This window comes from Lepisosteus platostomus, chromosome 20 (genome assembly GCF_059453375.1).
Source record: "Lepisosteus platostomus isolate fLepPlt1 chromosome 20, fLepPlt1.hap1, whole genome shotgun sequence".
Taxonomy (NCBI): domain Eukaryota; kingdom Metazoa; phylum Chordata; class Actinopteri; order Semionotiformes; family Lepisosteidae; genus Lepisosteus; species Lepisosteus platostomus.
In genome coordinates this window covers 15,345,926-15,417,494 of record NC_142630.1, presented here as the reverse complement: position 1 = coordinate 15,417,494, position 71,569 = coordinate 15,345,926, and the positions used below count along the sequence as shown (strand labels likewise).

The following is a 71,569-nucleotide window of genomic DNA, read 5'->3' as shown; positions in this document are numbered from 1 at the left end:
CAACTACATCTGTGCTTGACTTATTAGTAAAGGGACCCAAATTTAGAATCTGCCTAAATTGGATTCTTTCCAGTTTGGTATAAACTGCTTCAGTGGTGGTAGATGTACTGGTTGTCTGCATTATAGATTTGTGTGTATGTTGATGTCAAGGGTTATTTCAAAGGGACACATTCAAGACACAAAGAGGTACACGGAGATATTGCAAGGCCACTGAGATTATTTTATCCAGGATATTGGTATGCCCTATCACAGGGTCATGTTCTCTGATTTTTGACAAGGTTATTGAAGCTGATATAGGACACATAAGTGGCTATGCTAAAGGCCCAACACTTATATCAGTACAAATCACATATCGCTCAGAAATACACCCATTGTCCCTGGGCTTATCTGTATTGCCAATGGCTTCATGTGTGGTGGAGGAAATTCTAAGGTTTTTGCAATCCAAACCCCATGTTTATTTCCCTTCTGTTGACTTGTCTCCTGTATAACTCACATCGGTAAATTGCATCCTTTTATTGCCTCTATTGAAAGAAGTCTCGAAGAACAAGAATTCCATAACCAGAAAATGTAACTCTCCTACCTTTACTGCTCTGTATGAATTTCTCTTGGGCTTTTTTGACAGCAGCATTGCAACATTCCCCTATCTGCAAGTTCATTATCAGCAATAAGCCAACTCTATTCTATCTTTCATCTACACATCATCCAGCCCAAACACACTACCTTTTTGCAATGTAAACCAATTTTGTTTTTCTATTGCAGATAGTATTAAACAATGCCCTAAGAGTACAGGGCTGTCTGAAACAGAATGATTTATTACAAAGGGAGAAGTCTTTGCGTCAGTATCTGGAGCTCTGCAGTGTAAAATAAACTCATTGATATTCCATATTGCCAGGCTCCCATACTTAATATTCCTGTCAGCATTCTGTCCATGCATTCTGTTGAATTCAGCAGCAATAAGGGGACTGCCTTTGAGAAATGTACAATCAATATTAAACACATTTAATCTGATTATTGAAATGCAAAAACATTATTTAAGATACAAAAAGGAAGTGCAGGTCTTCTCCAGATTTGTGCAAAATTTTAACAATTTGAATATTGTTTTGGTCATTAATCTTTTGCATTTCTGATTGTAGCATATGGGAAGCACAAGAAATAGACAGAAGCTGACAAATCTCTGTTTCATTTTGAGTGTTTAATAAGTCATGGAAATGTACCTTCTGACCACTGGGGTAGTCTTTCAGAAATAAAACATATATTTTTGGAATGAAATAAAGCTGCAAAATGCATAATAAAATCCATATAGGGATTATTGATAAACAGGGAGTAAAAACTGACCTTTGTAATGACACCGAAGAAGGTATAACCAGTAAATAAACAACTGGACTTTGCTTACAATTCCTGCACTGTAATTGTCTTATTCACATTTATTTATTCGCAAGACCAAACCAAAGTGTAATGCAATTTGGAGATCTTGCCAACAGGAGACACTACTTATTTGTTTTCTCTGAAATCCTCCAGAGTTGTCACATGAGTCTGTTTGTTTTTAGGGACATCTGGAACCTCTGGGATGCATTTGGATGTATTCTGTTTGGATGTCCACACTTTTGTGTATTAAAGTGTGAATTATTCAAAATCACATATCATGAACTTCCTACAAAAATCAGAGACTTTTCCAAATACTGAAGATAGCGAAATAAATAGTGCTGAGCTATACCTTTTTGTTTTTATGCATAACTTGTTTACTTATTTTTAGTAACAAGTATCACAATTTGGCAATCATAAGCAATATGATCTGTGAAGTTTACTCTGTGTAATTCAATATTTGTGCAGCACTGTCACCACTGGAAACTAAAGCAGTATCACATTGTATTATTGCCAGTAATGAATGAATTATGAAGTAAATTTGGTTTACTTCACCTTAACTCCCTATCCCACTTGTTCAAACTATTAGCATTTGCAAATGGATAGTTTTGGTTTTAAAGTTCTGGAGCGCTGTTACTGTTACTGTACACAGAAAAAATATTTGATCATCGTTTCAGTACCTATTAATCTGTTGAACTAAAATTGAACTGCAGTGTTTTTCTACAATCTTCAATAAATGAATTGAAAGGAACGTCTCTTTTTACAACCTGATGGATATCCCTCTGTGCGGTAAGGGCCTTACCAGAGTAATCTGCATGAACTGGCTTGCTTCATCATAGAACAACACAATTCCACCTGTGAGTTTAAACCCTGACCACCCCTTCACACTGCTGCTGAACTCTTGCCTGATCTTGAGTACTTAATAAACGATAATCTAATGATATGAGTTATTCAAACAGAACACAGGCAAGGGACAGTGGTGATATGTATGCAGTGCAAATGATAACAATCTAGAGGTCAAACTTTTTAACACCAATCCTAAACTTTATTATAATCTTATGTTTTGTTGTCATCAATCTTCTCCTTAATTAGCCAAGTCAGATAGGGCTAATTACTCTTTATGAACTACAAGGTTGTCATTGAAATCCCTCTCAATATGATCTCTGAGTCCTGTATAAATGAGTAATTAAGGCTCCAGTTGAGTAACTTGAGGATTGGCTTATTAAAGAACAGAAAGCGAGAAGCAGTTCGGTAAGTAATTAGGAAGTTTCCAAGTTTTCCTAGAGCAGCAGTGGCGAAAAAAGAAAATTCTAGTAAACAAAACGCAGAGGCTTCCATTACAAGAACACAGTGACACATCAACATCTAGTGTACGAATTGTACATTTAAATATGAACATGTTTGATTGCATTGAAAGATATATTAAAATCTAATGTATGTGATATCTAATATGGCAAATGGTTGCATTTACACAAAGCGCAAAATCTCCCTATAATCTATAATTATAATCTATAATCCTATAATCTTCTGCGTAGCTGTGAAAATACCTGCCCGGATGTTTTATTCATTGGTGCAGATTATCCCAGTCTCACTAAACTGGCAGACAGGTGCAGAGGTTGAAGGCCAGGCACTTCAACATCGTTCCTGGCTGCTCCCTCCTCCTGCCCCTTCAGAGAGTGCTAATTCAACTCCTGTCAGGGTTTCTGGATCCAAAATTATTGAGAGCCAACTTAATTGCAGGGAAGCAGCGAGTTTAATTATTTTCCTGAGTCGCTCCTTTTTTTTCCAGCTTTGCAAACTTCGAGTTGCTCTGCAGCTCTTCAGTATGCTAATTTCGGCTCTCTTGTGCATCAACCCCAAAACGTCGCTCTTTGTTTTCGCCGTTCCCGCGTTAAAACAAGTCCATGGGCATTCTTGTGCATTAAGCAAAGTTTTCATCACAAAACAAAGCTCCAGTACGCACACCCCCCACCATCCAGCTTCGTGCCTGGCATCACAATTGAGCTATTTAATGGACGCAAATGACAAAATAAAAAATACCTAGGGTAGGTTGTGCTTGGCTTAACATAATAGAGATCTTGTGTTGACTCAAGCATTTATGAATACGTGGACAAATGAGTGGGTCCCCTAATTGGTGTTTGTTGTCTCCTGATCAATTTACTATTCCTTAATGAATAGAGCACCATCCCATTAGCACTCTCTGACAGTAACACACCACATTTTAATAGTGACCCGCACCATTAGTGAACGGGAATCTGAGTCTTATCTCCCTTTAAACGAACCCCCTTCCTTTTTTTTTTGCCCGCTAATTGATTTTACACCATTAAATCTCACAGGTTTTGTTTTGTGAGATTAAATGTGAAGGCCTGCATGTGGGAACAAAGGAGCACCTGTGGAAAATGAATCGCAGCACAGCCCAGCTCAAGGGAAGTGGCATTGCTTTGTTCGAGCGCTGCAGTACGTAACTGCCTTTAAGGCTCAGAAAAATGATATAACAACAGTGACGGGCAATTGTAAGCAGCTGTAAGTGATATTACATAATCAGAACTATTCATATCATAAGAGCATATAAGATGTTATACACAACATAATTTGTTTTGGCAACATAGAACATAGTCCAAATTAGAAAGAAGAAACATAGACTGGATATCTCTATTCTGGGCCAAAACATCTTGCTGTAATGTCTAGTATGTCTGCAATTAAATGCTTTGAGTTTAGCACAAGTCTGGTTCTAAACCTAAAACTATTCTACATTAATTATATTTGCAATCCTATAGAATGGGTGAAGTATCAGGCATCTAGGTTTTGTGTTTTGGTCTGCGCTACACAGTGCTGAATAACAACAACAGAGTAGAGCACTCAGCCCTGTATTCACAGCAGCTGCTCTCTCTGGGGCTAAATGAAGCTCACATGTTTTTGAACCTATCTTGCATATGAGAGTCACTAGTAAACAATGACGAACGGGTAGATGCAACTGATATCAGCTCTTCCTTTGATTTCTTAATTAAGCTTGTTCATGACCAATTAAATAATTAAGACCTTTGAGAAACGCAGTGACAAAAGCAGTATCCAAGACAGTGATGAAGAATACAGGGAAATAGAAAAACCTGTCCGTGTTGCCTGATGTCTAGTCAGGCCCGTCGTTCTGTACAGTTGATTTTGTTTCTGCAGAAACATCCAAGATTGAGTCACAGAATCTGTGTTATCTCAAACGCTAGTTGACCACACTTTTGCCCAAAAAGGTGTCCGCGCATCAAAACAGACATCAAAGAAAAAGAGATTTAGTGGCCAAAGGGGGCCGATCCCCTTGCTTGTCTGCAGACACAGCTGGAGGAGATCCTCTGGTCACTTAACTGCTAGCCACAGACCAGGCCAGCTGGGCCAAATTTATAACCTTTCTGATGTTCTTATGCTCACAGCTCCACCAGTGATGAGAGAGAGCTGAGAGAGACGGAGCACCTGTGCACTAGGGGGAGTTTTTAATCGAAGACTATCACAGGAGCTGATCGATACTCCCTCTGATCCTCTCTTTGATTAGCCAGCCATCCTTCCTTCAAAGGTTGGGGGATTTGGCCGGGGCTTGTGAAGGAGAGTGTATTGACCAGTCCTCTGGCTCCCGTCTCTGAAGTACAATGCTCACACTGTACTACCTAATTTTGTGTGTAAATCCTTTTAAAGAACCATGTTAGGTTAATAAAAAGCCAACACAAGAGGGAAAAGAGCTTTTCTGTGAGAAAATGCTCTTCTTCCTTCTTAGGCAGGAGGGATTCCAATTTTCCCATTCCACTGTCTGCACTGAGGGTGGAGGACGGGATTGTTGTTTTGTGCGCTTGGATTAGCTCTATTTAAATATACAGTGTGTGCACGTTTCTTCATGAGAATAGATACAGGATTTTCATTCAGGCTTTTACCTTATGCAGGAGTAGACGTATATGTAAGAATATGTGACTCGCCAGTAATTCATATTGCAAATATGTTTTCGTTTTAGTGAAACTACAGTGCTGTTGTCTTTATTTGCCTTTGACAAACCTCATTCATGGGTCTCTGGCATTACTGCTCCTCTGTTCAGTGGGGCTCGAATGAGGTCTTTTCATTCAGACCTTGCTAAGATCAATAGGGCAGATATTCTGGGCTGTAGAGTGAGTGGTCCCAGTGGGACGGAACTTCTATTTTAAACATCATTGTGCATTATGAACATGGACCATACTTTTTTTTTTAAATATTGCTTTCTGTTACACAGTCAGTATATACCGTGTTATGTTTAAATATTGTGATTTACTCTCGATATGAATTGCAGGATTTATACAAGAACAATGCAGGGAACTAAGGAAAAAAGATATTAAACAGTTTGACATATCGATGGTGCAAATAAGTGTTTTCTCTGTTGTCTTTTCTCCCCATCCTATTACAATGTAGCACAGATCTGATCTTCACTCGGTGTATTATCAGAGATCCTGGGGGTACACGCTGGTTTGAAAAGAGCAGAAGAATAATGGTCTTTGATGTTGGGGGAAAAAAAACGAGCTGTGGTTTCTCATCTTTGATGGGTGAATGTCAGGAAGCAGAAAACTAATTGGTGACATGAACTCTGCAGAAAGTCAGCGCTGCTCCAGCACAGAAACTGTCTGCTAACCCACACACTGGGCCGTAAACCTAGTATTATTTGTCACACAGGTAACAGAGCACTGCAGCATCAAGGGTTAAAGAGTATGAACAGGACACTCATTTCACTGATTTCCTGTGTGATTGTGCTAGTATGGATCTTTGTAAGGTTCTAAAACAAATTGTTTTAGAAATGTTTGCTTACTCGGTATGAAACGTAGTCCGGTACTGGATCTTCCAGTCTGGGCACAATAAGATTTGGTACCACCAACTTATTAATTATCCATTATTATTAACCTTTATTGAATAATGGCTGATAATTAATTTAACTATGCAGTGGGGCAGATAGTCTACTGGACATGGACAAGAGTATCAGAATTTCTCTAGGTCTGTAATTTGTACAAGAAGAGGAAACTGGAACATTTTCACTGCCATAAAAGGATATTCTTAATCAATTCATAAAGATAAGATCACTTTATTGGCCATATACAATTTCTTGTATTAGGGATTTGTCTTTTCACATACCCCAGCTTGCTCTCCATGAGACACACAGACAGGGAGAGAAGCTTGGGGTCAGAGTGCAGGGTAAGCCATTTACTGTATATGCACACCCCTGGAGCAGTTGGGGTTAAGGGCCTTGCTCAGGGGCCCATCGGAGTAGGATTCCTCTGCAAGCCACAATATATGAATCTTCTAGTCACAGGCTCGGATCCTTAGACACAGAGCCACCACACCACACTACCCTTCCCTGAAATAAAGTTCTGTCTGCATTATATGATCAACAATATTTGATAGCTACAAAGTGCACATGGATGATGTCATGATATGGTTTTAGCCAACATTCACTGTTGTTTACAAGTAATAGAGCATTAAAGTTATTCAAATTTCGAAATTTCCATCCACTCAGTATAAAACATTATGGCACAAGAGCAGAGTTATTTCTTTTGTTTGCTGTATTTCTGGAGATGGAAACAATGCAAATCTGTTAATACAACACAATATTATACAAGGCAAAACATTTTTATGTGGTTAGGTTGATAATAATGCGTGGTTGAGAGATGGTGAAATGTATGAAGATTTCAGGACTGATGCACATTTCCATGAATGAAATTATATAAATTATGCAAAGTCGGATCACGGAGGCATTTGAAAATGTAAAATTTCTGGTAGCAGTAACATCAGTAATAACAGCTGCAGGAGTCCCAGCAGAACTGCATATAATTCATTAGCACATCACATCTAGACATGTCCAGCACTGTGAACACTGCTCTGAGCTCAGACTTCATGTATTAAAGAGAGATGGACACCCTTTGAATGAAGAAACTGGCCATCGGAGACAGACAATTCACTTGCCAAATGTGATATGTTAAAAATCCTTTCCAATTGCATACTTCTTTCAAATTGGGTGTAAGAAAGCATTTGTACATACTAGTAGGATTACACAAAAAGCAGAAAAAGGTCACTTCTGATCGTTATTGTATAATGCATGTGGATCTATAAACTCTTTGAATTGAGTTGGAGGAACTTCATATCAGTCAGATGCAATTACCTTCTCAGGTCATTAGACACAGTTTATGCAGGATGTGTTTATACATTTAACATTCCATTGAAAATTTATTATTTATTAGTAATAGCATTGAGACTGTCACATCTGTCCAGGTCTCAGGTTTATTAACTGTTTAAAAATGTTTTTTATTTTTTATTTTCATGAATAATACATGGCTAAATAACATGATGAAATGAGTAAAGCTTTGAGTGATGTGAAGTGAGCTTGTGTTATTAGCATTGAAAGAAAGCATTAGTGAGTCTTCCTAACCTACTTTAATGAGGTCTGGAAAATCACTGCAATAGAACTGCAACAGGCTCTGGAACTAAATTCTAATTTATACCACATGGAAGTATGCTATATGCACCCTAGTTTCCATGCTTTGAAGCTGCAGTCTTTACAAGAACATATTCTCTTTCTGTCCATTAGGGTTTATCTCCAGGATGAAAAGACTGATGTCCCCAAAACTTTTAAATCCACGTACTTACAGAAGCGAATAGCTACCATGTGTTACATTGCACTGTAACTATGCTGTGCTTCCTAAAGACTCTTGATATAAAAAAGTCAGCCTGGTGTTTCTCAACACCGGTGGTGTAAAGTTAGAGGACTTCAAGAGCTTCAGAACATTTTCTTACCTGTTTTGCTAAAGCAAGTTAAAAAAAGCATGTTGCAGGCAATACTTACTTTCGCTTCTTATTCTGGCTTTTGCCTGTACTTGTGTTTATCCTAAAATGCTACAACGGAATACATTCAAATTTTAATTTAAAAAAGGAGCACTTCTTGTCACATACTGGAAATACACCCAGGCTTCCCAATTGGATCGAGCTACCTGGTGAAGGTGAGTCTGGACACAGTTTTTCCACAGCAGTCGTGGGATAGAGCCGGATTACTGAACACTGCTAAGCAAGTGCGCTTCTCAAGAGTGTCTATTACATTCTAGCTGGAAAATCAATACTAAATGACAGCTGTTCAGTCCATTCTTGAAGAATGTGCTGCTGACCTGTACGCACTGAGGCTACACGGGTGCTGGTGACCGTTCACTTAAAGGAACAGTAGCTTAGCCTTGCAGTGCTAATAAGTACTCAGCAGGTTGCAAGGTGAGACTTGGCTACCTGGATCATCCACTGACCTCCTAATCTCCAATCCTGCAAGTAATCTAAGAATTTCTTACATGAACACAGGTCATAACTAAGAGATTATGTGATCACTTACATACACCTGTCAATACAGTATATTAAACATCATCATTCCAGCGCTTCTTTCAAGACTCCAGTCTCTGGCATGTTGTGTTGCATCACCTTCATGCATATTGATTTAGGAAGTGGGCGACAGACTCTCCAGCATGAGCCTTTCTGAGGGCTTCTTCTAGGTGCTGTGCATGCCGGCTGTGATGGGCGTTTTTTCAGCGTTCCCATGACACCTGCAGTTGCAGTTATTTGTAAGTGTCTGTAGATGATGTAGTTCAACATTGCAAAAAGGCGACACACTGACAATTCTGCAGCTAACTAATAACCCAGGGTCTATATACATTCTGCTCATTAATTTCTTCTCTCTCCATGGCTGTGCATGCAACATAGACAGTAGTGTTAAATTTTAATTGCATGCTTCGTATTGAAAAGGTTGGATTTCTGATAGCTTTGATGTCGAACCAGGAGCAGAACACTGTAAATTTGTTAGTCAGTGTTTCTAGCTAACAGCTTAATTACTATTTATATAGTGAAACTGAATTATGGTAAACATTCTCTGTTCTAGCCAAAATGAGCATCTTGTGTCAGTCATATAACGTGTTACTGCCACCTTCTGGCAGCTCAGCTCATGCGGTTTTTAGTTTAAAGCCATGTGCCAAAAAGTTGGCTGTGCATGATAGATATCTGGGATTTTCATCACAGACATTCTCCAGCTCTGAACAGGTCAGATCTCTGTAGCCCCTGCCTTTATTTTTTGCTTCTTATACTGAACAGGAAGTCCTCTTCTCCACAATTGTCATTAACAGGCCACTGTTACTGTTTTAACAGTAAGCAAAATGTTTGTGTATGTCTATGATGATACTGGATTGAAGAGCCCTTTCAAATTTAGGTGAAAAATGGAAATAATAACATGCATTAAAAAAGTTTGTGCTGATTAATAGTCGTGATCATTATAAAAACTGTAACTGATGGTCAACGCATACACTCTTTGCATTAAATAAAGTTGTGTATGAACCTCTGCTTCGGCTTAATATTTATTATTGACTTGTCTGTCCACACCTGCTAAGAATGTGTGGCTTTATCAGAAGTCTGGGCTCCTATTTCAGCTTCAGTGATCTCTGACACTCCTTTTTCAAGCGCACTAAATATCGACAACAACTGTTCTCCTTGTACAAGGCAGTTCACACACACACAGCTGCACTTGATCATTTGATCGAATTTATTTCCACCACTCAGAGTGAATGAAAGACCCTTAATCTGGGAGTTGGTGTTTAGGCTGTGCAGCTCTGTAGTTCTTGTTTACAATGCCGTTATTGGATTTGATCAAAAAATATTTTGTTAAAAACTAATTTGGTAGCTGTGTGAGCGGTATCATTTCATTCCTTCAACTGTGATCGTTTTCGGTGTCAGTTTTCATCCTTTTAAATGGCACTGGGTCAGTAGTGTTCTGTTACGTACAGTACAAGGCTTTTTCTGAATTAATTGGGAGACATACAGTAGCTGTGGTTTATTCTACACTTCAGTGCACAACTGGAAGCTTCTTGGGGAAACATTGCAAACTGATTGTAATGACTTTGCTGTTCTGTAATGTCTTACATGAAGTAGGTATGTATAAAATGTACTGAATTGTATTACATTGAATGTAAAGTGAATAGGTACCCATTCTAAGGCAACCCTTCTAAGGTACAACCGTGCTTCACTCTGTCATGCACAGCAGCTTCACTGTAATGAAATCACTGCGCCCCCACTCTGTTGTTCAATATTGAGATAGTAACACTTATCAGCTCGAGACAGGAGGGTGTCCCACTGCTTGGGCATCTTGCACGCAGAGAACAGAGGATACAACAGGACTAGCACAATTCCATGGCCTTTTATCTGAAATTGTAGGAGGCTTTTCATGAAGCAAAGCAGGCTTCTCTATCTGAAGGAAAAGAAAATTTCACCACCCCTACCTCTTTTCTCTCTCTCTCTTTGAACACATTCTTCATTCTTCAGTCTCGGCAAAACTCGTGATTTCTATGTCTTAGCCCTGTCTCCCCCGGAGAGTTCCTTAAAAACAGAAAATCATCCTAATTCTGACAAACGTTTGTTCTTCAGGTTGAAAATTCTCAGACTGTGGGCAGATCTTCCTCAGTGTTGTTTTATTTTGATAAACTCATTGCTCAACAAGGGAAATGTGTACAGTGTGCGGAGTGTCAGCCTGCTGTCAGAAATCCCAGTTTTAATGTCTGTTTTAACTTAAATGTTTTCCTAAGTGAAAACCTATTAGACAAATATAGTGCAGAGACTGAAAATCCTGTGGGGGATTTAAAACCATTTCCTCAGATAACATTATACATAAACATGGATTCCTACAGTCCCATAGGATCCTGAAACTTAATACAGGAATGTGTTAGCCTTTTTGATGAGGGGGTAGACAGTAATCTGTAATGAGATGACAGAGGCCCCTTGAATTTCTCACCTTCTCTGACACAGTATTTTGGTGAGATGTTTTTCCATGCCTCTCTGCTCTATCTGTATGTTTTAAAGTGTTATTTGTAATAAGGTTAAATACATCGGTAAGAATTCCCCTCTTCTCCCCAAAGTTTCACACTCTGACGTGAAAGGTTGTGATGTTTATAAGAAAAGTGCTCCAGACATCCTATCTGAAAATTAACAAGGCCCTTTCAGAATATCTGCAGGTCGTGTACTCAAGTTGGTTTGGGGTTGAAGTTCTAGATAGTGGAAGAGTTAGAGGGGGCTAGCACTGGGGTTGGGGCAGCATGTAGAGATACACAGTATGAGCATTCCAGAAACCCCAGAAACCTCAGGACCTCTCACTTGAGACAGTTGATTGGAAATTATGCCTACACTTCCAGCTTCCTGCTTCTCTGTAACAATGGAAAAGCAAAAACCCCTGACTGGGGCAAATTCTGGAACCCTGCACGGCACGTAACCTCAGCGTTTCAAGATACATCAGCAGAAACCTGACTGCTGTCCACCGGAGAAGAGAATTTGCATCCGATCTGATCAATGAGTGTTCCCGGGATGGAAATGTCAAGTTTAAAAACCTTCCTTCGAGCATCGAAGATCATGGCCCAGTTTCAAAGAAAAAACTTTGTGATTTTCATATCAGATTTGATTAACACTGAGCTGGCCTCTTACAGACGGAAACAGCAGTTACAGTACCTACACATCTGCTCTCTTATTGCAAATTAGACCTTATACTTGTGATTTGTTTTTCTTGTGTCAGCTCACCATTAAAGCAACAGGAGTCAGTAGAGGTCATTAGTTATTCAGTGATTCTTCATTCTATTTTGATTTCTTTATTTCCCTATTCTGCAATCTTTTATTGCTGACTGACTATCTCTGCATACTTTCTCTAAATGTTTGCCTATGCTCTTAGATCACTCTTAGATTCTCCAGATATAATTCAGGTAATTTTTTTAACATAAAGCATATTTGACACTTTAATGGAAAGCTCTGAGTTGTGTTAGTTGTTGTATTAAGACATTAATTGATCTGATAAATAATAATATATTCCAATTAATATTTTTTTTTATGAAAGGGTGTCGAGAGCATTATTTTCAAAAGTAGCCATTAAGAACAAAATATTTCTAGTGGTATCTCAAAATAAAAACCGAATGTGGGCTTGCAGTAATGTTAATTAGCATTCTATGAGAAGTCCATCATTTTTAGTGCTCTAAACACCTCCTATTTGAAAAACACTAGGGAATGTTCTCTCTTGTTCTAGGAGAAGTATCAAAGAGCCCTGCAGAGGGAACTTTCTGTCTGATACATTATTGAAGTGTTTTTTTTTGTTGTTGTTGTGTTTTTGCACCAAAAAATATTTATGTAGACATGAATGGTGATGCCCTTGAGTTCCACATTGAAGTCATCCCATGAAGTATTGGTGACTTTAAGCCCTTTCTGAATTCACCTTGCTTGCAGCTCTTTGTCCAGCTAATTTCCAGAAGTAAGAAAGGCCAGGCTCACTAAGTTGAAGGACATCCCTGCCTGAATATAAGAGCTGGAAATTTGCTAAAAGGGGGTGAGTGTTTCATCAGATGGTCACCCCAGTCCTCAGGACTGGTACATTGCAGTAACATATGCATAGCTCTCACCCTCAAAAGCTTGAGGAATCATTGAGAGGTCGGACACATAGAAGTGACATCTGCAGATGAGACTTCCCATTTCTCAAACTGGGAATCAACTTTACCACAGCAAGCGTGTGTGGTGGATGAGCATGAAGAGGAGACTTAAAGAGGTTTCACTGTGGCTGGACTCAGGATGAGAGGAGCACAGCAGAACCATGAACTGCTGCCATTGCTCAGTGGAGCAACTTGTTTGTTGTAAGCATACTGCTCTGTTAATTGCAGACTTGTTAAGTGTTAACTAATGACATTTTGCACTAACTGATTATGCTAGTATTTAAAATTTCAGGACAAAATGGAAGTTATGGAAGTTATGTCTTTCTTCCACAAAGAACACATGAATGTAACAAGCTGGAGGTTTCTATTTTAAGCTGATTTGTACATTTTGACATCTACAGGAGAAAAGAAGCAAAGCAGAAGGTCTATGTGTAAGAGCCAGGCATGTACTTGGTGTTGGCTTAGCTGATGTACTGCTGTGTTAGAGACCGCCAAATTATGTCAGCCTGTTTATCAAAATAATTTCATGCCTTGAGTGATTTACGCTATTAATATTGTTTTCTTGTTTTAAGGATTGAATGGAGCTGCATTAAGACACTCTTCCCTACAAGGCTGAGGACTGCCTGAACGATGCTGACACTAAACCTGACAGATTTCTGAGATTGGGTATCAGATAATTCTGCTGGAACCTGCTACCTCAAGACATCTCATTAAAGGTTGTGATTTGAACGTCGAGCATCAGTATTTAAAACAAAATAATCCCCTTTTAAGATAGTAATTTGCAAAACTACACCAGAACAAAGTTTTCAGATGAGAGGACGGGCACAGATCAGTTCATCTCTCATGTTAGGCTGCCAGCATTTCATGAATTCCAGAATCGCAGTTCCTCTCTTGAAACATGCCAGGGATTCAGCTTTGTTCTAGAGTGTTCATATTAGTGTGATGGTCTGGAAGTCCTGTGCTTAAATGCATCCATCCATTTTCAAACTGTTTTTTTTTTCCAATTCAGTGTTACAGGGGAGCTGTAGCCTATCTCTCCAGCAGCCATATCACTCTGCTACTCACAACTGGCAGCCCAGCAGGTGTGAGCCTGGTCAGTTTCTGGGTGGGAGACCTCCTGGAAAAACTAAGGCTGCTGCTGGAAGAGGTGTGAGTGGGGCCAGCAGGGGGCGCTCACCCCCAGTATAGTGATGGGGACACTGTACTGTAAACCGGCGCCGTCCTTCGGATGTGGTCATTAAAAATCCCAGGGTGTTTTTCGAAGAGAGTAGGGGTGTAACCCCGGCGTCCTGGCCAAATTTCCCATTGGCCCTTACCAATCATGGCCTCCTAATAATCCCCATCAATGAATTGGCTTCATTACTCTGCTCTCCTCCTCACTGAGAGCTGATGTGTGGTGAGAGTTCTGGTGCATTCTGGCTGCCCTTGCATCATCCAGGTGGGGCTGCACAGTGGTGGTGGTGGAGGGGAGTCCCCATTACCTGTAAAGCGCTTTGAGTGGAGTGTCCAGAAAAGTGCTGTATAAGTGTAAGCAATTATTATTATCTTGGCAAGGGCACACACGGACACACTCGCACACGCACATTCACACGCCTAGGGCCAATTTTTCCGGAAACCAATTAACCTACCAGTATGTTTCTGGGCTGTGAGAGGAAACTGAAGCCTCTTGAGGAAACTCATGTGAACATGGGAAGAACAAACAGACTCCACACAGATAGCACCCCAAGTCTGGAATTGAACGGGTGGGCCCCTATACTGTGAGGCACCATTGCACCACCATGCTAAACACTGCTGCCTGTGTTTAAATGCACTGGAATCTAAATCACAGTTTCTTTGCTTAGTAGTCACTAGTCACTTTATTGATGCCATCACTTTGTTTCATCCCAAACACATACTATGAAATGACACTCCTCTTCAATAACAAACAGCTTTAAAAGTATCTGTAAAAAATACCTGTGCTGATTACTGGTGTTAAACACGGTTGTGTTCTCATTACAATAACAGCAGCACAGACAATGCTATGCGCCAGTGTCATTTCACGCTTGGTTAAGTGTGAATTAATTTTATTCCAGTGAGTAATTATTTAAGATTACAGTTTTTAATCACAATACTTGAATTAAATAATTCTGTTCTGCTCACCACAACTGGATTCCTGAATCCATTAAAAACAAATTCTTTATCTGGTGCGCAAATGTGCGCACATACAATTTCAGTTCATAAATTCAATTGCTGTAATTCCTGATATAATGTATTTAGTAATGTAATGATTCAGTATATCCAGGGTTATTTATTTTTTAATTTTGGTCTGTATTTTCAAACGATATAGGAATACATTTGAAAACAAGTTAATTCAATACACTAGAAAAAAAACACTTTCAGAATCTGTTATGAATTTTTAGAATAAACCCTCCTTTTAGAAGAATCTGGTACGGGGGTGACTGCATGACTTGAACTGGGGGTACATATCTCTCAGTCCAGACTTGAACTGGGGATATACATGTCACTTGGTACAAGACTCACAGTCCAGGCTTGAACTGGGGGTGTACAAGACTCACTCTCTAGATTTGAACTGGGGGGTAATGTAAGAGATAAGATCAGATCACTTTATTGGCCATATACAATTTCTTGCATTAGGAATTCATCTTTTCACATACCCCAGCTTGCTCTTCATGAGGCACACAGACAGGGAGAGAAGCTTGGGTTCAGAGCACAGAGTCAGCCATTGTACAGCACCCCTGGAGCAGTTGGGGTGAAGGGCCTTGCTCAGGGGCCTAACAGAGTAGGATTCCTCTGCCAGCCACAGGATTTGAACCAACAACCTTCCAGCCACAGGCACAGATCCTTAGCCACAGTGCCACCGCTCCGCCCAAATATGGAACACTTCACCAATTTGCATGTAATTCTTGTGCAGGGGGCCATACTAATCTTCTCTGTATCGTTCCAATTTTAGTATATGTGCTGCCGAAGCAAGCATGTCTCCCAGTACAAGACTCACGGTCCAGGCTTGAAGTAGTTTTACAGGAGACAGCTTATCGGTGGACTATTTTCAACTCAAAGTCAAAGAAGAGAAAACTGTCCTGTGACCGAGAGAATCATTCATCATTTAGAAGCAGTCTCCGGACTTGAGCTGTATCTCTTTAAGATCCATACAGAATGAAATTACTGTTTAAAGACATCAAAAGACTCACGTTATTGCCACTCACTTTCCCCATAACCTGATCGCAGCAGGGCAGATGAATAATAACCTCACTGCCCATTTTTTTTTCCTGGAAAAAGCTTTCGGGGTTATTAATAACAAGTCTTTCTATCAGCTCTTCCTTGAAGCGCCCTTTGCAGAACAGGGTCAATTCTTCAATCTTTGGGATCTTATGCTTTATTCCACAACCTGGGCCAACAAAAAAATCTGCACCGTAGCTAAACACCTTCCCTTTTCAGGGAAAGTGCCAGGCAGTGGGAGAAAATCAGTATGCTACGTCCATGTTATCCTCTCAGTTTAACTCCGGGGAGAATGCAATAAGAGATGTTTTTTTTTTTCTTCTTCGGAACTGATTTTCAGCACAAGGCAAGCAGTCATACTTGTTGTACATTGTGTTACTCCAGCAATATTTCTATTCATCCTGTCAGACAGCTATACAAATAGATGAGGTACAACAACATGGCATTTTCCTTACTTCAATTACTTTGCAGAGCTGGGCCACGTGGGTTAAAAGCCAACAAACCATAACTTTCCTTGACATTTCCTTCCCCCAGTGACCATTGATGGATTCTCCCTGACAAAGCATTCATTATCGCAAAGAACAGAGTGTACACTAAAATCTTTTTTCTTTTCTTTTTTTGGGGTGGGTGGGGGGGGGCTGTACTTCAATTGAAATGAACTCTCATGTAGAATGTAATAGATTCATAACAGCAACAAAATGTTAGCAATTGCTGGAAGCCATTGGACATACTCCAACAACCACAGGTTCATTTCATTTTTATTTTATATTACCATTGTTATTATGAGTCTGAAATGCATATCAGAAGCAAACAAATGCTGTCTGCTGATAAAATGTTATCCCTATTATAATAGGCGAGTGTGATATGAAAATAAAGGATGATCCTGCGGTGTCTTTTCAAATTTGGCAGGAATGGATTAAAATGTGCCAAAAGTGTCTGTCCAGGGCATCTAAAATCAGTTCTCTTTTATTTTTTTCTTTCATTCCAAATCCTCTTCACCCTCAGAGCTCAATTTTATCCATCCTAAATTGCATCAGCTCTAACAGACAAGACTGGACATGTGAGTCTGTTCTGGAGGAGGTGATATTCATTCACAGATAAAGATTGAAAAGCTAAAGAAAATACACACATCTCTAAAATTTAAAATGTCTTATCTTGAAAAAAATCAATGGATTCTGTAACCATTGGGTAGATGAAAACAGACATTTGAAACCAGAGGTTATTGACTGGAAATAGTTGATTTGATTCAAAGCATTTGACTTCCATTAATAAATTACAAATCATCTCCGAAACACAGAGATATTCTGTCTGGTGCTTTTGTGTTTTTGGAATTTGGCTTTGTTTCTGGGGTCTCATTACAAACCTAAAGGTTTCAAAACTGACCAGTTTTTCAAACAAAAGTTGGCAACATATCCAATACTTCTGCACTCTGTGGGTTTTGAATCAAAACAGTTTTCTTTGTGCCTGTGTTTGACATTGGCTGGGAAGGGCAGTAAGTAACTCTGTCACTAGTTTGAGCCACTGCCTGCCTGGGGCAGTAGGCTCCTGTCTCTTCCGTTTTTCCTAGATCCAACAGAGCCTGCAGAACCAAAACTGCACCAGTGTGAGATCCACAGTCTGTCAGCAGTTTGTTTTAAGAATGAATTATAGATTTGTAATGACAGGCTATACAGCTGTCTGGTGCAAGAGTTCCCAATTCACCAGACTGACCAGAATCACTTCAGACATCAGATTTCCTATAAAACAAGAATGTGTCAAACATACAGTATCCACTCTATGCGTCTTGTTTTTTTTTTTTTGGTGGTGTTTTAAGGTCACTGAACACACAATTAAGAGAGGCTAAACAGCTGTTCTATAGAAATTCAGACCATATACTGTATGGAACAGGAGCAAACTAGTCATCTGACAGTGGGAATGTCCTCTTTCACGTCACAAACAAATGCCTTGCCCATTGAGACCTGTTGTACTGTATCTGACACTGCCCTGTTACAGAGCACATGCTAACGAAAAGCCCCACCTTCCACTGCCTCTAATTGAAAAGCAACCATTAGAAGGAAGGACTAAGTCAGGAGTAATAAAGTGTATAACCAAGCATTTCCCATATTTGACAACCTGCATCCATTAACGTTCTTATTGTTTGATATATGACAGAATGAGGTTGTCCACATTTCAGCCACACTTTAAATACACCAAATTAAAAGCAAGTAGTCCAAGCAGATCTTTACCTGGCTGCTTTTAAAAAAAAAAATTTGTATTCTGTTCAGCTCCTTTGCAGTCCACAAAATAATCACGCTGTTTCTGAAAGCTCATTTCTGAATAGAGAACCTTTCATTTCAGGTTCAGCCTGTATCGTGCGCACAGCAGAAGAGAACCCTTTGGCAATAACAAGCTCATAAAACATTTTTACATTGTTTCGCAAAAACAAGCGGGGAAATAAGCTGTCTGTTAAAAAAGTGATGCTCATTGCATGCTGGCACCCCTTTCCTCAAGAATGAGATGAGATATTTAAGCACCTGGTCATGGTGCACTTAATCCATTATGCAGCTGGTTTCTGTCCCACAGAAAAGTTGGCCAGGGTCAAGTGAACAGATACACAGGTGGGTGAGGGGGAGTTTAGCACTGAACTACTGGAGCAAAGGAGTTTGGATGACTCAATCTGAAGTTTCCACCTACACACAGACATGCATACAATTATGTCCTGTAACACTGTAGGGAAGTGAACTCTACAGCACTTGTACTGAATCTTCAAGACATGACGTTTCACACTTCTTCTTACATAAATGTCTAAGCCATGATCCATGAAACAGAAAGCCGTGAAATCCCATGAATGCTTCATTCAGTCAACTAAACTCTCATTTCTGGGATGAAGGTAAGCATACTGTAATGCAGAAGGTCAGGAGTCAGTTGTTATGAATGGAAACCAGCCTGCCTCCATTTTGAACATTCTACATACAATTACAAGGCCGTCTGACCATCTTCCCCCTCCTTCAATGCCTGAAACCAAATTTTATTATTTTATTATTCTGCTAAGGATTGCCCTAAGCAACTTGAAAGACAGTGCCCTGCTGCACTATGCCATTACTACGAAGGGTTTTGCTAGAAGGAAATTAGCTTTAATTTAAGCCATAAAACAGGCTTTTACTGTATACACTGCCAGAGATATTACAAAACGTTTGAGGGGACATCATTCCAGGCATAAATTGACTATTTGGCTGAGGTCCTATTGGGTTAATTAAATACTGTCTATGTGATAATTAGAACTTCCCCTTAGTTAAAGCATTTACTCAGAACTACAAACTTTTACCTTTTTCAAAATAGCAAGCTAATGATAAAAAGATTGTGAATATTACAGTCAAATCCAAAGCCAGGATATTTTTACAGACTTTGCAAATCTAGGGGGAGCAGTCACAAATATTTGAGAGGTGGCAGTGGCCAGTCTGGAGATTCATGCAGTCACAGCTCCTCTCAGTTCAGTTTTCAATTTTTTACCTCCAGTATCAGAGGGAACATATGCTCGGCTCAGATCTGACTCCTTCCTCTTACCCTATTAATGCAGCTGAATGCAAACACATGGCGCAGATCTGATCTGATCTAGAAGGACAATCTGGGTTTTCATCACTTGTCCCTCTTTCTCCCCTTCGACAGGCTCGCAGCCCTGCTCAGATGGAATTACACTCAGAGCCTGAAGAGCTCCTCGCTGGGCAATGCTGCTGGGAGGGAGGGGCAGAGTGATCGAAGGAGAGCATACAGCACCACCACGGACATGCTAAACAAAGAGAAACTCTGTCTCGCAGTCAGTCTAACGCGGTTCAAATCGGTAGAATATGGAGCCTCGTGTGGATGAAGAGTGCTGGTGACAGAATCACCCTCCCACACACAAACACACCCAGCAGGCATATATCCCTACCAGACAAGAACAAAGACCATCAACCCCAACATGTTTAAACCAATTAAATCTTTGGCTCTGGCGGGTAAAATTGACCAACAGACAAATTCATATTAACAGGCAAGATTGCAGGGGTGGGGGAACAGTGGGGTTGGTGGACAAGTAGAGTATTTAAGATGGAGTGGTGGCTCTGTGGCTAAGGATCTGCACCTGTGGCTGGAAGGTTGTTGGTTCAAATCCTGCAGCTGGAAGAGGAATCCTACTCTCTTGGGCCCCTGAGCAAGGCCCTTAACCCCAACTTCTCCAGGGGTGCTGTATAAATGGCTGACCCTGCACTCTGACCCCAAGCTTCTCTCCCTGTCTGTGTGTCTCATGGAGAGCAAGTTGGGTTATGCAAAAAGACAAATTCCTAATGCAAGAAATTGTATGTGGCTAATAAAGTGATCTTAAATTATCTGTATACATATCAGGTTCTCATCATGAGAACCACAAATATCTCAGACTTAAGATGTACAGTAGATGCTCAGTTGTAGGTCAACATTTCCACCATTTGAACCCTTGTACTTTAGAAAATAATGTTTTTTTTTTCTGATTGCCCTGAAAAAGAATATGACTTTCTTGTACTGATTAATTGTAAAGATTAAACTTTACAAAGAAACCTGTGATGTGGTAGCAATTTAATCATTCAATGTTGTTCTTACATTTTTACAATTGTCTTTAAAGAGAAATGGGCTTCAGAACAGTATATTGGACCTCATTTCATTTGGAGCTTACCAGGGAAAAATTGATGCAAGACAGTTTCATGTAATGCCATGGTCTGTTTTGTCAGTACTTTATGAAGCACAAGCAATGGCCAGCATAGTTAACACATGTGAAATGATGTAATTATGGAAGTATTAATACTCCTGTCAAAGCGTAAATGAAACCAGGCATCTATTTATTTTTAATTTCCTTTCAGAATTTGTGGTATGATAGATCTGGCATTTGGTGAAGAATTTTTTAGGTCTGCAATAAAAAATAATAGATTAATATTGAATCTGGTTTTAATTACAAGTTGGCTACTGTCTGTGCCAAAACGGAGGCCCAGTCTGTATAGCAGTTCTTTTCTACAGAGTTCCACATTTCCAGAACGACAGCCACAAGCAGATTTTCAGCTCAAAGCAGAAAGTGATGATGAGCTCACAGACAAACTGCCTCACTTTGTCCTTTTTATATTAAATACATTTCGGAATTCGTCTTGGAGAAATCCAATCCACTTTTTTTTTCTGACCACAAAAGCTTTTTTTTTTCTCTGATTTTCTCACATTTGCAGTCTATTCAACACAGTGATACCCGTTCAAACACCAGGGTCACAGGTCCATGTTTATACTTTATACTTTTTATACTCCTCTACGCAAATGACCCCACAGATACATCAGTCCAAAAAAAACATAAAAACAGACTCTGAAACTGGGATTTCTCTTCGGGAATTTAAGTAATTCAGAGGAACTTGTTGTTTTACTCCAATACTCAAACAGGCGTGCCCAGTTCTGAATGAGCTGAAAACAGTTATCAACGCTGTTTTCAATCTGGTTTATCCAATGGTATGTGAAGAGAGGACATTACGTTGAGAGGACAAATCTCCACTCTTACACCACCTAAAGCTATACACAGAGTCTGGGAGCCCTACAGCAGGTGTGGTGTGGTGTTAGAGCTTGGAAAAAGTCCGTACTTCTACAATAAAATGTTAAAGATTCTTAGAAGCACTTTTCTACATCATCACTGGTCATGTCAGCTGGAATGTACTGTACTGTGTACCATGTTCCAAGATGACAGCTGAAGGCAGTTTATTTCATTTGAATAATTCTTAACTTAGAGACTGTGAATCAAAACTAAGCAAAATATTTTAGGCAAGTATATTTAGAAGCTTGCTTAAAACAATTCTGGTGTTCACCTGTTGCAAACAGAAAAAAGGGATCCCTTGTTGAAGTATCTCTCTGAGTGGCAGAAGATTCCAGTGGGAAATCCAGTGGGAAATCAGAGAAAACTGCAGACTGTAAAATTAAGCTATTGACACTTCACCAATCTTGAAAGGAAATGGGCACATATGCACAATCTGTGGTGAATTCATCATTTAAATCTTAAAGCTCCCATCTGCACAATGTTCATTAACACAGGAGACAACAGCATTAGGTTTTATTATAGCAACATTGGCTTTTACTGCCTTATCATATAGGGCACACTTTGGATTAAAAATCCATTAAGTAGCATCTGGAGAAATGCTGTTGAAAATGTCAGTGGTTATTAACCAAAGATAACCATTATAATACTGCAGACTGTCTTGAATTTTCTTCCGTGTGCTATGAAGTAATACAATTGCAAATGTCTACATTTGAAAAAAAGCTTATTCTGACATGTTACAGCTGGAAAAATTACACTTAGATGACCGAGGTAAACTTTAGGAATTGTGAATGAGACATAATAAATGCATACTAAAGGAGCTATTAATAATTAATTTTTACAATTAATTTTACAAGCATCTGCATGTGGGAACAAGCTGCCTTTTCATATTAACATACAATTACCTTCTTGGCAATTTGCCCTTTGCAGAGGTCAGTTTCAACAGTCTTAATGGAACTGTATTACAGTAATATATTCTAGCTTATAAAGAATTTATAAAGGTAATTCATAACCCCTAATGTATAACACTACCTTTTAGCCTCGCAGTTACATATACCCTGTATAAATGGTTAATGTGGTGTGATTCTTTTCACAATAGAATATTAATACCACATTGAAACTGGCTATTGGTCATACTTGGTTACACATAATTAGGTATTAAATAGACATGCTCTGGATATTCGCGAAATGTCAAGTGTAACCCTCAATACAAGCAGGAACTGACACGTTCTCTCTCTTCAATTTGTTTATTCAAAGGCCGTAGCTGTGAATGGAACTGCACCTCTGTAATACGCTGTATCCCAGTAAGAAGCCCCAGATGTAGTGTCTGGGAAAGCTTTCAGTCTCAAGGCTGTTGTTGAATGTGGTATTTGACAACAAACGAACTGAACCAAAAAATAAAGACATTCGCTGTTTTTATCCTATTTATTCTAATATGCATCTGTATTAATTGCTCTTTTAATTACAACTGTTGATACCTCCAGCTCTCAAATTAGCAAATGACTATTAGTTTAATTAATAAAATGTACTTAATTAAATTGCAAATGGTTGCAAATGGTTATTAAACTGCAAATGGTTATTAATCTCTTTAAGCTCCCAAAGCCAAGATCTGGAGAAACCTACAATGACACTTCTGCACAGACTGTGAGGCATAAGACAAAATAAACCCTCTTAAAATCTGAAAACCACTGAAATCATGAAATCTGAAATACATTACAGACTGCAGAAACATTGACACACCTGCAACTTATGAGACTATTTGCTTAGGTCTAATTTTTCCATTTTGATGTATTTTAATGAAGTCCTCTGTTTATTGTTTTATCTAATCTTTCGCAAGAGGTCATTTCTTGCCAAAGAAAAAAAAATCTATTTTTCTGTCAACAGTGGGTTGTCTCAGGCATTAAAAATGAAAAATATGAATTTTGTTAGGTGATGAATGCCTCTTGATCGATTTCTGGTTCCAGCAAGGCATTGGTGGCAATTGATCCAGACTGGTCCAAGAAGCAAGAATTACTCTGCTCAGTCCTGCACCAGATGCCTTATAGGCTCATAGACACAGGCTAGGACTCAGTGCATGGATATCCATTGCTAGATATACCAGTGTAGAATATTAAATTAGAGGTGCTTTTTTGTCAAATAGGTGTTCTCAGTTCTGAATTAACTTCCATTCAGTATGCACAAAGCTTATTACCACAAATGCAGTGTTGAATTATTTGCTGTGATCCAGTGGGAGTTTTATGGTCACAGGTTGCATTATGCCTGTATGAGATACCAAGAGAAATAACAGACATCAAATAGTTTTGTACAGCCATGTACTGTATTTCATTGGTATTGCTTATTGCTTTAAGATGGTACTCAATTTTGAGTAACCAAAATTGTCTTTATTTTAAAGTGGCTGCATTTATGAATCTTTGATTATTCTGAACAGAAAACACACCATCCCAAATCCTCTAAATTACTGTATGCAGATTTTGATTGACATGAATTAGGTGAATGTTGAGTTTAACCTTTTTTCTCAGTGATCTACTGTATGTCTGTTTATTCTGTTACAGATAAGATCAAAGCCACCCTCTAGTGTTTTAAAAAATGTAACGTTCAAAATTATATTTAATCTCTTTTGAAGATAATGCTCATGTTTATTCAGCTGAAATGTACCCATATGTGCAGTGAATTAGACCATCTCACAATGGTATTATTTATTTATCAGCACTGAACACTATATTATCATGTAGGAAGTTTTAATTTGTCACTATCCATTAGGTTTTATAAAAGGCATTGCATTGCCTATTTTTCTGCTTATAAATCAGCACTGAAGCTCCCAGAAACCTTTTAGGGCTCTGGTGATTATACAATTTACATTCACTACTCCTTCGATCAAAAGTGATTAAAAGTTAAGGCTAAAGATATTTTGTCTAAAGGCTTTCCACCTAATTAAAACCCTGAAGTAGCTTTTAAAAGCCCATTAGAAATCATTCTGCAATGTATTCGTGTGAAAAATTCTCTTTCCAGAAATATTTAAGCAAAGATAAAAAGCTTCATGCAAAATGCATAACGTTATTTTAATATTACATTCATGTACAAGAGAGCTAATTATTTTTTTGAAATATTAACAATAATATATAATACAATTAGATGTGTTCTTTAAAAAAAATAAAATGGATTTTATTTTGTGATTAATGCACAGCCTTTTCATTTGGGTACAATTTGTTTTAAAACACCAGTCCCGTTAAGGCTGGGGAATGCAAATTGAAATGACTCAATCCGCAGAGCTTGCTTCTCCGTAAATTGAAGCTTCACGTTTATGAGAAGACCTCTGTGTTTTAAGCTAACGTCCCATTGATAATTTCTCCTGAAGCTAATTTTTCAATTTTGAATTAAACTAATGACATATCATAGCTATTTCAATTTTGCATATTGCGGTTTAAATGTTTTCACAGAGAACCGCAGCTTAATTACTTTCCTTGTGCTAAGGTCACGTAATTTAACTGTCTGCCTCCTTCTCTGGCTTAGTAAACAGTAATGGCTATTTTAGCCTCAGATACTCCCACAGACACACACATGCAAATAATGAGGACTGCAGAGGCCATGAAACCACCCCAATTATAGACCCTGTTTAATGTTTAGCATGGGCCATGAACTACTTTAAAGAGTCAGTTAGCTATCATTAAAGATGTAAATTTCATGGTCAACAGGAATTTAATACAATTAATAGCATTTTGTCCCATCAGTTCTTTTAATGAATGACATGGTAAACTCATTTATTAATCTTAGTTTATCAGATTATTACAGTCTGGTTTAACCACTGATGGATTAGGTTGTTTGATCCTCACTGCTTGCTGATTTGGTTGCAATATGTTTTGAATATATTTCAAAAGTTGAGGTGCATGATGTTCCTCAATTTACAATACAGTTCCCATTCTACAACTCCTACTAATGTGCTTAGAGTACTACAGAATTAGGAGCAATTAGGTTGTGAAAAGCACACAGGTGCTGTTTTTGGTAACCAAACATTGAAGTCAAAGTGGAATAGATTGATTGGATGTTCACAGCTCTTTTGCAAGTTTAATTACCCAACAACAAACATCCAACCAACAAGAGACACCTGTTAGCCAATTGTCCATTTGCTCCTTTGAAATAAATTGAATTAGAGTTTCAGGGTTTGAATCTCTTTATTTGACCCAGGAAGTCTATTTGACCTTAATTAAACTTAAAATGAAATAATTAAAAGAAAAATATATCAGTTAAGTTTTTTCATGAGAAATGATTATTACTAAAGTTCATTGTGAAATTTCCCAGTTAAGACTTCACTGTCCCGATACTTATGTAGAGCACTGTAAATAAGACTAATAGAATCAGATTGCATTTCAGTTTTCTTTTAATTATTTTCCAGCAGTTAGAGATTTGCTGTCTTTTTCGTGGCTCACAATCGATTAATAAAGATGTGTTCAGCAGCTAAGGTGGTGCACTGCCTTTAAATATAGTCCCGCTTAATATCTGGTTAGAATCTTTTGGGGGCGTCTGCTTTTAACTGTGACAGCAGCAAAACAGCAGCAACAGCTAGAACAGGACACAGCTACTGTGCACTGGACAGAACAGGAAGGGACAGCTTCTCTGGACTACACAGGACAGCTACTGTACCCTGGACAGTTCAGGATAGGACAGCTACTGTGCACTGAACAGATCAGGACAGAACAACTTCTCTGGACTGGACAGGACAGCTACTGTACACTGGACAGTTTGGGATAGGACAGCTACTGTACACTTAACAGATCAGGACAGAACAGTTTCTCTGGACTTGATTGAACAGGACAGGACTGCTACTGTGCACTGGACAGCACAGGAGATATCTACAGTGCACTGGACAATTCAGGACAGACAAAGCCATCCTGTAACTGGTAAATGTTTTTACAGCTGTTCATTTCAGTCAGCACTTATTGGAAAAAAAGGACTTTTGTGAACTCAGTCTTCTTATTTAGAATACTTGTATTATTATCTTGCACCTTAAGCACCTGGAAGTCCTGACCTGCTCTATTTCTAGTATGTGGTTAATGGAAGGAGGAGAAATGTTTCCCCTGGTAGAGTACCAAGGAGGCAGGGTACAGGAGTCTGTGCAGAGAGGCTGATAAACTCTTCAGTCTTTTCAGCACAGGCAGCAGATTGATACAAATTGAAGAAGCCAATTCAAACAGTCCTTCACAGACTGGCTCTGCTGTTTACAGAAACACAACACTGAAATTCTGTTCAGCCCAAAGTGATAATGCTTTAATATATATTCCCTTTCATATCAAATATTTGGTATTTTACAGAATCCACTTTGTTATATTTACAATAGAAAAGATGACATTTTAAGGTCACCTTGCCTCTGTCAGCGAAAGAGTGACATTTAAAACACATTTCCCCTTCTTTCCAGTTGCTTTGAAGAGCTCTCGGCTTGGCGCAGGCAAAACAAATTCAGGAGAGTATTGAGTACAACACCTGACACAATGGCTTATTTATTTTACTGTGATGGATCCCAAATAATTATTTCACCGTTTGTGCATTAAAAGCCCTTCATATTAACTACATCAGGGCTTCAAAAGCACTTGCACACTGTGTTCCCTGATCCTAAACTCCACACCACCTTATTAAATGGAGTAATTTATGCAATTAAATGACAATCATACAGAATGACCACAGAGCAAATGCAAAACATTTTTACGATTTTTTTTTCTTCAATCACACAGTGTTAAGGTTATTGGCCAATCCACTGTATAGCTGTGAACGATATTTATGGGCTTAGCCTTAGTATTAACTAAATCAGTGACAGATCTTCCGATTTAGCAAAGACCGATACTGAAGTATGAAAGAACGAACAGGAATGAAATAGACATGCAAAATGCACTACTATCCCCACAACGTTTTGTTACCTCAAATTAAAACACTAAAGTGTGCCCCCTGTAGATGAGATAGCTATGATTAGAAATGCTATCACTGTTTAATGACACGATTTGCAAATCTGACCACCAATTGCCTTTATGCACTCAGCAACCAATTATCACCCATGTCACAAGAGGGAATAGTTGGTTAAAATGGGATCTTTCTGATGAATTCTCCTTCGTTTCTGCTGTGGTTCATTATTTATTTCTCTCTTCAAGACTGATGATAGAAAACTTGGCTTCTTTACTCTGCAGTTCTGGCTGTGTTCTGTGTTCATTGAGCCTTGGCCTGTTCTGAGGCGTGTTTTGCTACCATAGATAGTGAGTGTCACTCCTGCTTTGCGTACAGCGACCTACTCCACAGCCCACAGAGCTTTCTATGAGGAGGGGAGGACTGCGTGCTACTGCAGAATCGAAACACTCGAGAAACAGTGAAACAAAGCAGTGGCGCAATATTTTTATTTAGCCAAATAAGTGAATGGAAAATGAATTCTCATTGACAATGATGACTTGGAGACCCATTTACACAGTAGGGTGCTTACTAGAGGTTTATGAGTGAGGCACCATGTTCAATGGTACAACAGCAGGGTTCCACCCAGGATCTGAACCCATGCTCCTCTAATCAGCAGTTCAGACCCCTGATTACTAGTCCAAGATGCTACTGCTCCAGAACAAGGAATTCCTCACTCATGCTCCACGTGAGGCTCGTGTTACTGCCAGGTAAAAGAAGACTTCCTGCCTACTAGACTGCCAAGAAGGGCCCTCATCTGTTTTGTAGATTTGGATTGGGCCACCACCAAGATGGCATCACAGTTTCCACACAAGAGAGCAGAAAAGTGGACAAAAATATCTTTAAATGTTTAAACCTTTCTCCTTTAAATTTCTATCAGATAATGATGAAGGGATAGCGGTGAACCATTTCGATATCAACTTCCAAAGTTAGGTTCTCCTGTGTTCCATGACTGAATGACTGAAGTTCGGGATAACTGCAAAATAATAGTAAGAAAAGAGGCTTTGCCGACTCCTCATTTTCTGAAAGCAGACCTCTTTGGCAGGCATCATCTTTTATCATGAAGCGAGTTGTATAATCACACAGCAATAGAGCCTTTCTATTTGTGTTCAATCATCTGGATATGAACCATCACATCAAAGACCTCTGTGAGTGGGAGACCAGAAGGCATGAAAATCAATTACAGACCCCCGAATTAATGAGAGTGGAACCAAATCCCCCAAATACCAATGATTTCATTCTCTGGATCACAGTTTCGGTCAATTATGTAAAGATCAAGACCTTGTTTCACGGCCCAAACAAAATAAAAAACAGCAATAACTTCCATTTGTTTGTTTTTTTCAAATATTCCTAACAAACCATTTTGTGTCATTTATTAATTTCATGTAATAGGTCTTAATGAACCATGCTTATTAAGAGTGCTTTATTCACAATCACAAATGTATTTTGAAAGAGACCCAAAGAACAAAAGAAGTCTCTTTAAGCAAAATAATTATAAAAATTCTCTTCTATTTTATTTCCGTTCTGCTTCTTGTAAACTCTTGTCTCCAACATGTGCCACAGAACCGAGCCCTTCTTCAGTGCCTCATGTCCCCAGGCTGGGCTGCTGGGGGGAAATTCCAGGTGTTCACAGGTGCAGGCAGGATCCCAGAGAAGAATCGGGTCTGGTGCATCCCTTCAGTTTGTTTCCAAGGTGTGTAAACTGTTGTGGGGTGGGACGTGTGTTGTTGATGCCTCAGAGAGCTCTGCCTTAGCTAACGATGGCAGCTCTGAAGCACAGACTGCAGCTCAAGCCATGTGTGACCCAGTGCTGTATGGAAGACTGCTGTGGGATCGAGATACTCTTGAGACAGGAAAAAGTCGAGGAAAAATCCCCAAACCCGTTCATGAGAGTTCAAGTATCTGTTCATGTTCATTTGACAACAACATATTCAAGGTGCTGTCAATGGACACAATGCTGTTTGCAAACCTTTGGTGAGAAGAGGATGAAATAACAGAAAGAATGGACGGGTGTCTCTTCAAAGTCCTGCCTGGCTGGGCCTCATCTCCACCCTCTCGTGATACAGCTGTCACTGATAAAGGATGGATGATTGCATACTCTCTTTTTAATCTGGTTTACATAATAATAATAACTTAGAGAAATAGGTAATGCAGTGTGTAAATGAAATGCCATTAGCTGTTTGCTTTCAACTACAGCAAGAGTCATTCAGTCATTCAGTTGACTGTGATTTATTACAACACTTGATGTAATTGATTTCTATTTTGTGTTTTGTTGTCTGACACGCATCCCACATACGTACACAAACACACCGATCACACACATAACCCATACATACGTACGTGCAAGCACACACACATCATACCCACGCACACAAGTGTGTGTGTCCTGTCAGGAATCAGTCCACATGCGGGCCCTGAGATAAAGCAGAACGTTAAATCTGACCTCATTTAAAGCCGGTATGAAAGTCAGCGCTCCCATTGCCATTAAAACTTCAATGAATTTTTCTTTTTTCAAAATGTAACTGGAAAGATAATTCTCATTCATGCATGCATATTAATTAACTGATAATGAGATGATAAAGCATCTTTTCTCTGCAGGTGTACTAATCAATTGCAGTGAAATGGGGAAAAAATGAAGTTCTTTTATCATGAATCCGAAATTAAAAAGCGATTTACATTTTCCAACAAAGTGCTTTTCATTTATCTTCCCCTCAAAATGCATTATTTCATTTCACCATTTTAAAACACTTTCCATTCGTATAATGGTAATATTTTCATGTAATTTCCTGCAGCCTGTCTGATGAGTAATTGTGATATGGCTTTGTAGAATAATTCCTTCCAGCAAAATTCATTTTTCAGTAATAAACTTAAAACATATACTTCAGACAGAATGCTTTCTGTAAATGGAATGAGTTTTAATGAGCACCCCATGGCCCCTGTCAAATCAAAACCATGCTGTCGTTCCAGTTGGATCCCATTCTTTCTGGGTGGTAATTGTTTTTTATTTTCATTGTACCTGGAAGATTAACAGCACAAGTGTTCACAACCTGAACACATTGCTTTTTATTTATTCTCTACACCCTAATAGCTGTGCTAGATGGAATGATGATTAAGTGAGTATCTTGTCTCAGTATCAACATTGTTCCTGTTCCTGCTCCTGCTCCTGTTCCTGTTCCTGTTCCTGTTCCTGTTCTCGTTCTCGTTCTCGTTCTCGTTCCTGCTCTTGCTCCTGCTCCTGTTCCTGTTCCTATTCCTATTCCTGTTCCTGTTCCTGTTCCTGTTCTCGTTCTTGTTCCTGCTCCTGGCCCTGCTCCTGGCCCTGCTCCTGCTCCTGCTCCTGTTCTCGTTCTCGTTCTCGTTCTCGTTCTCGTTCCTGCTCCTGCTTCTGTTCCTGCTCCTGTTGCACATAAACCCTTTTTCTGGTCTTCCCCTAATGATTTCTTACAATGTCACCACAGGCAGGTAACTACTAAACAAATTGTGCAGAACATTGGTCTGCCACATGTCTGTCTCACAATGAATCAAAATTACATTGACAGATACATTAAGGGCAACCACAGCAAATAAGGCGCAGGATTACAATCCAATAAATTTGAGCAGCAGGTATGCAGTACAAGGACAAATTCTGCAAAAGATTCTTGTCATACAATCTTCTATAGGGAGCAGTGTAGGAGCTCAGTGCTGGTGATCACATATACGGTAGTAAGACAAGTAGCAAAGGTTGATTCTCCAGTAGTGCCTGCTGACAGAACCACAACAGGTCCACACCTAATTAGAACGAAAGACAGGTTCCAAAGTAGTGAAGGGCATTTAGTCCATGTAGCCTGTTTGGCAGTTAAAAGTGAATTGATTCTACCATCTTCTCCAGCTGTTTATTGAAAGAAATCAGGGTATTGGCATCAGCAACATCGCTGGATAACATGTTCCACACTCACACAAAAGTTTTTTTAAAGAAGTGCCTCATGTTCTTGGCTTTAAATGTCCCTCAGTTTCAATTTTCAGTGCTCATTGTGAAGATAGTTGCTGGTTCGACTTGGTCAGGACCTTTGGGCATAGTAGTAGTCGTAGTCTTCCCTGTTCACAATGTTCAGTTTCTTCAGCCTGTAATTTGCATGTGTAGGTGCATTACACCATTGTAACATTACAAACTGTTTTGTTTACTGACACTTACTGCACCTTATAGGCTCAAAAACGTAACTGAATTTCACACTGCAGGAATTATATTTATTAGCATCTTGCTTGTGTTTAGGATTATAAATTGAATCCCTTATACAATCAGAGGGGTGTTGCTGACAAATAAACCACTGCAACTTCAGGACCTGTGTACACTCAGCCATTTACACTGTGTAGCACCTACATGTTGTTAATTTTTCTTTGCCTTATGCTTTTAGCCAAAGTGAATTACATTTATACTCATTTATAGATTTAGGCTCTTTGCAGTAGAAAACTGAATGAATCACCACATTCTCAAGGGAACAAGAACATTTCCCAAAGCAGGATTTGAGCCCACAATCTTCCAGGTACAGGCTCAGAGTCTTAATAGCAGCTCTGCTGCATATTCGTATTTGCACAAAAACAAACAGAGATCTTTATTTAACCCTAGAGAGATAAATGCAGTATTGATTCCAATGGGAACAGCACAGTTACACAAAACAAATGGAAATTTCCATTTTTATGGCCCTCCGGGCCAAAGAAGCCTGATAATGTAACGGAAATCTGCAACTGGCAGCCAACTGCTGATGTGAATAGGAGGGAGAAAAAAAAAAAGCATCTAACATTTTCAAGAAAAATGTCCATTTAAATCAAATGCAAACTGGAAAATCATCAATTCAGTGACCAGAAAGTGGAAAGACTTTCTGGCCCATAAAAAGTAGAGTATAGAAGGGGTGTGTATTTATCTGCCTACAAAAGAAATTGACATGAGTGTAGAGGTTAAAGAAATTAATACTCTAAAGCCTAGAGTTCCTGCAGGTGGAAAACGGAATGAATTATATGCAGTGACACATCTACAACAGCTGTTATGTTGGAGCCAAGATGAACAGGGAGAGACTGTTCCCAGTTACAGTATTCAGTACTGCATGGTTACACTACAGCTCTAGAATGCTCCTGTTACCAAGACAACAAGCTGTATCATTTATCACTTCATCCCAGAACAATCTGCTGTGTTATTAATTCCAATATGAATTTCAGTCATTAAGAATCGCGCTGCTCCTGTGAGAGTGAGGCCAGGTTGTTACTCCCTTAGGAAGCTGATAATGTATTTTAATTACAGTTACCATAACCTCATTTCCTTTGTACATGCTGACAGAATCCCAACTGTAGAGCGCTTTTAGTTTGGAAAAGTGTGAATTCCACAGTGCATTAAAGCAATATCATTTTGACAGTCCTCTAAGTGTGTGTTTATATTGAAGACCCACATTAAGTAAAGCTCAGTATAAACATTCAACGCAAGCTGGTAGGCTTTTCAATTTCCATTTAAAAATCGGTCGAATTGTACTCCAACATCATTGCCGCACTCTGCTTCAAACATGAAACACTGCCGCCCTCTGGTGGGACGAAAACGAAAATCGAGTTTTCCTGCTTCATGTTTTCCTGCTGCATAAATGACGTGTGTGGTTCCCACTTGTTAGTTTTTTTACTTGAAGACGTCCAGATTTCGAATTCGATATAGTGGTTAGAAAATGGATGGATGTCCAGGTTTTTCATTCCCTAAAGTGATTATGTGAGTGTTCAATTGATCGTTAAAAGCAACTGTCTTTTCATACAAATGCACCACACAAATACCGTAATACAGCATGTAGCAAAATCTCACGCTGGTCTCAAACTAATTATTAGAATTAAGAAAAATGAAGATTTCAATGCTGTGGGTAATGGCCATCCCAACAGATTCAAACTCCAATCTGGGCATTCAAAATTAAACCAAACATCAGTTCTGCACTTATTTGTGCTGGTCTGTGGGACGCACCCATCTTTGACAAAAAATTTGACCCAAACTTTTTCACTCTGAGGGTTTGGTGAAGAATTCAGATTAAGAAACCTTTACTGCTATGACTGACTCAATTTAATGTTTTCAAAGCAATGACAATTAGCAACCAGTTGCTTCCCTGATATATTTCTGAACATTTCGATCAATGTTAGAATGATATTATCTGGGGAACTCACTCACTGTTCTTGGAGCCTGTGACAGGAGATCACGTACTGGGCTGCAGCTCCGTTACTTTTCTCCCCCCACCTCTCCCCCAGTAGGACTGATAGCATAGGTCTGTCTGTGGAGCAGCCCAGTTTCTCTGGCCTGGCTGAGCCAGTCCTCTCTGGACAGCCAGGCCTATCTGTGTCTCCGGTTTCCTGGTTGTGGTTGCTGAGCCAGTCCTCTCTGGACAGCCAGGCTTATCTGTGTCTCCGGTTTCCTGGCTGTGGTCACTGAGCCAGTCATCTCTGGACAGCCAGGCCTGTCTGTGTCTCCAGATTCTCTGGTTTGGTTGTGGTTACCGAGCCTATCCTGTCTGGACAGCCAGTCCTGTCCGTGTTGCCCAGTTTCTCTGGCCTGGCTGTGGTCACTGAATCAGGGTTTATTTCACTCTGTTGTTTCTCACCCTTGTCTGACACTACACCAGGGTCAGGTCTCTTGCCTGTGTGAGCTGATCTACAGGGAGATCACCACTGAACTGAACTGAACTGAACTGAACCCCCTAATCAACCCCTTTCTCAGCAGCTCTTCAGTTCTGTAGCACCCATTTACTTTCCAAAACCATGTTTACAACACGGACACAAACGTTTTTCTAGAAAAAGTCAAACGGTCAATTATTTGTGTTAATTATTTCTTGTGCACTTGTCAGAGCCATGCTCTAGTTCTTGCTTAGCCTGTCTCATGGTGCCATCAGGATGGAGAGCGGGTGACAGCAGTGCAGACTCACAAATGCCTGGAAAGCTACAGTGCAACGCCACCCTGGTCCATAACCTGGATGCCATAGCCGAATCCCGAAGCCGAGTCACAGTCGGTCAATGGTGGAATGCCAGAAATTCACCACAGATGACTGGACTGAAGGGCTCTGCCTGCACTTTGAACAAACACTTTCAATCGCAGGTCCACAAGAGCTCATTTGACTTTCAGGGATGGTGTAGGCAAGTGTTTGTTATAACTATATGTTAAAATGTGATTTTGTCTACCAAACACACTAAAGTTGTAGTGCATTTACTGAGTCAAGCATTGCACAGGCAGAAATAATAGCATGGTGTATTTACAGTGGAGGACACACGCAGAAATGACACCCTCCCCCTCCCCTGGCTGTTCCAGGACTGCAAGAAAAACAATTCCTAATAAGAGCACACAGTTCAGACAGACTTTATTTTAAACAGGAGTGGACAAACAGGATACTGGCAGAGCCAAGACAACAACATGGCTCAGCTCCATCCAGTCACTCAGCTGAGGCACAGCCAATAGGAAGAGGTTTCTCATCAGAACAATAAGAGCTTTCATGAGCTGGAAATATTTAGTTCAGATAAACTTTAACTCAGGCTGTTTCCGAAAATATTCTTAAATATTCTATAAAGAAAATAAAGGAGTCCATGTAAAGTGACATGTTTTATACTGTCTTTGCAACTACTGAAGCTGCATAGAGGACTGAGAGGCCCTGAACAGAACAGGGTGTTTTAAGTTTAAACACCATATTGCTGAGAATTTTGATTTGATCAAAGTTTCCTGGATGTTTTTTGCATCTCTTACATCTCTTTTTATGCTTTAAAAACATCAAATAAAGGTATTACCTTGGCATTTTGGTATAAAAATAAGCATAAACATTCTATTCAACAACACAACACAAAACATTAACTTACAATTCATACACAAGGCACTGTACCCTTTTTTTCTGGGGGTGTGGTCCTTTTCCACAGTTTATTGACTCAACAAAAGAAAGCAGCTCTTTAGCCTACATACCTCCTAGTACAACTATACAGCTACACTGTGCTAGACTTTCACACGGTGGAGTCTTTGAAGAGAAGTATTGCCAATAAATCTCGGTAGTGGTAGTGATCATATTTACAGGTTGGTCATGAAGACACTAACTGAAGAAGAAACAGAGCCGAACTCCTATCTCTGGCATCTGAGGGCAGCCACTGGAGAAGTTTTCTTCTCCAAGGCCAGTGATATCCATTTTGCACAGGAGTTCATTTCTAAATTTAAAAAAAAAGAAGAGTTGATAAGCAGATAAATACATAACAAGTTCCTATGAAAGTTTTGTATTTGAAATTCTCACTGGTAGTAGTTTATAATCAGAAGTTGTGACAGAATTTGCAAGAACCCCCACTTGCAAACTGTTTCTCTAGTGTGTTTTCAGAAATACATTTTTCAGTTAAAATATTCGCAGTTACTGTTGTTATTAAATGCAGTCTTCATTCTAATAAACCAATGGCCGTCACAGGCAGTGGAGAGCGATCAGTGTGAAGAAGAGCAGTGGAAGCTGAGAATTACTTGAGGAGAGCTGATGGGAGGGCACAGTCTAGCGGGGGCTGATTTTCAGCTGCTCGTGTCTCCTTCTGCCCCATTCCCATTGCCCTCGGCCGCCGGTGCGCTATCTGCGTCAGGCTCTCCATCGGCGCCCTCGTCTTCTGCCTTTTCCCCAGGTTTTTTGGCAGGGTCGATGGCCTCTCCACTCTTACTGCTGTTGCAACCCATGGTGCTCCTCTGACCCTCTCGTGGCGAGCTGTGGACAGTCCAGGTCCTCTTCCTGCACCAGCGCCTTCAGTCCGTCGTGTCCCGAGAGCTCTGAGCTGCTCAGCTGACCCTCCTCCTAAATACCCCTGCCTCTGGACTGTTGTCAGAGGAGAGCCCTGGAGTTCCTATGGCAACGAGCTCGGTGCCCGACCATTCCTGTCTCAGCAAACACCTGCAACTTTTACAAAAAAAAGTTTTAGGTTTCAGTTTGCATTAGCAACTTGGTCTATTGTGATTGCTTTTGCCAAGCAATAGGAAATGATTTGTGGTTTAGTTTTAACTTTTTAATACACCAGGGCATGGTTACTAGCAAACACAGCTTGTTCATTCGCAGTTAAGTGGCCATAGCAACTAACACTCACAACTATGGCCATGCTGTAGGGCACATTAGTCAGCATTTTTGTCCCAAAGGGACATTTTCTTTTTTAGGTTTTTGGAGACAGGTGTTGTCACCCTGCTAAATGTCCGTCAGTCAAACTGGAAATGACGATTCAGCTGCAAAAAGGTCGCTCTCAATTGATCGGTATGACTCCCTGTTGCTCTTAACATTTGCTGTTTCATGATGATAGTGTATTATCGCGTCTCCTAATAAAATAAACATTGGTGTTTGAATATGATAAGGCTTGTCAGACAGTGTGTGTCAGAATACCAGACAGAAACTAAGTCAAATGTACCTCAAAGACAAGGATTTGTGGAGGTCATGCATTCATACGCAAGACAAACAAAACCCGTAATAAATAATGAACAGACCTGAATGTTTCGGTGTCATAAAATTGTAATCTGTTCCTTGATAAAACTTATTTATTGATTTATTATTTGTCTTTTCTGTGCCGGGAAAAGCTATGATATAGTTCACCATACACAGTCAGGTCACAGGGACCTACAGCAGCTGTTGTTTTTGTGCCGGTCTTCTGTTCTTCCACTGATGAGTGTGGATGGATGCTGGCAGCGCCAGATCATTTTAATCATATGACCTTTTCCGATGTGTCTTGCTCCTCAGAACGTAACGCCTAATGCTTCTGTAATTGGCACACTTTCAGAAAAATGCTGCCCAAATTCAAGATTTCAGTTTTTTTCTACTAGCCACATTTTCCTTCCACAGTTTTGCGCTCAAGGCTGAGAGAAAGGTTGATTTACTGTTCGTTTTCTCATTCCAACACGCTGGTCACAGGAGAGCTGCTGAATGGGCAGGAGGGATTCTCAGCTGTAGCAAGTGGGAAATGTTCACACTGATCTGCAAAGAAAGATTTAAACACAGACATCTGACCAATAGACTACATACCAGCTATTAAACTTCTTCTATCTGAATATCCACCACTTCACGGTCTATACACAGTTGCAGTTTAGGGTTAGGACTAAGGTTTAGGATCAAGTTAAGGGTTTGCAGTCAGGGTAAGGGTTAGGGGTTTGGTCTTGGGGTTGATGCAGGGGTTACATGTTAAGAGATAGGTTTAAGGTTTACAAACTTTATGGATACTCTAGGAGAAGCAGATACTGTTTGAACACTTTAATTTAGTTTTTAAATGGTGCATTAAGTAGTGCTCACAGCATTCACATGATCAAGGGGGGTCAGTTGCTTGAGATTTACTACACGACCTGTTGACAAGGATTACAATGAAACGTTCTTACACAAGAAAGGTATTCGGTCATGGTGGCAGCGCCTGACCAGAAGTGCTAATTGCAGGTTAGTTAGCCAGCAGGGTCCTCAGCAGCTGCACTGCTGGCTGCTACCTGGCAACAGTAAAACAAAATCACTGGCTGAACAGTTCCCTGAGACCGGTCTAGAAGACAGTTTACCAATGTGTGCCCCCCAGTTCAAGATCTCCCCAGTAGGCTGGGTAATAACAGGAACTGTCTCATTGCACAATGTTCTGTACAGGAGAGGACTCAGGCCAGCCACCCCTTACCAAGGCTAAACTTAGGGGCAGAGCAGTGGCTCTGTAGTTAAGGATCTGGGCCTGTGGCTGGAAGGCTGCCAGTTCAAATCCCATGGCTGGCAGTGGCATCCTACTCTGTTGGGCCCCTGAGCAAGGCCCTTAACCCCAACTGCTCCAGGGGTGCTGTATAAATGACTGACCCTGTGCTCTGACCCCAAGCTTCTCCCCCTGTCTGTGTGTCTCATGGAGAGCAAGCTGGGGTATGTGAAAAGACAAATCCCTAATACAAGAAATTGTATAGGGCTAATAAAGTGATCTTATCTTATAGCAGCCCCACAGTAGACGAGGATACTCTTAGGAACCGTGGGGTGTTTCCTGACCAAGTGGTCAAGATGTCTTATCCAAGGGATGACACCTCCTACAGTGCTAAAATACTGGTTTATACACTCAGGTTCAAAGGGAAGTGCACCACCTATTGGCCCAATGAACACTACTCAAAGGCTGGAGGTTACAGAAACTAAATATATTAACGGGTATACATTTCAGTGGCACAATGGAAAATTACTCAAAATTCTTATTTACAGTTACAATTCCATAAATATGCATGAACGAGGTCGAATATTTCTAAAATATTAAAATTATGTTCTGTAAATGTTTAAAAACAGGAAAAAGGCAACGTTTTCTTTTATTCCTAGAGGTTCGCAATTCAACAGGATGGGAGTGAGGAAGATGAGCAGTATTTTCCTCACGCTCCGTGACGGGGCGCAGGATGTTCTTCTGCTCTGGGCAATGCGCTGTGTTCATCCGAGACGCCCGTCATCCCCGGACACGCCACACGAGGGCCCTACAGCTCCATGAGCAGATAAAGTTTACTTTTAAAGTTGCTGATGAAGCCAAATAATTACAATCCCTTTAACATTAAATAAACAGGTCTTAGAATGGAAGACAGTGTGTGTCAGCTTTTTAAAAAAAATCATCAACTATAATAATAATAATAATAATAATAATAATAACTTACTAAACTGTAAACTTATTTAACTTCACTATTGCATCTATACAAAGGAATCTCCAGTCCTAGTCTGGTAACACCTGAAAGCTATTTAGGAATCAAGCATGTAATTTTCCATAAAGAGAATTCTGGTCCTTGTGGGCTGAACAAATCTTAGATTCCACTCCTAAATCATCTCTAAATTGTGTGGCATGGTGGTGCAGTGTTTAGTATTACTGCCTTCCAGTACTAGAGCCCTGGGTTCAAGTCTCATCCTGTGGAGCTTTCTGTGTGGACTCTGTATGTTCTTCCTGTGTTCTTGTGGGTTTCCTTGGAGTGATCCAGTTTCTTCCCGCAGTCCAAAGACATACTGGTAGGTTAATTGGCTTCTGGGAAAACTGGCCCTTGTGTGTCTGTGTCCCCTAGGATGGACATGTGTCTGGTCCAGGGTGTACTCTGCCTTCTACTCTTTGCTTGTTGGGATAGGCTGCAGCTCCCCTGTGACCCTAAATTAGATGACGTGGTTAGAAAATGGATAGGTGTTCTCTAAATTGCTCAATTGAACAAATGAGCTCTTGAATTGATCACCGTGGAATCAATCCATATCCTTAGAAACTGGTGATTTAATGGTGACTTCCAACCTCAAGATCAGGACTGGAGATCCCTACCATATCCAGAGATACAAACATATATTTATCTACAAATGATTAGAATTAAAAAACCTTGTTTATATACAAAATTATAAGTACCTGTTATTTTAAAAATAAGCTTATCAGCTGAATTACCTAAGTGAGAGATGTCCTGGTCCTGGAGGGACGGTGTGTCTGCAGGTCTCTTTGAAACAGCAGCAGTGGAAAGAGCCGGTAGAAGCTGTAAAATTGGTCTAATTAAACCTATTAACCGATGTTTTAGCTTGTTAAGATCTGATCTGGAATGGAAAGCTGTAGGCACACCAACTCTTCAGGGTCCAGGAGCAGGACTGGACAGCCCTGACCTACACAGAGCTGTTGTTTGCTGTTTCACTGTTTCATTTAATTAAAATGTCAACTTCTGTGGAAGGTTTTGGAATGCAGAGGGAACCCAAAACCTGTAATACAACAGCAGACAGCAGGAGATCTGCATGCCTTAATTAAGGGCTAATACAGACAGGTGTGGAGGAGCAGAGGAGCAGGATGATGAAAGCATGATGTCATACACTTCAGACAGGAATGATATACCGGCACCAGGAGACATTCTCCCATTAGTGTTCCGCAGACCAATCCCACCATTTGCAGTCTTCTTCAAAGACCTCCAGCACTACCAGAAGCGGTAGACAACAGTAATGACACAGTGGAAAGGTACATATGCCAGCTTTCCATAGTGCCTTCTCTCTTCCCAGGCTCACTGCTGTTCTATTCACTCAGGGCCTTGTGGCTCATATCTCTGTTGTCTGCTGTCGGTTCTTCAGAGATAGAGACACAGGGAGACAGTTCTTTAAGGCTTCAGGTAATGATGCCAGTAATCAGAGATCAGACTATGAATCAGTGCCTTCTGAAAGACAAACAGACCTGTCTTATAGCTGTCTTTTGCCAGGCTTTTACATAATAGAGGTAGAAAAATGAAAAAAAAAAATATTGCAGACTTGGATTTTGGTTAAAAATAAAATTTAAATTAGATTTCAGATAAAGAGGTATTTGCAACCTAATGCGTCATGGTCTTCATTTGTGAAAGGAGATCGATGACATGCATTTTTAAACTTCAATTCCCCCGTCATAAAGTCAGCAGAAACACAACTGCTGTGTTTATGGGAGTGTCCTTGAGTTACAGCAGGAAGCAGGAGCTCTTGTCATCCCAGCCCCTATGCCAACCCCCTCTACCCACCTCTGCAGAGATTAACCCATTATTTTCCTCCTCTGCACTATCTCCTTTATCTACAGCCTTCTGCGTGCCACAGGCAGCATGCTGAGCTCTTAGAAATCACAGTGAATGAGGCTGGGAGCCCATGGTGTGCAGCTACAATCTGTGAGATTACTGCCGAAGGCCTCCGAGTTGGAGTCCCCCCCAAGCAAGTGTAAGTCTAAGAACAATGTCAGGGAAAGGAACAACAGTAGAAGAGGCTGGTGTGCTCTTACACTGTGTGAGGTCGGTTCTTTCCTATCTGAAACAAGCCTCTTGTGACGTAAAGGGAAATTTGTTTTTGAGTGGTGTTGCTAAGTTACTGTATACAGAATGTTTACACGTGCAGAATTGCTGTACAGAAGCTTCGTTTGGTGGAACTGCTGGGAGTTCCTCCTGTACAGAACAGAACAGGTTTCCCTTGTGTACGTGCAAAAAGGTGTTTCCTTCAACACGCCTGTTCTGTGACATGCCTGCGTCAGAGAGCTGATTCCAGGCTTGAATTTGAAATGCTCTTCAGCAGATTTTGTTGACGGCACCTCTCATTTAAAAACGGGGTTTCCGAGCTCAGCTGCACTTGCGAGGTGACCTTTCACGGGGAATGACTCACCTGCGTGAAAAAAAATTGCGATTAGGACTTTTGCTTTTCAAATCAGTATCAGTCTAAATATGTACTAAACACTTCCTTTGAAAGCTCCCATGGAAAACAAAATTACCAAAATCATCTTTCTGCATTTTTAAAGGCAAGAAAATGTATGTATTTGCATTAAAGCCTGTCATTGGGTCAGAACCATGTGATTGATAGAAAAGAGAAAGCACAGTTAGTAAACTGCTCATGTCTGCAGGCCACAACATAGAAGCTTCACAAGAAATTCTAAAAAGGCTTTTTTCCAAATTCCAAACTGATCAAACACCTGGCAGACAACATCTGATGTAAATGAGTGCAGATTGCTCCATGCAGGTAGCAAACCATATCAAGCTCGAAATATTAGATGGGAAACGCCGAACACAAATGAGCGCATTCTGGAAAAGTCTTGGGCTATTGAACATCTTCTTGACAATGTGGGAAAGCAATAAAGATAGTAAATACAATGTAGGGTTACATGGTTAAAACATAGTAATGAGGGGTGTTATAACTGTGAAATGTACTGGTAAGATCGCATTTGGAGCATTTTGTTCCCCTCCTTACAAGAAAAGACACAGCTACATCTGAATCAGTCCAAAGAACAGTCCAGGGTTCAAAGTGATGTCCTATACTGACTTGCTAATAGAAATAGACCTCTTAAGTCTTGCACAGATAAGACTATGAAGCTTCTGATTCTAGTATTTTAAAATCCTCAAAAGCACTGATGAAGTCAGCCCATTCCACCCTTTTTTAGAAACGGTGAAACACGAACCAGGAGACTCAAGTGGAAACTACAGGGACGTGCATTTAAAACTGAGAACAGGAAACTCTATACACGAAGGATTCTATTAATTGGAAACAAGATGCTCAGCCATTCTGACCAGAGAAGAGAAATTCCTGTACTTGTATGTGTTCCCACTCAGACATTTCTACTCAGGAGTTGTACCGATATAAACTGCACAAGACAATTGCTTGGTTTGTTTATCGTCCTCCATTACGGCACACATGTGCACTGAAGCTATGTGTAAGAAGAGCCTTGCACTGTCTAGCTGTTGCAAGGGCTGTGTAACTAACAGAGGCTGAGTTCAGTGAGGGCTTTGTGGCGTAATGAGTCAACTCAGTCTTTCCTGTCCTATTGGTTTCTCAAAAAACCTGTTGCAACTCAGCTACATGGGAAACAATTCAGTTTTTATACATTTGCAAATTGATTTCTATAAGTTGTGATCATTTTTGACACCACCACTGTTCAACTGGCCATGTTTTCATTGAGCGCAGGCCAGAGAAAGGCCAGGGTCCAGGAAAGAAGAAAGCACTGTGCATCAGACAGCTGTTTACTGGCTTTGCATTGCTAGCATGCGTGTATCCACCACCGAAAGCGTGAGAGCCCTGAACCGGACGCGAGAGGCAGAGTTTGTGACTTGTGGCCTGTAATCCGCAGTTTTATCACCGACACCTGAGGCATGTCCGCTCAGGGCAGTGTGTATCCCCCTGCCTTGCTTGAGCACGACGACATGAATGAGGCGGAGGCGGCGGCGGCTGAGCTCAGCTCCACTCCATGAACCGGCCGCCAAGGGGCGCCACACACCCACAGCCGCCTGCCATAGGTTTCGCTATCTCTTTCCCGACAGCTTCAGCTTTAGTATCCGGGAGACTACAGGTTCTGAGAAATCAAAGTAAAACCTCCGCCGATTGGCTTCAGCCTCTTCGCGGCCATCTTGCGTGCCCTAACATTGATGCCCCGGATCCCCTCGAACCCCTGCCCCAAATCTGCCCCCGGCAGGTATTCACGGCAGACAGGTGAGCGGAGGACCCGACACCGGCGGAAGCACCCCCAATTTTCCGCCGCCGACGGCCCAAATTTGCCAAACCCCAAGCTGTCCAATCAGAAAGCAAATAACTGATATGCAAATGCTGTGTATCATCACGTTAGCGGCGGCGGAACCGCTGAGGTCGCCAGCAGCGCTGGAACTAAAACTTCGCAAATAATCATTCTTCCCAAATTACAGGCGCCCGAGGTCCCCCGCCCTCCTCGCCAGGGGAAGCTCGCTTCTCGCCGGTAAGTTGCGACGCCGTGCTGGGGTCGAGGGGGAGCCGTGAGCCCGCCGTGGCTGTGATTTGAGCAGCTGTGGGTCTGGCTGTCATTTGGGAAAGGTAGAGAGAGGGCGAGAGGGATCTGTGCGTGTGTCGCTCAGGCAAGGCGAGCAGGAAATCCCTCTGATAAACTGCGAAATGCCCGGCTTCGTCTGCTCTCTCTGAGCTTTATTTTTAAGAAATGCCTGTTGGTGGTGGTGGTGGTCGTGGTTATGGGGGGGGGCAGGATGGAAAGTGTCACCTGGGCGTCTTGTCGAGACGCTCCGGCGGCTCAAGGCGGGGAAGAAGCGCTGGTGATGGCAGAGCAGGAATTGAAGGTGGCGGAGAGGGGGGGGTGTCTCGGAGATTCCCCATATACGAAACACGGTGTTGCCCGAGACTGGGAAGCAAGCAAGGAAGAAGGAGGAGGAGGAGGGGGGGTAGCCTTGAGTGCCGATCCCTCCCTCTCTCTCTCTCTCTCCCCCCCCGCCCTTCGCCAGCCAGCCTCAGCGTCACCCAGACGGGGGGGGAGACGCACAGAGAGGTGAAAGCCGTGTGGAAAACACGTGTGCGCCTCGCTCGCAGCAACAAACCGGAGAGGAGCGGTGCAGCCCCCGCTGTCCTCAACTTACCCCCCCCCCCACATCACCACCACCACCACCACCCGGAGGGACGTTTTCATCCGTCCCCGTCAGCGTAGCGTGCTCCCCCCCCCCCCTTCCACCCCGCATCACTTTCTGAAAAAAAACAGGATTGATAAAACAACACAAAGAGTTGCTTCACTTGTTTTAAAGGGCTGCGGCTCAATTAGCAGACGGTTTGGTTTAAGGGACGGACTCCACATTTAGTCAAGGGGGGGTAGAGAGTGAGAGAGGAGGCCACTGAATGAGGAAGACATCGTTCAGCTCACACGCACACAGGATGCTAAGGTTAGTGGTTGTGTGTTTTTTTTTTTTGGTTAAAAAAAAAAAGGGCAGGCTGAATCTTAGACCGAGTTTGAGTCAGACAATAGAATAGGAAGTGAAGGCGCTACTACTTTTCTTCCTTGTGAACTAGTGAGGAGCTCCCCGGCCTAGCGAGCCCAGCGACACCCCGAGTGCGTCAGGCAGGTGTAGGGCGCCCGGCGTCCCGGCCGCGGCCGTCGGGGAGCCTCCGGCAGGCACCGCGGCGAGGGCCGGCGTTACTCAACACGGGGGACTGGGGAAGGGGGTGTTCGTGGTGGTGTGGATGTGTGGTGGTGGTGGGGGGGTGTTATTGTTACATTTTAACTACTTGTTTGTGCGGCGGCGAGCTGTAGCTGAGGTAGCTGGCGTTTGTTTCCCCCGGCTGCTGAAATGTGCACGTCCGCACCTCTCCGTCCCCCGGCGTCTAGGAGGGCAAATGTTCCCCCGCGCCTTGTGTGCGTGTGTTGCGTGTGTGTCTATGTGTTTCTAGATCTATACTGTCGACGGTCTTTTGTTTCTGTGAAGAGTTTTCGAAGGTGCTCGGGAAACCAAAGTGCTTACGTAGATTATGTGGGACGAAGCGCACGACCGCCACGGGGCACCGAGAGCAGAAGTTTGTCCTCCGGTCCCTCAAAAAGTACTTGTTCTCCAGCTTTAGGGGCTACCCTGGGCTGTCTGTGATGTTTGCGTGCCAGCTGATGTTTCTGCTGACGAGTTTCTCCTGTCGGTGTCAACCCCCCCTCCGGCGTTCATTTTGTTGGCGCCTGACTTGGAAATGCACGCAAATTAAAAAAAAAACAGGAGCTTTTTTTTTTTAAATGCGCAGTTAGAGATGGCCCTTCCTGGCAGGGGGGGAGCGTCAGAAGTTCAAGGCCCTGGCAGCTGTGCTCGCACTGGCGGCTAGGTGCTTTTCTTTTCATCTGCCTGTCGAGGGCTCGTTGGTGCTTCCCTTCGCGAGTGACTCCTGAACACCGTCTCATCTCTCCCCCAAAACCATTTTGTTTCTATAATCGGGGGGGGGGGGAGAAAATATTATGCTTTTAACTTACAAGCCTGAAAAACTCCTGTGAGGTAGTACTTGCCCAAACAAGCCAATACTTGAAAATATACATTTTCATGGCCTCCTTGGCATAACAGTGTATACTAGTAATTGAAAAGCTGGAATATTTTACTTGTATACAAAAATGGCTTTAAGGTCCATACCGCAGTACTGAGTGCTGTGAGCTCAGCTCAGACGGTCTCTGCTTGTGGTGTAGGTGCAGCTGGAACTCACAAGGTGCAAAGTAGCCTCATGAGATTTTATTTTTTTTATCCTGTACAAAGTACAAATAAGGGCTGTCTGGCAGTCCCGAAGTGTCTGGCCTGGACTGTGTGCGTGCGAGACCACGCGCCGTCTCTGTGACTCCTGCAGGTCACCGGCGCACTTCCTCTGACCCCAGCAGGTCTCTCTCGGTTGCCTCTTCTGTAACCGCGGTTGAGACGGGACAGTGTCCCAGCAGAGACCTGTGCTCTGCTGCATCCCCCCACTGTAGGAGACAGATCAGACCAGGACCGCTGCTGAAAAAGACTGTTGCATCCATAAAACCTTGCGTTTGAATCTGGGGAAACTTAAGGGTGTGGAAAATGGATTGAGCTGTTTCTGTTAATGTTTTATAGACGTGAAGTGGCATAAAGATAATCTTCCGTCCTGGCGGAGAGTATGAGGAGAAGCGTGTTTTTTCTCAATTGGGCACATCTTACTGTAGAGCTGTCTAAGCCACAGAGTGCTGTGCCACGTCTCCCCGCTGAACATGCGCTGGTACAGACGTGAGGGGGATTGCATGCTGCTGTTGAGTAAGGCATTGTGTGTGCTGGCTGCTAACACAACAGAACTGCTAAGTCACTGCCGCTGAAATCCTCTTAGTACTGCTCCTTTCATGAGGAGCCCTGAGCAGGGAGGCTGCCGGAGAGCTAGGGACCTCTCCCCAGCACCCCAGCACAGACGCCTGACACTCCCGATGTCGGAACGGGGACACCCTCTCTGTCTTAACTCGGTGTTGCCGGGACGTTCCTGCCGATTTCCCTGTCCTGTTAAGATGTTATTTTTTGGTCAGTAGCTGCTTGACCCTGTTTAGTCATGCGTTCTGAAAGTGCACTGCACCGGTTGCACCTGTGTTGAGCGTGGCGGTGTTGCTCTGCACCGCCTGGCTGTGCTGTGCTGGGGGTCGTGCCTGCTCTGCCTCCAGCTCTGGGTGAGGGGCGCTGCCCAGTGTGCCCTTAGAGCTCTCTCAGCATGGGCATCTGTGTTCAGACTGGCTTATAATTTTGTTTAACGTGGGGGTGGGGGATTGCACATCACCCCTAGGCTGTGCTAATACTAGGATCTTATTCTTTAATGTGATGGCGGATGGTCAGGTCCTGACGTGGTTTCGGACGCTGGTCGGGAAGCGAATGGGCCGGCTGCTTGTTTTGTTAACCGGCCAGACCTGGGTGGTGGAGTCAGGGTCGGGAGGAGGCCGAGCAGGAGGCTGCGGAAGAGGCAGGGATCCAGGAGTGTCGAAACAGGGTTGGAGAGGGAGAGGGTGGAAGAAGAGGAGGAGGAGGGGTGCGAGTGTGCACTGGCCTCTGGCAGGCAGCCCCCCTTGGTCAGGCGGAAGACAGGAGTGCAGGAAGGAGCTGTGCTTCGTGGCTGGTCTGCTGGCAGTGACCTCAGTCTTCCATGGCTCTCCAGTGATGGGGCAATGGCTGCGGTCTAGACGCTGTGCGCTGAGAGGAAGTCGAGCGAACTCTCGCCAGCTGTCTCTGGCCGTTCCCCCACACAGCAGGTGCAGCCCTTGTGCCATGTGGTGTGGTAGACAGCTCCTTTTGTTTGACACGGTATTTTAATAACTTGTTTTGAGTCAATAAAAATATAGTCTGCTTCTGCTGCTGGCTTGATATTTGGGAGCCCTTCAGCTGTGCACCTGAAAGATGCGACACTCCACCCTGCTCTTAATTAACTGGCTCGTCCAGAAAGCCCTGTCTCTGGGCACCGTGAGAGAAACCAGCACAGGGCATTTAAGTGCTTGTTACTAAATAGTGATGCTTCATTTTTCGTTCCCCACTGACAAGTTCTCTTGTAGGTTTTGATCACGACACCTTAGGAAACTAGGCCCTGATGTGAACAGTAAACTCAAAACCAAACTGCAACTGTGCACATACATGTGCAGACTGGGCGACGTCATGTCACGGCTTTGGCACTCTATATTGATTCCACGTGCCACTAGGGGTGATCTTTTACAAGCACGAAGCACCTGGGAGTTAAACTGTTGGCTCTGACAGGTTATCCGATTTAAGGAATCGCCTGGAATTTGGGCAGGTGTGCAAATGCATTTCCTGTCCAAATGGCACGGACTCCTGCCTTCTGTGCGTTGTGCTAACTGACCGGACTGCTTAGTGTATTCAATAAGACATCCAACCAGGAATGTAGGATAGGCAGGAAACACGGAAAAGGAGGCGTATGTCGCACGTGGGGCGCAGGCTTCCGAAATAATGGAGGTCTCCGTACGGGGCCTCGCTAACTCCCCTTCTTCCTTTTTTTCTTCCCACATACAGGCTCGTTGGGTGACGTAGCATGGCCTGACGTCGCATGCCTGTCGGCCTGCTTAGATGGACGAGCTGAGGCACTGCAGCCGGTGAACCTTTCTGTCTGGAAGAGTGAGAAGCCAGCGGGGGTCGGCGCCGCGGAGCCCTGCGGCGAAGGCTCACCGTAAAACGACGCGTTTGCACCATGACGGATCCCATGATGGACTTCTTCGACGACCCCAGCCTGTTTGTGGGGGGCCTGGACGGGCTGTCCGACGAGGGGTTCGCGGGCTCGGGGCCGGTGTCCCTGGTGGACGAGCTGAACCTGGGCGCCGAGTTCGAGCCCCTGCAGGTCGAGCCCCTGGGGGGGGGGAAGCACCCGGGCATGGCCCCCCCGCCGGCCTCCGCTTCCTCGCAGGCGGGCCTGCCCTTCGAGCAGCAGCTGGGCCAGTTCGACGTCCTGAAGGGGCCCCTCCCCCTGGGGCAGCCCTTCTCCCTCGCCGAGGGCGGCCCGGCGGGCGGGGGGAGGAACGCGCTGCACCCCCAGTACCACAGCTCCCCGGTGCACCAGCCCCCCCAGCCTAACGGGTTGTTCCCCGACAGCAGCCCGATGTGGGGCAACCAGGAGCAGAGCGGGAATGTTTTCCACCAGCCGGCGCCGAGCCAGAGCTCGCAGCTGGGCCAGCAGCAGCATCAGCATCAGCAGCAGCACCACCACCACCACCATCACCACCACCACCACCTGCCGCAGCCCCAGTACATGAGCTCCCAGCCCGGCCAGCCGCCCAGCAAGGGCTTTGCAGAGCACCACGACTTCGCCTACTTCCCGAGCAACCCCCAGCCCCACGCGGCGCTGCACCGCCAGCAGGCGCCGCACGCCGCGCCCCATTCCCTGCAGCCCGCGCTGGACCGCAACGGCAGTCCCTACGGCCCGGTCCAGGACGCCCTGGGCCCGGCGAGGCCTTTCCCCGCCGGCAGGCGGTTGGGCCGCCAGTTCGCCGGCCCCCCGGAGGACCTGGCCCTGCCCTTCTCCAGGCCCCCCTCCTCGTCCTCCTCGTCCTCGCCCTCGTCGTCCTCCTCCTCCTCCCTCGCCCTGTCCTCCTGCTCCGTCAGCTCCGGCTCCGCCTTCCCGCCTCCGCAGTACTCCTTCCCCGGCGAGCCGGCGTCGAGCTGCGGCAGGCACCTGTCTTCGGCCCCGGCGAGCCACGCCCCCGGCGCCAGCACGGCGGCCCTGCACTCGTCCCTGCCGGGCTTCGCGGGCCCCGGCGACGCGTTCGCCATGCTGTCTGGAGCGGCCCAGCAGCAGGCCCCCCTCAACCCGGCCGGGAGGAGCCACTTCCAGGCCGTGCGGCACGCCCGGCAGCCTCAGGGGGGCTTCGGCGGCTCCCCCATGTTCCCGGAAGGGTTGGGCTGCTTCCCGAACGCGATGGGCGGCCAGACCTCGGACCACCGGCAGAGCTGCGCCCCGGCCCTGCCCCCCCCCGCCAGCAGCAACGGCTTCCAGGCGCTGGAGGACAACCTGCTGCAGCAGGTCGGGGCTCACGAAGGGGCGTTCGAGGGGCTGGGGGCGCCGGACCTCCTGGGGGACGACCTGTTGCCTCAGCTGGAGGCCGCCCTCGGCCAGGACGACCCCATGGAGCCCCAGCACGACTCGGGCAGCTCCTGGGCCAACGGCAACCCGGAAGCAGAGGACGAGGAAGAGGAGGGGAATTCGTTCTCGCTGGACTACAGGGCGCAGGTGAGGGTTTTTATTCCACCCCCCCCCCCCCCCCCCCCGCCCTCGTCTCTGGAACCCGTTGGATAAAAGCACTGGCGCCACGGTTCCAGTCTCGCGTCTTTCATCAGAACAAGTTCTCCGTTTCATAGGCGGCTTCAAAATGAAGACTCATTTCAGTATCGAAACTGGGTAGAAAAAGTTGTGCTGCGTAAACCCAGGAAGGCAGGCGATTTGAATGTTGACGTTTAGCGTTTTAGTTCTGCGCAACGAAAAGGACGAATTGGGCACTTTCTGCTGCGGAGCGCTGAGGACTGGGGCGGTGCTGTGCAGCCGTGGGTCTCCCGGGTGGGTCGCAGGGGTGGTCCTGCAGTTATTCTGCTTGCTTAATGCGGTCGTTGGTCCCTGAATTGATTAGCAGTTAATGAAGTACTCAACGGGCCGATTGTGTGAGTCCCACAGCAGAGCGGCGTTCGGAGGGACTCTCGGGGAGCTTGTGGTTTGTTTTTGGAACGCAGGCAGATGCGTGCGCGGCTTTGTTTGTATTCGAAAATGCGGCAAACAGGTTATGGAGGCTCGGCGCCTTGTTGAGCACAAGCGGGAGGCAGATCCCGACGGGCCGAGGGCTGGACCACGCCTCTTCCTGTCTCTGGCAGAGTCGCCTCCCAGAGACAACCTGTCTCGTGAAGCGAAAGAAAGGAAACCGCGGCTCGCGCCTGCAGTGTGCTGTAGAGCTCAGCTATCCCTGGAAGGTCCACTGAACGTTCTGAAAACCTGCCATTGTGGGGGAGGCCCAGTCTCCATTAAATCGCACTGATCGCAGTCTGGGCACACGGGCTGCAGGCAGAGACTGATTAGGAATGGCAGCAGTGTCTTCAGGTCATATTGTAAGCGTGCTTAAGGCTATAATGAGATGTGGGTCAGTGTGGAGCGAGAGTCCTCATCCCCTCGCTGATGTCTGGGAGGTGGTGGTGTGCATTGCCCTGGAGTTTATCTGTGCATGGGGGGGCGAGAGAGACGGCAAGAGTGGAATGACCTCAAACACAAGGCTGGCCCGGCACCCAGCAGAGTCCAGCCGGCCAATAGCACGCGCCGTAATAGTTTCATGTCCAGCCGACCAATTGGCATGCAGGGCTGATCGCAGGTCGGCGGTCTTGTTTGGGTTTTGCTGTCCCAGTGTGAGGTGGGCTTTGTGCGTTCGCACAGTTCAGCGAATAGGAGCAGCTTAAGTAACGCCAGCTCCATCAGGACACAGACTGCAGGCTAGAGCACATGAGCTGTGTTTAATCTGCGCGCAGGTACAGCGCAGCAGCCGTCAGATCTTTGTCCGATAGAGGAGCCCTGCCAGTTTTCTTGAGTCAGTGCTCCCGGCTGATGGGACTTTACCTAACCAGGCTCTGACACCTGTGAATCCTGTGGCCTTTTGGAAAGGACAAAATGAGTAGTAATATTGATTTAGTCAAGGGGTAAGAAGGTATGATTTAATTCAACACTCCTGCTGAAAGTCTGAAGAATAGACTATGTAGTGTAATAAAAGTCACATTTGATTAAATTTAGGGGAAAATGCGAGAAGATAATCTGAAGTATCCCTGTATGTTGACTCTTGCCAAAGCTTCTTTCAGGTCCGTTAGATCAGTACCAGCAAGCCCTCTGCCGGTTCTTGTTACAACATGGAAAAGATTTTCTGTCTTCGGCATCTCTTGGGTGTGAGCTCCCAGGAGTGCACCTGGTGGAGCTAGCCTCCTTGAGCCCGCTGCTTCCTCCACATCCGCTCGGATGTCTCCGCTGGCAGCTCGGATCGGTGCTCCAGTCCCTTCCTGCAAGCCCGGGCGAGCGAGTGGTCCTGGGTGTGGTTTGGGGCCGTGGCAGGTGTTGCTGCGGTTCTGTTTCCTGCCATGACAGGACTGCCATCGTGTTGGACGCTCGGAGCTGTGACTGCCTGCCTGCAGGCCTCTAGGTCTCCATCATCGTGTGCAGGCGACACCTGGCGCTCGTGCGCAGCTTCTTGACTCTTCAGACCAGAGGATGTGGTCAGAGAACTTGTTTGGCTTGTCTGTGTACACTGTGGCATCCTGTGCACGTTTAGTTTCGCGAATTTTCTTGAAGAGTAGGTCTTGGCATGGGTTAGTGCCTTTATTCTTTTTTTTTTGTACAATCCCGAACGCGTTGCGGATGTTGCACCGATTGCTCTGTAGCTCCTGCGCCGTTTCTCTCGAGCGAAGCAGCACGCCCCTGTGATGTGTTTTTCTAAATATGGGACATGGTTTTCCTCGCTGGAGTTTTTTTCCCCTAAATAAGCGATGGGGCCGTGACTCTCTAAATCCCCTTCTGTGCAAGGCCTCTTTTTGGAGGTGCCGGTGGGGTTTTCCCTCCCAGCTGCAGGCCAGTGTGGGGGGCTTTTCCCTGCGCAGCGGGGGTGGGAGCTGGCGGGGACTGGGCAGGGCTGCGCGAGAGAGACAGGTGGGGAATCCCCATGTGGTTTTCTTGCACACTTGTGTACGATTGTGCTGGATACTCTGTGCAGTGGGGGCATCCCTTCCCATTGGCTTGCACTTACCTTAGGCTTTATGTCAAAAGGCTCTTTTTCTGGTACCAAAGTATTTACTCTAGCCTATAAAAAAAATAAAGTTGGTCTTTGGGGTTTCAGAAATGTAAAAGATGCCTCGTAGAATATTTCTTTTCTGTTGCTGGTATTGAAGTATGCAGCATGTTTGGATATTTACAGAGGAACATAAGGCTTGCAAGCGAGGAGGCCATTCAGCCTGTCTTGCTTGTCCAGTTAAATGAGCTTATCACCCATGAGGACACGCCTGTCTGCAGGATTCTTTTATTTGCACTTTGAACGTTAGGCCCAGAATTATTCCATCCCTGCACGCTGCCGTGCGCGGGGGAACGAGGAAACAGCCAGACCCATTTTTATCGGCTCTTTTTTGTTGTCGGTTGTCGTTATTTTGGTTGGAAACACAGATACTGTAAACAGACCAGGTTTGGTGAGTGGCCACATCACCTGGGACAGGGCAGAGAAGGGGGGAATGAGACCCAAGTAACAGGGGGACGCCGCCTGGATTCGGCGATTCTATTTAGTGGCTGAGCTGGTGAAAGAAGATGATCGGAGCTAGGGGCCGAGTCGCCGGCCCGGTCTCTTCCTGACACGGCTGGAAAGACTTATATAACACGCAGACAGGCGGAACTGCAGCCAGCTCTGAAACCCGATTCCCCTGTCGCTCATGTGCTCGCTGGTGGGAGGAGGTCTGAGAGAGAGAGAGACGTTGCCACTCTTTTCCTCTCCCAGACGGCAGGCCTGTCTGCGGAGCTCCCTGGAGGGGGAGGAGAGGCGGGGTTAAAGGTGAACAGGAAGCCGGCTCCAGGAACAGGGGGCGGAGCCGTGGGGGGAGGGCGAGAGGGGGTTGTGAAGGGAGGGGGGGGGGGGGGGCTGTTCTTGGATCAGAAACCGCCACTGAAGAGCATATGGGATTTTGGCCAGCCTCAACTACACAGTAGGTCTGACAAATAACCATTCTTTTGGGAGCTGTTTTTTTTTTTTTCCTTCTCTCGCTCTTTCCAAGGGGGCCTGAGAGTTCAGCGTCTGGCTCTGCTGATCGGTTGTCACGCTGGAATTTCATGCTTGCGGGTTGTGACGCAATCAGCACTCCATGAGCTCGAGGCCTGCCGCCCATTAACCTTTTGCTTACAGGAGAAAGTTCTCCCCGCCTGGCTTGCCGTAAGAGGGAAACCACGAAGCCGTCTTTTGTCTGGCTCCATGGTTTCTTCGAGCAGGGACCTGAAACCGTGTGTCTAAGAGGGGCAGTCACAGCAGACCTGAGATGGGACTGCTGGTGGACCCTTGTGCTGCTCTGGGGATATTTTCATTTTGTTTTGCTTGCGTTATGAACGGAGGCCTCGAAGGCTTTCACAGCTTCTCTTTTCCGGGGATAAAGCTGGTTCACGTGTGTGATCCGGGTTGATGGTTTTGTGTTTGAGAGAGAGTAGGTAATTTTTTTTTTTTTTGGTGTTGAGGGTGCAGGCAGTTTTAGCGAGAGAACCCGCGGGCTGACAGGTTCCTCTGGTAACCAGCAGGTTACAAAAGCTGATCTGTTTCTCTGGCTCTTGGGCTGTAACCTGTCGGCTTGCTCTGTGAAAGCAAGCTATTGACATCGCACATCATCTGGTGTGCTACAGTAGCCAAGGCCCAGATCATTTCTGCTGCACACAGCTGGCCAGATGTCATGACTAGTTCAGGGAATTCGAGTAAAGTAACCCTTCTGGAATATTAAAAAAAGTTAAAAACCTACATCGAGGCTAAATGACACTTTCCATGCAGGATTGACTTTAAGAATCGAAACAAATAAAGGAATTTCACCATTCCACTCGTCTTAGAAATCAGAAACAGTTTTCAGGGTCTCATGCTAATGTGGTACCGTCAGTATGACGGAGTGGGTCCCTAGGTGGAGATTGTAAAGGATGTTTTATATTGTAACGAGATGTTGCTGTTTTCCTAGTTGTTATGACCTCATTAAACAGTTCGTTAATGAAAACAAAGCTTTTCTTGATTTAAATGTTGTATTCAGGAGAACTTTCGGACTTGTGTTGACATTAAAATAACCAAAGGCAAGACTGGGCCGCAGGTCCTTGTCTGCTGTAGAACTGGCAGGCGTGTGGGTGTAAGTGGGTGTGCATGTGGTTTTAGGGATTTGTTGGGATGCCTTGGGATTTTCCTTGTCCCAGGGAGTGAAAAGTGAGTTTGAGCATGAGTTGTTTTGGAAGTGCTCATTTTTGTTGTGAACTGTAGTTTTACTTTATTCCTCGTTGCTGCTAGATTTTGATGGTGAAATATCCTGCAGTCTGTCAAACAACGCATATCCGAGCCCCTGTGGACCGTTTGAATGTGAGCTTGATCGTGAACCGTGCAGACTGGAGGGCACTGTGCAGAGGGAGAGTTACATGGTCAGCATTTGTAGAGTCGCAGATCCCCGATTTAGAAATACTGCCATCCTGTTTGTTGGCCACTGCCGTTAAAGTGATTTTGAGTGTTGAAGTGAAAGCCTAGTTTCTTTAAAACCTGCACAAAGAAATGACTGGTGTGGAAGATAAGGACTAGGAAATGTCGTCAGGAGAATGTACAGTACAACAGTTACAAATGAGAGGAGAGCTTTCAGCCCATCTCTCTGGTTTGGTTGTTAGTAGTTGATCCAGCAGTGTCAGGCAGTTGTTTCCTGAAAACTGCCAGGGGTATTGACTTTGACAACATGGCTGGGCAGCACGTTCCATCCTCCCACAACCCTTTGAGTAAAGAAGTGTCTTCTCCTGTGTCACAAGAACGAGAGAAAACAAGCTCAACGGGGGGACTTGTTCCTTTGGCACATATGTGAAGTTTTAAAAACTGTGCCACAGATTGTTTGAAAATATTACAGTAGGGATATCAAACAATGTTCTGTGCTAGCTTTTTGTTAGTAAACACTTCTTTTTAAGCACCTAAGTAGTTTCTTCTCTTTCACGTTGTGCATCTGCAGTTTGTTTTACTACCTGCGTGTAACTCTCTGTACTTGTTTGTTAAATGTGCAAACAGGAGCGAGGCGACAGTCGTGAGTTTTGTCTTAAGCCTTTTTGAGTTCCCGTTGCTCCTTCTGCAGTGTTTGCCAATTCCCTTATTTTGCGATCATCTGCGAATCTGGCTAGATTACTGACCAGACCAGAACTGAGATCATTGATATTAATTAGGAAGATCATTTCTGATATAATTGACAGCAGTGCAGCTGTGTCATGAAGTCGGTCTGTGGTGAGTGTTTGTGAAGCCTGGTAGCCTTTGGTCTTCTGTGCTTTAGCCTGCTGTTCGACAGTGGTGCTTTTCCAGTGGGGGCCGGGTGTGTTGGTTTTCCACGGTGAGCGGCTTCACTCCTCGTCTCCTGGGCACTGCCGCCCCCCCTCCTGACCGGCAGCTCGCTGGCCTCCCCAGGCACCTGCAGCTGCGCTGGGAGGAAGTGGAAAATCTGAGCGGTCAGGCGAGGAAGGAAGGGAGAAGAGGAGCGGAGGAGGAGGAGGAGGTGGGGGGAGGGAGAGGGAGGGAAGGATAGCAGGAGGACGCCAAACATGGAGATCCACAGAAGCCCTTCTCTCCCCTGAGGTGTCCCAGCAGGGTCTGCAGCGTGCCTCCGGTTTGAACAGAAGGGGTTGTTAATAATGCAGAGTCGGTAACCGCCTGCGATTGTGCCCCCCGCTGTGTGCCTGGTGGAGAAGGCCCGGAGTACTCTACCGGCCTTCAGCAGTCCCTTTCAGTCTTGTCATGTTTTGGGGGGCTTCACCTTCTCCCCCTCTCGGAGAGGGCTGCTGGCGTGTTTTTGGACAGCAGTTGGCACCCAGCAGGGCCATGTGATCTGGCGCTGCAGGGCCTGTACACACCTCCCATCTCGTGTCTGGTCTGCAACCACAGCAGCCCTGCGCTCTGACGTCGGCCCGCCAGGGGATGGTTTATCACTCGGAACAGAGCTGCGTTCTGTAGCTTAGCACATGAGAGAGGCGACAAGAGAGAGGAGGCCGTTCGGCCCATCTGGAAAGCAAAGCTGCACGACAGCCTCAAAGGGAGCTTTAGAAACCTCTGGAAGTTCTCCTATTCTCTGCCCCCCCCCCCCTTGTGCTTTCGGAAGTGAACTCGCTGTTGTTTCTCACACTGGGTAGGTCTCCTCTGGCATACGCCTCAGCTTTGTGACATCACAGCTTCCCACATCAGAGCCGTTCTGAGGTTAATCTGCTGATGACCTCATCGTGTGCTGCTGAAGAATGCCTCTCTTGAGCTCAGCCTCTCTGCGCCAGAGTTCCCAGAACAGCAGCAAGCATAGCAAGTGTCTGGTCAGACTCCTAAGAATGCACATCGTGTTCCCTGCTGTCAGAATCCCCGGTTAATCTAGATTTCATAATGGAAACCTTTAGAATTTTGCTGTTGCATCAGAAATGCAGCGTTTTAAAATTCTTTATTAGGCAGCCCAGTTCCAGTTTTCAATGGATGATTATTTTTTTGTACCGTGAAACGCCCGAGCTGTACTTAACCCTTGGAATTTTGGGTGTGGAGAACGAGAGCCGATGCTTTGTGCACGGCGAGCGGCGGTGATGAGCTCCTGCCGTGCAGAGCAGCAGGCTTTGATCATGATCATGTGGGCGAGCTGTGTCTCCACTGACCGCAGTCTGACCCCTTTCTCTCCCTAACCGCTGCCAAATAAAGGCAGTCGCTGGCCCCCCTGACCTGTCCCCGGTCTCTCCAAAGAAATGCCGCCTTCTCAAACCTATCAGGGATGCGAATAGCAGAAGCGCCCCCACCCTTAATTAAATTAAGAAGTCAATTAATTTGATTACAGTGTAGACTTAATACTGCTCCTGCTATTAAGCTGCGGTCCTGAGGAGAGGTTTAAATAGGGCTCGTTGATAACGGTGAACCTCTTTTGAAATAGAAAGTACTAATGAGCCTCATTTCTAGTGCTAATGGCTGAATTTAAAGAATTAACGGGCCAGTTAATGTTCAGAGAACGCTGCATTTATCAACAGCCTAAAAGTGGTACTGTATGCGTGTGGATATATGAAGGCCACTGAGGTTGTCAAGTCTTGTCTGAGAACACTGTCTAAATGTTATTTCTCTAAATCTTAAAAAAAGGGTTTTATCTTGAGATGTGTAACTGTATATTTAATGAAATTGCAGGTTAGAAAAAGGTTTCACTGTTGGTGTTTAATTTAAGATTTCTTTTGCAGGGCCTCATGTTTATTTTAAACCTTATGTGATCTGGTTTCAGGCTGTGTGTGTGTCTCTGGGGGCGGGGTGGGCGGTACAGTGCGTTTGTGCTGATCCGGTGCAGGCTTGCAGCGCCGCGTTTCTGCGAAGGCCAGGCCCCGCTGTCTGCGTCCCCTCCCTCGCCCCGAGTTCCTCCTCCTCCTCCTCCTCTGTGGGTGGGCCTGGCAGGGGTGCGAGGCTGTGTCTCGGGGGTCGCCTGCTCTTCTGGGGGCGCGGGGCCCATAACTCCCTGGCACGCCTGAGAAGAGGGTAGACGTCATCAAAGCTTGGGAAAGATGCCCGCTGCCCAGCCTCTCCCTGCCACCAGCAGACGGCAAGCAGGGGGGGTGGCGTTTCCCAGGGCGCTCGCCTGCGGCGCACACCGGAGACGTCACCACGCGAGTCGGGAGATCGGCCAGGGGCGCCACCTTGCTCGCGAGCTGCTCGTCACATTAGCTGGCTGTCCTGCCTGGGCCAGATTTACTGGATCTGCAAGGAGGCTCGCTGAAACTCGTGTTCAGCTTGATACAGAGGACATTAACCAAAATAGAACTCCGCACTGGAACTCTGTCTTGAGTTCCCCCGATGACTACTGCTACCCGCTGGCTGTCGGGTGTAAATGTTAGCTTTTCTCCTGTAGCTTTGCTGAAGCCTCTTATGTTGAGTTGAGCATCAGCGTCAAGAAGCATCCCCAGGTCCAGGCGTTGAGACTGCTGTCTTTTGTGTACCTGGCAGTGCGTTTAATACCAATGACATGAGGCACTTATTTACACAAAGGGGTGTGGGAGTGTGGTGCACATTGGCTGCTAACTACCAAATGGGCTGGATGGGCCGAATGACCTTTGTAACCGTTCTTGTGTTCTTCCAGGCTTTCAAGATGCCTTCAAACTATCAGTCTGAACTTGATGGGAGAGGGTTCAGTTCGACCAGTTATGGCTGGTTTGGACTTGTTAACCTTTTTCCATCCAGATTTCAAGGAAATCTGGCCATTTTTTCAACAACTTAATCCCATTCAGGGGGAGCCGGAACCTTTCCCGGCCAGCAATGGCGTTAGGCAGGGGTACCCTGGGTGGAACGCCAGTCCACCGCGAGGGTCAACCCCTTTTCTGCAGGTCTTAAATAGCTGCTAGGTGGTTTTTCCGTCAAGGCGGAGGGTAATTTAAAAATAACATGAAACTTCATGTGATGGTGTATAGTATTTAAGCTCTTATGCACTCTTAGACATTGTCAGTTCAGGTCGGTGATGACAGAGTCCGGTCCAGCCCCTCTCCTCTTGTCTCTTGCTGCTCAGGATTGTCCTTGAATGCAGCTCAGCTGCTCAGCGCAGGCTGTAGCCTGTCGTTCTCGATTCTGTAAATAACACTTGTGACTCAGTGGCGAGTGCAAATGTGTCCCATTACTGTGCCGTGCCACAGTCGGTGCGTTGCGCTGCTGCGCTCCTTAGAAATGATCTTTTTCTGTTGCTGCGGTGCAGCCTCATGTCAGCCCTTTTCTAAATCCTGGCGGTCATGATCCCAGAGTGCTCTGTGCAGAGGAGGGGAGTGCTGAGCAGGCAGAACCAGGCTTGTGGCTGATTGGACATGAGGCCCCATTTAAGCCTGCTGCTCTTTTTAATCAGCTCAGGAAGCATCACTGAAGATTATGTCCTATTTAATTTGTTCACGGGGCATCTCTTCATCCTTCGCAACTTTTAATTGGTTGAGACACCAAGGCCTAATTCGTTCATCTGATCTTTTACCCTTGCCTCGCAGTGCAGTCATACAGGAAGGTTAAGATCAGGCGGGTGTTTGGTCAGGGAGTATCTGCGTCACTGTGCACAGTTCCTGCAAACATCAGGCGTCTGCTAACTGAGGGCTTCCAGGTGGTCTGAACCATGCAGAGTCATGAGCCGTACTCTTCCTCACACCTGGCGCAGATCCCCGGAGCTGTGCTGCTGTTGTCATCACACTGTGATGCAGAAGGCAATGATTCTAAAACTGCTTCTTTCTTTGGAGCATGGTTCGATTAATCAGATGATACTAGTTTCTCTAGACATTTTTTTGCAAAGTTATTCTCTGGGGGAAGGGGGGCTTGTTTCAGCCTTTCAGTAAAAGTTTTTTTTTTAAATAGTAGTGCTTGGTTTTTTTGTGCTGTCTCCTTTGGTAGGAAATGTTTTATTTTCCTTTCTCTTGTGGATTTGAGAAGCTCGCTCTGTCCGGGTGCCTCAGGGAAGGGAAGTAGTAGTCTAGTTGCAGATCGGTAATCGATCCAGAGTCCATCCCACTCCACCAGGGTGACGATCTTCGTCCCTCGTCCCACGTCCCAGCTGGGATGCCACTGAGCTTTACAGCCCATTCAGGGTTTCACTTCTTTGTTTTTTCTAGAAGTAAAAATAGTAAAAAACAGTGAGGGGGAGGGGGTGACAAAAAGAGGAAGGGATGTACGTTCCTGAGTAAAACTGAATTAGATTAGACGACCAGGAAGCACCTGATGTACCTGATGGAGTCTAAAAAAACTGCTAACCTAGATTTCAAGGACGTTTCTTCTGTGGCACAGTTAGCCTTTTCTTTCCTGTCAGTTTTTTTTTTTCTACGCTCGCAGGAGCTGACAGGGACGCAGTGTACATTTCCAAACAGAATACAGCGTAGGGAAGATAATATGGAGGGGCGATGCTGAGCTTTGGAGATCAAGGAGGGTGCTTGGGAGGGGGAGCAGGATGAGGTTGGGGTAGAGGAGAAAGAGGAAGAAGGGTTTGATCCAGGAGGAAAGAAAAGGACAATGTACATAACGGGGCTGGTAATTAATAGCTCTGAAAGTGGCACCTGCGTTGTGTGTGTATTGAAGGAACACACACTCCTCTCAGCCTTGAAGAGAGCACATTTGCATTTTAACTGTTCTGTTACCAAGGAACTGCGGTGCAGTACAGAACCGTGCCATGTGACCAGCCAAGCATGTGCACAACTGCCTGGCTGCGCTGCTCGCTCTTAGTGTTTTTTAGCTGCTGCGTGATGCTCATCGTAGCGTCTTATTTTCAGGCAGAATCTGGAGAGGAGAGGGAAGGCAGGGAGGCCGGAGAGCCCACTGTCCTCTGAATCAGCCTGTCTCTAGGGGCAGGCTTGCATGTTAGCTTCCTCACCCAGGGTGTTTCTGAAAGGAAACGGAGAACTGTTTAAAAATGCAACACAAAAACATTTTACAAAACCGGAGCTGGACAAGTGGCGTGTGTTAGACTAAAGCAGGATGATTTTTGCTCTAGTTTGATGAACGTTAAAAGGTGATTTGTGATCTTTTTATTTTCTTGAATGGTGATGGGCTAACGGATGTGCTCATTTCACCAGAAATTCGTCACTGTTCCTGAATTGTAGGTGCAGGGAGGTGGAGGTCGGGCTCCTGGATTGGGCATTATTTATTTGGCATGCGTAATTATTTCAGTTAGGAAAGCGCAGTCTGGAAGGCGTGACCTGATCCTTTTCCAGTGGTCCAAATTCCAAGGACTGGACAGGCTAAGCACTTAAAGGGACAGCGTGTACATTATCTGCCACCTGGAGCACTGGAACGGGGAGCACAACACCTGTCTGTCCTCAGCTTCACTCATCAAGCCCGTTTGGATAGTAGTTGGTTAATCCAGGCGTCCCATCCACCTATTTCTTGAAAGAAATGGGATTCTGGCTTCGACAGCATGACGTGTTCTTGTTCCACAGCTGCTACAGCCCTTGCACTTTATACAACTGGCTATGTTGCTAAGCAATGTGGAACAGCAGTGTGTCACCTGGGAATCGAACTGTCAGCCTTCCCGTGGCCAGTCCAGAGCCCTGACCACTGCTCCACGCTTCTGCCAGCGAATCTTATAACAGACGGGGTTGCTTTGTTGACGTGAAATGGAAAACGTTTCTCATGCAGTGACACTCGGAAGTGCAGCAGTGTAGGAGAACAGAGGAAGATTCCCATGGTCCTGAGAAGGTGAAGACCCTGCGGCTCTGATAGAGCCGTTTTTGCTCTCACTGCTGCCCTGCGTGTAACTGAATTTTTCCGTTTCCTTCGCTGTGAGGCGGATGGATGATTTTAAGATTTCTTCTAAATCGCATTAGGGACAGGAAGCATTGTGTTTGGGTGGAGAGTCTCCATTATTTTTGTGTTTATTTTAATGTCATTCCACATGGTGGGTGACTCTTCAGCTGTGCATCCATTACGAGCTTACAGTTTCCAGATGGTCATGGTGTAACATAGAGCTCAGCAGACAGGAAAAAATCCAGGAACGGTCGAACATCCAAAGCATTTATGAATCTCAGACTAGATGTCGGTGACGATCCGGGTTTGCGTGTTGTTTTCCAGTAACAGGAGGGCTACCCCTGTGTAGACCGCGGTTTTTTCCCCATCACTTGCAGTTTTTTTTCTGGTTGGTTTTTAAGGGTTCAAATTAGCGTGTACCTCAGTAAGGCGCCCTTGTTGGCATGGCAGGTATGGCCTGTGCTTTTTGCACGAGGAGACGTGTGGCTGTAAAGAAGTAATGAGCCAGCCTGGCGCACTCGTCACGGCCGCCCCTTACCAGCAGGGGGCGGTGGCGGGCCGGTGTGCGGCAGGGCTCCAGGTCCTCCTGTCGTGTTCCTCTGGGCTCCAGTTTCCGTGTCCCGGGACTGTTTCGTACTGCCCTTCCCAAGATGGCTTCCCCACTCCATCGCTCTGCCCTGCCAGGAGCAGCCTCGGTCCTCTCCACTCTGTCCACGCGAGCTTTCACACACAGACAGGCTGCAGTCTCTCGGTTTTCCTGTTGTCTGGAGTACGTGGTAAATTTGTTCAACTACGTGTTCATCGTATATACCTTTCATGCCCATTTTTGTATGTCCGTGAAGATCTGTCTTTTAAAGGAACACACTGGCTGTGGAAAGTCAGCGTTTTTATTCTGGTTTTTAGCATTTCATTTTTTTTTGTATTTTTAACAAACAGCCAAGGTCATTTGCTGTTTGCTTTCCAGAAACACGTATAGCAGGCGGCCAGTGGGTTTAGGAGGCCGGTCTGGAACAGGGGCTCCTCTCTGTCCCCCTGGCCGGGGTCACTGCCCTCTGACCTCTGACCTCAGCGAGTGATATTCTGAAAGCTCTCTGGCACTGAGCACTTTGCAGAGGCTGTTTCTGATGACACCCCTGCAGCCCCCCTTAAAAAAAAAAAAGCAAATTTCTCATCCAGAAATGATCCAACAGTTAGGTAATTTGTTGAATGAAACTTGTTTTCTCTAGGTTGGAGGTTAACCTGCCCCCACCTTAACTTGCCTGGTTTCCCTGCAGAGTAAAGATCGGCTATGCATGGCTTTGTTTAGTTGTCCTTTCATTTGCTGGTTACCTGTTTTGTTCATTGCTTAAAGTTTCTGTAGCTTCAAATAGTGATTACTATAACGAGGTTTTTCCATCAGTGGTATTTTTTTTAAATACAGGTAATTATATCTCCTGAATAAAAAGTCCTGGGAATAAAATAGGTGACGAACAGATAGGTAGATTTTTAATCCTGTGGCTTTCCAGAGGTTTGGCGTTTTAACAGCTTCAGTTCAGTTGTTTTAGAGTACTGGATATACTGGAATACTGGAGCTCCGTTCAGAAGTGCGCAAGGTGAAGTGGTACGGACGAATGCAGAGAGGATCCGGTCCAGTTCATCCCAGGGTGTATTAGCTTGTCAGTTTCGGAACATTTAGTCCTTTTGGGGTTAAGTTGCACGGTCTAATGGAATAATAACTGTTAGCTCCATCTGCTGGCTTAATTCCACACACAACGAAAGAGAGAGAGAGAGAGAGCGAGCTAGAGAGAGTGAAAAACGAGTCAGGATTTTAACGACATCTCTAATGTTCATGCTGATGCATTTTGATGCTTTGTGCTTTCATTTTACATCGCTTTCGTGGAGGCTGACTGGCTGTGCAGGCTCTCCGGCGCGCGAGAGGGGAGGAGATAGAGGGAGGAAAAAAGTAACAACACAAAACCCTTTTGTGTACAAAGAAGGAGTAGCCTACCTTAGCCGGGGATGTGAGCGAGCCGAGAGCCGGGAGCCGAGCCCCAGTGAATCAATGAGAAGGGAGGAGAGAGGAAGAGCGAGCGACAGACGGGAGCCTTTGACAGAAGAGGCAGAAGGCGAGCTTTCCCAGCTGCCATGCACCCTCTCCGAGCAGCCTAGATACAGAGGCAGTTAGGCAGTCGCCTCCTAATGCTCTCCTCTTGAGCCCAGCCTGGGGGTGGGGGCGGGGGGGCAGCAGAGGGGGTCGGTGCTGCTGCTGCTGCTGCTGGTGGTGGTGGCGGCGGCGGCGGCGGTGGTGTTGGTGGTGGTAGCAGGGGGGGGGTGGGGGGTGGGGGGGGGAGGTGGGTTCTGGAAGAAAAAGAAGCTGGAAGAAGGAAGAAAAAAAAAAGAGAGAGGATAAAAACCCGGCAAAAGGGGCAAGGCTTTTGTTAGGCGGCTGGAAAAAAGGAAAAAAAAAAAAACCATGTCTTCAGTGAAGAGGCCAAGAGGAAGGGTAAGTGAAACGTGCAGCGAGCTGGAGGAGGAGGGGTTGGCTGGGATGAAGGGCTAATAGGATTGAATAACCTTCCCTGCTACTGGCTGCTGCAGACCCGGGCTGCCTTCGCCATCTTGAGCTCGTCGCCGATTCCCTTGTTTGTTTAGTTCCTAGGCCTAGAGGTGGCATGCTCCGCTCGCCTTTGCCTGCTGCCTTTTTTTTTTTACTTTCTCTTTCTCTTTTTTTTTTCCGCTCTCTCTCTCTCTCCCTCCCGTCGGCGCTCTGTGTTTTTTCTCTGATACTGGCTCCTCTCCTCCAATGCAGCAGTCTCTCGCTCTCTCTCTCTCTCGTCAGTGTGTCAGTGATGAGTGTTGAAACGTTGCTCGCTGAAGTGCAACACGGGGTCTAGGTTACCCAAAAGTCTTTGGAAATCTGTGGTGGAGTGTCCCCCCCCTCGGAGAGTCGGGGGATGGGGATATTGTACAGACCTGGAGCACTGCAGAGGAGCTGCACGAACATCATAATTCCTCCTCTCTAACATCATACAGAGGTTCACTGTTTGTCTGGGAGCTGGGGTTTTTTCCTAGGTCTTTTTGTGCGGATTCTTTCCTGTTCTTGAGTCGGATTAGTGAGAACATTCCAGTGTGCAGCCTCGTTCCCCTCCAAGCTGTGCACAAACACATCCGATATGCTGCCTGTTTATCTCCCCGCTGCGTTGCTCTTTATTTTGCATTGTCCTTTTGTTTCTAGATGGCTCCTAGCATGTTTTTAAAACAATTGCCTGTTGTGCACAAAAGCATACATCACCTGTAACAGTGCGGAACAATGAAAATAAATATCTGCACGTTTGTTCTTTATTAGCTGCTGTGATTATTATTTCAGTTTTCTCACATCTTGTTGCTGCTTATTTGCCACCAAGAGAGCCTCATTACTGCTCTGGAGCTGAATCTCTGCGGACGGCAGAAATAGACTGTGGCACCAGTGTGTTTGCTAAATACAGAGAACTTGGATATAAAGATCCTGACTGCTGTGTGAGTTAAAAAAAAAAAAGACTTGGGCATGTTTCAGGAGGCTCTTTTTAAAACTGCTGGAGAAAATAGCTGGGCCTGTGGGCCACCCTGAAATGCTCCCCGTTTTAGCAAGTGTGCTCTGGGACTAGCATGCTTTAAAAATGTGCTTTAATTGAAACCATGTATCTTGGTTTTCCCTAAGAGGTTCTGAAAGGTGGAGGAGCTCCGGTCCGTGTTGTTAAATTCATTTGGACTCATGAAAATCTGTACTTTGCTATAGACTGTAAAGCTCTTGCAGTAAAGATTGTGTATTTGCGTGGACACATGAAACAAGACGGTGCTTTAACTTTTTCCATGTGTTGGAATAAAAATCCTGGGGTTTGTATTTTTCTGCTGTGGAGCATGTAGAAGCCTTTTCACTGTTTTGAGTTTTGTTGCTGAGGTATTTTAATGACCTTACCCTTCTGTGACTGAATTCTTGAACGAAATTTATACAGCTTTCTTACTCGGACTTACTGTAGGTGCACAGTGCTGATTGCTCTGGATGGCCTGAATTCTTGCCTGTATTCATTTAGGCAAAAACAAGAAATGTAAATTGCTTACTTTTATGTTGTGCGTTTTGGTAGATAACCTTGCTGCTTTTACATCTAGAGGAAAAAAAAGAAGTAGTTTTTGCCTTTTTGGTCAAAACTGGAGTTTGATTGTGATCAGCTGTCACAAAACCAAACCATTTTAAGTATCATTCTCATCTTTAGGCTTTTGGTTTAAGCAAATTTGTTCTTGCTGATGTTCACGGTTTATGAAAGGCCACCTATACACACGTCATGAAGATGAAAAATATTGCCTGGGGGGCGGCGAGAGCTGTTTTGTAACTTTTTGGTATTGTAAATGAACATTCGGAATTAATCTGCTCCCTGGCGCAATCTGAAAATTATTTCTGAGCTTAAACTGTGAGCTCCTTAGCAGTACGTTGAAATGTGGCTTTACTGAAGGGGTTCATAATAAACCATTCAGTGGACTAATTAATTGAAGAGTTTATCTTCCCAAGATCCTATTTCAAAATATAGGCAGTGTGTGTTTTAATGTTTGACTGATTTAATCTCTCTCTCTTTTTCAGCCCCCTTCCTCCAAGAACACTAATGGTTCCAGTGGACACACAAGGGTCCTCAGCCCTCAGCTGAAGAGCGGCACCTCGTCCTCCTCCTCCTCCTCTTCCTCGTCGTCGGAGAAGAGGCAGAAGAAGAAGCCGCTGATGGAGCAGGCGCTGGAGGACAAGCAGGAGAAGGCCAACCGCATCATCTCGGAGGCCATAGCCAAGGCGCGGGAGCGCGGGGAGAAGAACATCCCGCGCGTCATGAGCCCCGAGAGCTTCCCCTGCTCCTCCACGCCGCCGCGGCAGGACCACAAGCCCCACCACGCCAAGGCCCCGCCCACAGACCCGCCCTCGAGGAAGGCCAAGGGCCCCGCCGCCTCCCGATCCAAACAGAAGACCAAGATCGGGTAAGCAGGGGCGTCGCCCTGGGCCGTTTCCGGGCGGCCCGTCTTGCTTTCGTTCCTCCGCCCGGCTTGCTGTCTGATCCAGTATCTGAGTCCGGGAGCCCTCCTGCAGGACTGTAGTTCAGAACCAGACGGGCAGCGGAGCTGGCCGTGCGGACAGGAAGTCGAAGGGCGTGCTTCGTTTGGTTAAATGAAGAAAAGTCTCTTGTGCGCTTTAAGCAGCGGATTTGTAGAGGGGGAAGGCAGTGGTTACTGTAACCCCAGTGAGCTGGGTGACTTTGACTTGGCCTGTGTTGTTGTATTACTGAGGCACTTTTGCAAGTGCACTGTCACCGCGTGCTGTACCGGCCCTGCCTTTGCCTTCCTCAAGCTCGGCACGCGCGTGGTCAGGCTCCTGGTAGCAGGTGGGAGTCGGCGGGATGGATCAGGTGTTCCTGGGCAGTCTTTTCAGTTAATCATGAAAACATCCAGCTGTCAGCCCTGTATTTACTTACTCTCACCTGAAGAAGGCTCAACAGCTGAAACGTTCTTCAGCGTGGAATTCACGTTTGCGCGTTCTTTTGCAGCCCTACTCCTATGTCATTATGTTTGTCATGCGTTGTCATTTTGGTTTCACTCCAGAAAGCACTCTGTGTGGCGAAATGAGCAAAGTGCCATCAGCTCTGTGCTCATTTCGGGAGCTTGTTGTGGGATAGTCTGTGCGCATCTCGGCTGGGCGTAGCTGGGATGCTCGGCATTATTGCACCGCGCTGGATTGCAAGTGAGTGGCTGTTGCTACTGGTATCTGTCCTCTCAGATGTTCATAGTTATGGTGGAGGGGAGACCTCTCTCTGATTCACTGTCCTGCTGCTGGGGTGTGAACCACTGGTCCACTTGCTGGGGTGTGAACCACTGGTCCACTTGCAAAGACTTGGCCGTGGGGAAGCTTGTCCAGGCAGGATGCCTGGCTTAAAGATGGCTCCTGCGGGTTCAGCAGGAACGGATACTGCCGATTTAGAGCACAGAGATGACAGTTACTTTTGCCCAGTCATGCAAGATATCGTTATTGCTCTATCGCGGTTAACATCTAAAAATACAAACAAGGCCTTCGGGTGTAGCCTTGCTGGTGTCCCAGCCTGCCGCACTACGGACGGACAGGCAGTGGCGTACTCTTGCGTTCTCCGAGGTTCGGAAGCAAGGCAGCGCGGTAGGGGAGGGGTCCGGACTCGGACTTGTGGGTCCAGCTCCTGGCAGGGGGCAATGCTGGTGGACCCAAGATCAACAAGGTCCTTCACCCAGACTGCTCCAGCGGTCTGCCCAGCTATATAAATGGGAACAAATATAAGTCACTACGGATGAAAGCAGTAAAACTTAATAATGATGGTGGGTGATGGCGACTGCCTGGAGTAATTTTCAAGGTCTGTCTTGAAACATCTTTAATTAGAAGAGGGTTAGTATTGCTGTATAGTAGTTGGCATCTAAAAATACAGAGCTTTTTAGAAAGAAAAAAACAAGTCTGTTATTTTCCTTGACCAAGACTGACGGAAGCTGGGAATGTGCTGTACAGATTCAACACACATGGGCTAAAGAAGAGTTTTACTGTGCGGATTTTTTCCAGGAATTTTCTGTATGACCTGCTCTTCCCAAAACAGTCTCTTTGAGGTTCACGCTCAAGTGCGTGAGCCCGGTAAATTTCTGTCTAGTAAACGTTCTGCCTTGTAAGTTTTACACGGCTTTTCCAAACATGCTGGTTAGTAATCCTCAAAAACATGTCGGTAAGATGAAAAACAAAGCAAACATAAAACTGACCTTAAAGATTAGATTTTGAGTGGGGAATCTGTAACATCCTAAACTATCTATCTGGATCTCAACCATTTCTGTAATTTCATCAGCACGCCGTTCCCCTAAACAGACTCCTGAGTCTTAATGTTGCCATTAACTGGTACATTCTAGGCATTCTGTATTGTTAGCATAGCTCTGGAGATCTGCACTGTATTCCAGCTGTTGCTTAACTGGCAATGTGGTGTTGTTTTTTTCCATTGTGTGCGTGGTGGAAAGCAGGGAGGGTTTTGGAGGGTTTTGATATTTGGCACTGTATGGGAATGGGATTTGTGTGTAGATGGCGAGAGAATTGAAGCATGCGTTAATAGCGCTGAGGTTTTAGATTATAAATATCTGTGTAGGCCAGGTTCATGAAATATTTATGCTTGCCTGCTGTCTCTACTGCAGAGGCTCTAACCTTCACTCACTCTCATTGCTCCAGCCTCTGTGGTGTGCCACCCTGAATATGTATGCAGCACTTTGCACTTTCGCTGCGCGGCGATGCAGTTGAAGAGTTAATCATGTTGCTGCTTCAATAAATCCGTGAGGAGGGGTTGGCGGAGCTTTGCTGCGGCGGCTCACGTCTACAGAGTGCAGCTGGAGCCCAAGCCCTGTGGAGGGAGACTGCCAGGAAAGAGCAGCTCTCCCACCGCTACAGAGCCAGAAGTGAAAAGACCCCGATTCTGGTTCTGAAGAGGGGGTGTTTTCTTGGTCCCCTGTTTATGAGGAATTTCTTAAAGATGGCTCTGCTCATTTGACATTGCAGTCGCATGTAGCGCCGGTTTTCTGCCGTGAGGAGAGAGTCGCAGCTTTACAGAAAACCTGTTACGGTAGATGTTCTCTTTGGGGCTTTTTCCCCCCCGCCTAGTCAATGCTGCTGGTAAAACAGCCAGTGGAGATTTTCCTCAGGTCTGGCTCCTGCAAGCTGCTGTGACTCAGTGTTTCCGCTTTCAAACCCTCGTAGAGGAAATAAATCGGGGTTTGTAATTTAAGATTGGATTTGAAGCCTTGATTTCCTCTACGGATGAAGGCGTGATGCTCAGTGGAACATCTTTAGACTGTAAAGCCTGCATGAAGGCTAGTAAGCATATTCCCTGTCAGCAGAAATGAAGGGGACTTGAACATTTGCAACTCGTTCAGAATCTTTATATTCTTATGACTGAGAGGAGGCTGTTGAGCCCAGCTAGCCTGTTTGGTGGTTAGTAGCTAATTGATCCAGCGATCTCATTCAGACATTTTTTGCATCAGCTTCATCTGCTGAGTGGCTTCTTCTCGTTACATAGAAGAGCTTCCTTTTCTCCGTTTTAAATGCACTTCCAGGTTTCCCCTTGTGCCTTCTGGTCGGTGTTTCACTGCGGGTTCTAAGGAAGTCCCCTGGGTAAACTTTGTTAAGGCCTTTGAGGATTATGAGTACCTCTGTCTGGTCCCGTCTTAATCTTCCCTGCTCCAGTCCCTTCTGATAGCTGCCTGTGGAGGCACAGATATGGGTCCCCCACTGTGAAGGTGGACTCGCAGGGATCTTTCAAGAAGCTGGCTTATCAGTCAAGAAACTGGAGGATGGGCGTCCTGGCCCATTTCCTCCAAGAAATTGTGTAGATTGTCAATGGCAGCGATCAATCTGTTTCCCAGGATGGCGTTGGCGACCTCCCTCTTCCCTTAGCTCTCCCAGGGCCCTAGAGCTTGTATCGCCTAGCTCTGGTGCTGCTGTGCCATCGGACTTGTTGGACTGGGTGAGGCAAGAGGAAGAGATAGCAGAAGTTATGCTTTTTTTCCAATGGGGAAAAGGTTGGAAATGACACTGGAGTTATTTTTGGTTGCATAAGTTTTTTTTTTTGCTCAGATTGCCCAGAACCCTGAAGGAATATGCTCGGCAGGTACCAGCTGAAGGGCCTGATCAGACTGATAACTCGCAGTCAAACCACTGAGGACTGAGGTCAAACCCCTGAACAACCTGAAGTTGTTCATGGTGCTTTTTCTGCAGAGTTAAGCAAATTTGAAATTCAAGCCTTACTCTCCGATGCGGCACTACTGTGGACCGTTGCGTCTTGGTCCTGGCCCAGCGGAGAGAGCTTTAGCTATTGGGAGTAAAGTACCTTGGTCAGGGGAGCAGTACGGGATGCTCAAAAAAGAGGATGCAGGGAAACGGGCTACGCTCTCGGGATGGAGCAGAGCCACATTGGATCATGAGCTCTTAGAATTCAACCATGCAAGAGGAGGTTCCAGTCTTTTCTGATCTTGAGTCCTGTTCCTGGCTGAAACGGGTGTCATCTGAGTCAGAGGTTACTGAAGCAGTCCGGGCTTAACAAACCTCCTGCACAGAGCTGAAGTCTTTCCTCCCCTCTGCATTGCGAATCTCGCACTGTTTTTCTCTGCCTCACACCCTTCCTGAATTCGTCACAAGTCGCCTCGTTTATTTATACTTCCCCACTGCTGACTTTTTTTCTCCTTACCTCAGTGCGAGGTATTTTTTTTCAGCATTGTGCAGTATGAGATGTGAGGGGAATTTATTCTTGGTTTTCCTGAAATCTAATGGTTTGGGATTTCGGGGGCACAGGGGGAAGCCTAAAATCTTGCGCTGAGGGCTGCCTGCTGCCTTAGTGGTAGAGGTAATTGTTAGTTTCACATAAGAAACGAGTTTGTGTTACAGCCACGCCTTCAGTAAGCGTGGGAGCTTTCCGTTGCAGTTTCTGAAACCTGAGTAGTTTCTGTTGAATTCCCACGCTAACACGGTAGCAGAAGCCACCCGTGTTCTAACTGCTGGCCTAGGCTAAAGTAGGATTGAGGCTCTTTGATGGTGACTTGACTGGAGATGTCCTAACGCTTGTCAGGCTTCTATTACAGGGAGGTGAAACAGATGGGTTAAAAATAGCACTACTGTGAGTGGCTGCTGCAGCCCCTACCCTGCTTAGGGAAAGCCAGGAGGGTACCCTCTCTCCCCTGGCCACCCACCCTCTCGCAGTGTCCTGCAGCTCTGTGGCTGTGCAGTGCACGCAGCCCTGAGCAGTCAAGGACCCTAGCTCACCCTCCCTCTTCCCCTCCTTCCCCCCAGCACTATTGCAGCCTGCTCCACGCTGGAATATCACATTTCAAGGAGCTCTATTGGTCGGTTTTGCCAAAGCCATAACGGCAAAACCTGTAGAGTCCCATTTTTCGGAGGCTCTTCTTCCTCAGGCTGTGACAGGAGATCACATGCTGGGCT

The 71,569-nt window shown here is 44.8% G+C and overlaps 1 protein-coding gene, 2 long non-coding RNA genes and 1 other non-coding gene across 17 annotated transcripts in view; 1 reads left to right on the top strand and 3 right to left on the bottom strand.

The window, feature by feature from the left end:
* Nucleotides 1-15,693: 15,693 nt before the first annotated feature.
* Nucleotides 15,694-15,801, bottom strand: LOC148644613 (U6 spliceosomal RNA). Its single transcript, XR_015928784.1, has one exon. It is a non-coding gene; the product is annotated as a U6 spliceosomal RNA (small nuclear RNA).
* Nucleotides 15,802-34,839: 19,038 nt separating this feature from the next.
* On the bottom strand, nucleotides 34,840-36,651 carry LOC148644612 (uncharacterized). The gene is made up of 2 exons (XR_015928694.1): nucleotides 35,981-36,651; nucleotides 34,840-35,682 (listed from the first exon to the last, which is right to left on the bottom strand). It is a non-coding gene; the product is annotated as an uncharacterized LOC148644612 (long non-coding RNA).
* A 6,654-nt stretch (nucleotides 36,652-43,305) lies between these two features.
* The window catches only part of chd9 (chromodomain helicase DNA binding protein 9), a 59,713-nt gene continuing 31,449 nt past the window's right edge, over nucleotides 43,306-71,569 (top strand). For 4 of the 14 annotated variants that reach the window (XM_088614045.1, XM_088614044.1, XM_088614043.1 and 1 more), the window contains exons 1-3: nucleotides 43,479-43,644; nucleotides 48,176-49,883; nucleotides 66,191-66,573. In XM_088614045.1, the coding sequence (XP_088470171.1) occupies nucleotides 48,351-49,883; nucleotides 66,191-66,573 (1,916 nt within the window). In that variant the 5' untranslated portion in view covers nucleotides 43,479-43,644; nucleotides 48,176-48,350. Of the gene's footprint in view, nucleotides 43,386-43,478; nucleotides 43,645-44,393; nucleotides 44,588-48,175; nucleotides 49,884-53,267; nucleotides 53,361-63,918; nucleotides 64,082-66,190; nucleotides 66,574-71,569 lie in introns of those variants that run through there. The other 10 variants (XM_088614047.1, XM_088614046.1, XM_088614052.1 and 7 more) reach the window with 8 other exon arrangements.
* On the bottom strand, nucleotides 57,556-63,907 carry LOC148644611 (uncharacterized). Its single transcript, XR_015928715.1, has 2 exons — nucleotides 63,587-63,907; nucleotides 57,556-60,738 (listed from the first exon to the last, which is right to left on the bottom strand). It is a non-coding gene; the product is annotated as an uncharacterized LOC148644611 (long non-coding RNA).